Source organism: Bidens hawaiensis, unplaced genomic scaffold (genome assembly GCF_021521415.1).
Source record: "Bidens hawaiensis isolate Kalapana, Puna unplaced genomic scaffold, B.hawaiensis_p1.1 tig00041671_1, whole genome shotgun sequence".
In the NCBI taxonomy this organism is placed as follows: domain Eukaryota; kingdom Viridiplantae; phylum Streptophyta; class Magnoliopsida; order Asterales; family Asteraceae; genus Bidens; species Bidens hawaiensis.
In genome coordinates, this window is record NW_027497374.1 from 57,532 (window position 1) to 129,620 (window position 72,089).

Genomic DNA, 72,089 nt, shown 5'->3' on the forward strand with positions numbered 1-72,089 from the left:
AGATATATACACATGTCATATGATTGCTATTATAGAATGAAACCAGTATATTCACGATATCTAGAACTTGATTGGCACATGCATATCAAGATCTTAATATCACCACCTATATGGAGAAATAAGACTGTAGAAACCCATTATATTAACTTTACATATATATATATATATATATATATAATAAAAGAATACTCCCTACCCTACATTATCCCATAGGAGCCAAGTTTTTACCTTTTCCCTTTCATTTATTAAACCCACATTACAAATCATGTTAGCCTTGGCCTTTTGTTTTAACCCTGTGGATGAAAACCTGATATGTTAGAGTTGTATATAAGTTGTTTGTCGAGCATAGTACACAATGTACGTATGTCCCGGGTCAGTTGTTTGTATATTGATTTTTTATTGAAAAACAAAATTCAAAGAAATAAATGAAAAATCAAAGAAAAGCTCAAAAAGAGTTGAGCTAGTATCATTTGTAAAAAAAGTTAGTGAGTTTTTTTTTGGTTATTTGTTTGAATAAAATGGGTTTCATCCACATCTACCATAAGTCACTAAATAATTCTGATTCCACATTTGAACCTTAGCCACAACAAAACCTTAGTCCAATTCTTTGTGTTACTTCAGTAACCAAGGAAGGAGTTGAAGTTGGTTCTTTATTTTGGTTTTTCAACTCTTCGTTGTATTTGGCTAGCTCTAAACCATATAAATATTTCTTTTGAGTAGCAGATAACTTGTTCACATCACCAAAAGTTCCTCTTGCCTCCATTAGTCGTTCAAGTAGTTGCTCTTTGTCCTAGGACAAAGCAACTTTCTTCTCTTTAGCAATTATTTCTCTGGCTCTGTCAGCCTTTATCTTTCTTTCCTTATCTTCCTTTTCTTTTTCCTTCATTTCTTTCAACCTTCTTTGTTTCATATTTTCAACAATAATTTTCTCATCTTCATGAACTTTTGTGGATATAACCCTGAACATATCTTCTACATTATTCTTTGACATTATCTCAGCAATGTTCAAACTTTATCCCATGTTCCACTAAGAATCCCACTTTCCCTCCATATTTTCTCATCGCACTGTCTTTTCTTTTAAGTTCATCAATGGCTCTTTGTTCAAATCTTTTCCTTTCTTCATCATTTTCCTTTGCTTTCAAAGCTTTGCATAGATCCTTTAAGTCTTCAAAGTTCATCTTACTCAACTGTTCATCAGAGTAATTGTTTTGTTTCAGATGAGATAGATATTTCTTCAGCAGTTTTCTCTTGTGTTTTCTTTTCTTCCTTATCTCATCTCTCTTCTTCTCAAACTAGATAATTAAGATCTTCTTTAAATAATTCATTGATTTCTTCATACTTAAATCCATGACCCATCAAGCTGATAACTCTTGGATCCTATCTCTTTAATTCTTCCATTCTTGCTTAAATATTCTCAATATGCATATCAAATAAATGAATTTGAGGTGAAACTGGTTCATCCTCTTTGTCTTTAACTTCCTCTCCTTCCCATCATCTTCTAGATCATATATGTCCTCCAATTCCCCAATTTGAGGTTCATTGGATTCCATATTCATGTTTTGCTCATATTCTTCTAGTTTTACAGTTTGTAGAGAGATACCATGTATAGGTTCTTCAGTTGGTTTTTCTCTCTCTTTTTCCTTATCCTCCTACAATTTTATATTCACAGTCTTTTTCTTTTTCACCATCAAATCTTCAGGGGCATTGTTCTTTCCAAACCTTTTTCTTTTCCTCACATATCTCACCATATCCACTGGCCAATCTCTTTCATTTGATTGTAAGCTCTTTCATTTGATTGTATATCTTTAATCAGGTCAGCCATCACCTTTTTAGGTGATGCTTTGGCCATTTCATCTTGAATTCTTTTGGCATCATAATTAGTAACCAGTTGTTTGTCAACATTTTCAGTAACAGGTTCAGCAATTGGTATTGCTTCTTGAGAATTTTCTTTTTGGAATTTGTAAACCACATTGGCTAGGGCATTCTCAGCATCCTCAGCTTGTTTTAGCTTCAAGAGTCCTTCAATGACCTCTTGCTCCAATCCTTCCTTTTCTTCACATAATTTATTTTTCAGCTCAATTTGTTCCATAATAAACATTTGCTCATCTATTTGTTTTTTAGTGAGTATGTAGCTTAGAATGTCACTTTGAAACCACTCCTTCAAAATCTTATCATGTAACTTTTTTCCCCTCTCAGAAGATTCATCAACAAATAAAAGATGATCATTTAATTCATCTATTTTCTTAATGATTGGTCGGAATTGACTCTCATTTTCTGCAATGGCCTTTCCCCTTTCTTTTCTCATTTCCTCATCTTCATCAAGAAGCCTAGATGGTCCAGCATCTTTTATTACAATAGGTGGCATCTCATCTATCTCCCTAAACAACTCATCAAGCTCTTCATCTACTTTAGATTTCTTTTTGACAGTCTGGGAACTTACTTCATTAAATTCATCATTGGTAGGGTTAAGTTTCTTAGTCTCACCAGATATGACAACAGTTTCACCAGAGATATTCCCAGTTTCAGCTTCTTCTGTATCTTTGGAACTGATGTTACATCATCATCATCATCAGTTGTAATTTCATCATTTGCAACTATATCATTCACTATGACATCATCTGCAACCTCCATTTCCTCCATAACTAGATTTATCTCCTCATCATAGTCATCATATATCAGTCCAATCATTATCATAGAGTCTTCATCAACGGTCATAAGAACATTCTCCCCTGTTTTGGTGCATCTGAGGTCTTCTCAACCTCAGACTTCAGGGTTTGAATTCTTTTCAGGGCAATTTGTAACTGGTTTTTCAAGTCTTTATCTCTTTCCCTCAGCTCTGAATTAGTTGTCTTCAAAACAAAACTTTTAACAATAAGGTCAAAATTTATTTTCAAGATGTCATGAGTTGAAATTGGAGAGAAGTTGAATGGATCAGTTTCAGAGGATTCAGAAGTTTGGGTTGGTTGAGTTCGGTGAACTGGGCTTTGGATAATTTGTGAGCTTGTGTGTGGTAATGGGTTTTGGGTTTGTAATAAAGGTATATGGCTTTGGCTTGGAGGTGATAAAGGAATATCAAATTGGGCAATGTCTATTGATGTAACATCCCGTTTTCTAGTTTAGGTTAATAAATGTAATAGGAGTTATTATGAGTCGGGCTAGTGTTGGGTTAAATGGATATGGGTTATGGACTTGGGTTATGAAAGAAGGAAAAAGACCATGTGCTTAAGCCCATGATCCAAAAATATATAAACCTTTAATCACCCATTTAATTTCATTTCACACATACTCCATACACCCTCAAAACACACACTTAAGCTTTCTCTCTAGTCCTCTCCTTACCTAATCCGAAACCAAGACGGAAACCGAGCACCGACCCGAGGTAATGATAGTATGATATTGTATAAACCCAAACCCGTTAGATATGGTCACGAAACGACAAGCCGACACCGTTAAACCGTTTAAGTCACGAGATCCGGATGGAATCGGGTATAAAAACCTATGATGAGCTTAGGGATCACCCTAGCTCAGATCCGGATCGAACGGGGCGAAAAACGGTGAAAACAAGTCAAAACTCGTTTTTTCCGGTGAAACCGCGTTTTTCCGGCGACGACGCCGGAAAAGATACAAGGTTAAGGGAATGTCAGAGAATGTTCTGACATTCTCTGACCTAACCCTAGTTCGTTAACGGGGGATTAACGAACTAGAGGCAATTCATCAGCTGGTTCGCTAAGGAAAGATTAACAAACTAGCTTTAGTTCGTATCCAATTCGTTAAGGGTAAAAGATAACGAATTTCCCTTGATTCGTTATAGTCATTCGTTAACAGAGATAACGAGTTAGAAGGTCCAATTCGTTACATGGATTGATTCGTTACATGGACTGATTCGTCAAAGGACCAGTTCATTAGAGGGTTCAATTCGTTAAAGAACCAAGTAACGAACTAGAAGTTTTATGAAATGACAGAACAGTCCGTGGACTAATAAAAGAATGGTTTAATTTCAAAGAAGCCCTTGGACTTTTTAAGTTAGAAAATTTATTGATGATTCAAAATTCTAATGGAAAATGTGTTAAGACAGTTAATGGAAATAAAATTTTTCCAAACTGACCTGGCAGCTCGACCCCGGCCAGGGGCTCTGCCCCTTGGACCCTGCTAGGGGTTGCCGCCCCTAGACCCCGCTGTCAGGGGCGCTGCCCCCGGACCCTGTTCGTTGAGGGTTATAATTAGACTAGAAATGCGAGATGAGTAATAATAGTTAATTGATGCATGTAATTATTATACAGTTAGCCGTGCCCAACTGAAGAAAGGAATAACTATTAGCGGTGAACGTAACCGACTTCAGGTGAGTTTCTAGCCCCATTCCTTGTTATGTTTTCGGGGTTGTGTTCATACTCGATGTGATTAGTTAATACACTTATCCTAAGTGATAAGTGTATGCCATATATGTTTTATGTGAAAGGTATGATTGACTGCTTGTCGGTACATGAACGATCTTCGGATATTGCATGTACTGCCAGGTAAAGGTTTGATGATAAAATTGTTGTATATGAAGAATGAATGATGTATGTATGTATGAAACTTACAATTATGTATATAGAAAGGTATGGTATGAAGGTATGAAAGAAAGGGTGACCGGACCCTAATAATATCCGAGGATGGAGGGTAAACGGACCCTAATAATATCCGATGATGGAGGGTGACCGGACCCTAATAATATCCGAGGATGAAGGGAGACCGGACCCTAATAATATCCGAGGATGGAGGGTACCGGACCCTAATAATATCCGAGGTATGTAGGGTGAAATGTCCTTTATAACGTAAGGTTAGCTATAAATCTATGGACGAATGAAGTACAGGGTATGTATGTAATGCGTACCTTTAGGCACGTATATGTGTATGTAAAGTAAGTTAGGTGATTAACTAAAACTCACTCAGCGTAGCTGACTTTTAGTATGCACGCAGGTTAACAGATTGAGACAGCTGGTTTGAGATGGACACATGGCAGGATTGAAGAGGCTGGCATCCGAAGATTGTCATGATGTTTTGAATGTTATAATTTATGTTATGTTTTAAAATACAAGTTATGGATATTTGTAACGAATGGTTGTTGTTTTATATTATTTCGCGAAAGTTTTAGTTAACTCTGATTTCTAGAACAGTGATTATGAGTAAATCCAACGTCCAAAGTATGGCACCGGCAACGGGGCCTTACAATTGAGTGTGTTGGTGACTGGTATGGTGTGCCTGGTTGTTTATTAGGTGGGATGGAATAAGTACTGGCATGTTAGGTTCTGGTTTAATTTGGTAGGTTTGGGTTTGAGTTTGTGGTAAAGGTGGTGGTAATGGGATGTATGGCTCAAATGTTTGTGGTGAGTGAGGTGGTGAAGAGATGTATGGCTCATGGATTTGTGTTTGAGGTGGTGATTGTGGCGGTGGTGAAACAAGTGGTGTAAAGGTTGAAACATGTTGTACAATATTGGAAACAACTTCATCATGAAATACCTCCCCATCAACATGTGCTATATCATTAGCCGCATTCTCATAAACAACATCATCATCTCCTCCTACACCATGGTCATTATTACTTCATCACACTCACTCTCATCATCATCATCCTCATCCTCATCACTATCTTCTTCACTGCTCACCATAGGTGAAGCAGGAACCTCCATTATCTCAACATCATTAGTCACCAACCAAGTAAGTATATCAAACTCCACTTCTTGATTAAATTGACTTGTTTCCCTCAATCTGCTGATCCTCCTGTAAACATTTGGATCTTGTAATACATGTGTTGCTCTAGCAGTTGGCAAGTCAGGATGTCATCTGGTTAAGATTATTTGTAAAAAATATTGGATACATGAGAAATTTTTCTTCCTCTCTCTTCCTTGTGTTTGTTACCATTCCTTCAAAAAATCATTCTTGAAAGTTTGAATGGTTGGTCATACAAGACAGCAACATTTGTTGTGGCAATCTCCCTGCTCATTAGTGTCCAGGTCCCTCTTCTTGGATTCATGCTTTGGATTATGTAATGAATTAGAAACTTGTAAATTAGAGGAAAAATTCCTTTCTGAAATTGACATTTATTAATATTTTCTTGATACCCAATGTTTATTGAAAAGTTCTTAACAGCCTTTGCTGGGAGTAGGATAATTGTACTTCAAATTCATCGTTTAATTGTAGGCTTGCACGTATAAGTTGCTCAGTGACTTCAACCTCCCTACCAAGCACAGTGGCTTCTGTTATTCTCCCATTAATGCCATCAATATATTATGCAGATCTCTAGTAATCCAAATGATGATTTCTGTAGATAATGGGGTTTTCGACAAGGCAAACCGCCAGTTGGAGCGTATCAGCTAATTATCATCAGCTCCAAGGGGCGATTCTCCTCTGTAATTTGGAGAAACGCCCACATGTTGTGCTTTTGCTCAAATTTAGAAGTCAATTTTACACACACACAAATAATATAAAATACAATTCAAAGCATAAGTTAGTCAATTTGAACATCAATTGAACATGCATGTATATATAATTGAAGAAGAAAGTATAAAAGGATAGTCTTTATGAACCTATTCTTCGACAATAAAACAACCTACACATAAAATAGAGATGTTAGTGAAAGTGAAAATTGAAAACCTAAACCCATATAATGAGTGTCGGAAATCATTTAATCAAAGCTTACCAAGTCGGAATTAGGATGGATGATAATATTTAGAGAGAATTAGTGTGCAATGGTTGGATAACTTAGGTTGCGAGCAAGTTTGGTATAATAGAAGAGAGAGAGAGAGAGAGATGGAAAGGATAAATGAAAATATTTCGAAGTCTCCCTTTTATAGTATACCCTTTTGTGTTTGAAAGTGAGTTTTAAATTATTTTTGTCATTTAGTATCATATTACTACCAAAACCCAATTTTCAATTTTTCAAACACAAAGCTTGCTCGATAAAGTATTTTACCAAAGCTTGCTCATATATAGAGTTTGCTCGTTTTAAATGTTTTTAGAAATATACTAAGTGAGAAAAATGAAAGAAGTTTACTCGAATATACTAAATTGCTCGAGAAATTAATCACAAGTCACATAATCAAGTATATTTGCTCAAATAGACAACTTTGCTCAAAATCAATTAAGATCTCAATATATTAACTTAAAAATATTTCTAAATGTCAAACCATGTCAAACCTTACTCGAATAATCCTATCAAATAGAAGTGTACTCGAATTAACCTAATCAAGCAAAGAGTTAAATTTGTCCAATAATATACTATCAAGTATGCTCGTGGAACAAAGTTTACTATTTCATAAAAAACATAAAGTATGCTTAAGAATAATTATAATGTTAAATCTTAACATAGAAGTATGCTCCAAGCATAAAGTGTACTCGAGAAACGAAGTTTGCTCAAAAACTCTTGAAATCTGCAAGTATGTTTGAAGACATTTGAAATAAGTAATTAATATACAAGTGTGCTTGAAGCATAAAGTTTGCTCGATGAACAAAGTTTACTCGAAAACACTTGTATTTCATAAACAAAGTATTCAAACATAATTATTACATATTTATATCAACAATTCATCTAGTGTACTCGAGATAATATAAGTTTACAAGACAGAGTTAAACATCAGATGAATATTCAAGTATACTTGAGAACACATATTCAAACATATTCATTGTAAAGATGCAACTCTTTTGACTTAAACCTTACTTCAAACAGTTTTCCTTCTGGATCAAAAGTTTAAGAGAAAATGGTGCATTTTGAGATCAAATTTCAGTTTTATCATTTCGAATCCTTTTCTTTTATAAAAAGATCTCAACATGGGATCATATTAATTAAGTCACCTTTCACTACTTCATTCTCAGCATTATTGTAAAAAATTAGGCATGTAGGTAATTACTTAGAATGAATTTCATTACCTTGGTGTCACACCCCCATCATAGGGCTGGGCGTATGACCAACAGTTGGTACCACATTTGTAATAATATCAGAGTTACGTATTAAAAAGCGGAAGTCTTTAAAAACATGTGGATAAAAATATAATATTTACATTCACAAAAGACGGGACTATAAGTTCCCATTTAAGGTTACTTGTTTGTTTTACAAAACCACCATTCATTAAATATTACTTTAACAAAAGATCTGAGCCATCGGATATCTTGAGTACTTCGTCATTCCAAGCCCTAATCTTGATTACCTGCAAAATGTTTAGAAAATACGTCAGCAACGAATGCTGGTGAATATGCTGACGCAAAAATATTTTCTTTTTTACTTTATTACCCCTCGAGGCTACATAGTTCTCGGCCCAACGTGGCTTAGGAATAACCAAGCTTTAAAACAATACAATTATAAATTCAAATCTCTACACTAAATACCCCAGCAAACACCGCAGCGTTCGACATAGTTATGTACCTATTCGTATACACAAGGTCATTAACTTTCCGCAGGAAAACGTAAATATGACCAGGTGTGGTGTGCCCACCACATATGTAAGGATCCAGACGAACATACACGATAGCCTGAGGGCTAGCGCTTATACCTTTGTTTATAAATGTTTTAGAGACACGTAGTCTCATGTAAACCTTTTCATTTAACACATTGACTCGTTTTAAAATAAGATTGTAAAGTTTGGGCGTATTCACCTTTTGTATTTTGATCAGCTTCAAACACTGTCCAAGGGTCTTTCCTGTTGCTATCTCGCACCTATAGTACGAGTATAACCTTTTGTTAGTCGGATATATACAATCCGTCTTAAGACATTTAGTCTGTTATAATCTTTCTCGATTATATTTTCTTTACTTTAAAACCTAAGTTAAAAAGTATTCTTTCTTTCTTTTATAAATTAAAAGTTTTATTTTAACTTATATTCTTTTATTAGATAAACCTTTAGTTTATTTTCTCTAAACCTTATGTTTCTTCTTCTATGAGAAACGTATTCTTTTCTTTTCTTTATTATTTAAGAATATTCATAATTACTTAAATAATAATCTATAACAAAGAATTATATATAATCACATTGATATATATATATATATATATATATATATATATATATATATATAATCGTATTCTTTTCTTTTCTCTTCTTTCTTTTGTTATATTTTATTTTATTTATCGAGGTATCGAGTATTTCCTCGACTTAGGGTTTTAAGCCTTTTCAATATTTTATTATTATTTTATCCGGGCATTATGCCTACCTTGGTTGGCTTATAATAACTCAAGACGATCGTGCAGCACTTCGACGTCTTTTATCCTCTTCAATTCTTTCTTGATCAAAACTTCACCTTGGCATGCTTTACGAGGCACACCAATACTCCTCCACACGTCGGCACACTTTCAATGCATATAATATTTACCTATAACGATGTTGAATTGATGGTGTATGTTAAACGGAACCTGACGACAGTCCAGGGAGTACGAACAAAGGGTAGCAGATCGTTAAACTTCAATTAACTAATAGGGAAAGGTCGCGAGGTGGTGTAGAGGGTCCAGACAAAGTTTAGTTGCATTATAATGGTCATTTACATGTGTATTAAGATCGGGTTTATGTCGGCTTATTATATTAGGTAAGACGAATCGAGTTTGATGTAATTAACATAATTAAAACGTTAGTTAGGCCGATAATAGGAAGGAGAATAATAATCCTAGATTAATTCCAAGATTAACGCGAAGATTTAGGCTCAAGCAATTATACGGGTCACGGGTTTGCTATAAGGGTCGGGTTTGGACATTATATATGAGTTGGGTAAATGGGTAAAAGGGTTATATTAATATAATATTGCATAATTTGCAAGTAAGTCCCCAAAGTTAGCAGGTGGAAACATTTTTGGGTATAAGTTTAGCTTAGGGTAGAAATTGTTATAATTTGAAAGTTAATAATAATATATATTACGTAAATAATTAAGAATAATATATTATTGATTAATCTTCTCGATAAACGCGATATTTTACGAATAAAATTTCCCGAATATAAAAACGGGTCGAGTTAAATTAATAAATATTAGTTTGGAGAATCTGAGTTATTACATTAATGTATCAAATGTGGGCTTAAGACAATAAACGCGGGGATATTTTCGATCCACATTGAAATAGTTGTACATGCACATTAAATTCCTTTTACCTTCTTCTTGTTACTTGATATATGTTATTTATTTATTTTACGTATGTCGGTCCACATTTTGAAATATCAATTATTTGTTAACTCCTTATTTTTATTAGTACAAACGGAGGTGGTCGGTCCTCCATTCATTGTAATATTAATATAAGCCACATCTACATTTTCGCACGGCACTTCCGCGCTGCAAGTAAAATTCACTCCGACTTGTGATGTAGATGTTCCCCAAATCCTCCTAAAGCTTACATTCGTTAACTTTACTTTAAAGGATCGCCTTTTTGGTAATCACAAGAATTAAAATTAGCTTAATACTTTTAAATTGATAGAGTAATATTCATTAATCGGACTTTAGTAAAACTTTTTATATTAGTAGGTGGTTTAGGATACATGTATGTACTTTCTGGGTCGTCTCCAAGAATCATGAAAAAGTTTTGAACTAAAGGCGAAAAAAAAGTTGGGCCTTAAATTAGTTAAGTAATTTGGTTTAAATATAAAGAATACATTTTTTTCAAAAAAGTATATAATTAAAAAAAATCGGCCTTACCTCATAGCTGGCCTTTGGTACTTTAAGGGGTCTTTAGAAAGTTCTTATACTTCTGGCAAGTGTGCCACCCATGCAAGTTAGGGATAAGTTTTTTTTCCTAAATACCCTTACATGTACATGTTCAGTGCCCGTACCTGTACATGTACGTGGCTATTGGGTACGGGTATGGGTACACAAATTTACTGATTATAGGTATGGGTACGGGTACAGGTACATGTACAAGTATGGGTATTACGGATACTGGTGCCCGTTTAGAATATGTAGGGGCTTTTATTAGGTTTCCAACAGTTATGACTTAACTTTTAAGAAGGATTTTCAAAACATAATATATATTAGTTGAATAAGTTCATTCTCAATTTATATGTGTATATTCATATATTATGTATTCGTATATTTTTATTTCATGTATGTGTAATTGTGTATATAATTAAATAACATGTATTAACTTTCTCTCTTGTTTTTCTAAATAAATTGAGGAAGCAATAAACTAAGAAAAGGAAAAGGGAATGGATTTAATATTATGATTGATTTGTTTCAATTTTAGTTTTGGTATTTGGTATTATAGACAATTGATTGTCGGTATCGTACCGTTACCGATACCTAGTTTAGTGGAGATTTTTTTTAAAGAACAAATAGGTACCGAAGCGAGTACCGTACCCAAAGTACATGTACCTGTACTCGTACCATATAATTTGAGTACGGGTATAGGTATCAAGATTTACTGATTTTAGGTACGGGTACTTTCGGGTACAGATGCGGTCCCGATCTCATCCCTAATGCAAGTGAACTCATGCAAGTTTTCGGGTGTTCACAAAACTTAAGCTATCACTTACAGTTTTTCATCGAACTTTTTGGAGTTCGTTTGTAGGGGTTGTGCACTGCCTAGAAGCAAAAGGACTTCCAAAATCAGCTCCAAATCCAAAACCATCTACTAATCAAGAGTATTTAGGCCTAATGACATGTGAGCAAATATATTGTTTTGAGTGAGCAATTTGAAATTAGTTATACCAGACTACTTATTTCAAAATATACCATGCAACCACTAGTTTGTTCTAGTGGTAAAGGTTTATGTCTTACAACCAAATAGTTGTGGGTACTAGTCTCGCTTGAGACATGGAATGAATTGGTGAAAGGTGGAATAAAAATATTATTTTTTCAAAAAAATGTATATATAATATGTACCTTGCATGACTTATTTGGATAATATTGTTGATCAATAATTATGGGGTTCTTCACGTTTTGTTTGATGATATCTTCAAAATGAATTGCTATAGTGATTCCTTTATGTGTGTTGGGCCAAGTTTTAATTCTAACTCCATTTATGGCTCCAGCTATCGTACAATTTTCACTAGAATTTCTTCTACGACCCCTTCATACGGAAACTTACCCAAAATTCTAACACTGAACCCATGCCCCGGTCCACATTTCACTCTCTTAACACGGATGTTCTTGTTTCCTTGTCCAAAAGATATACAGTCATCAACTTGTAAGAATAAATATATGGATATATATATATATATATATATATATTTATGTATGGCCCTCATGATCATATATATTATAATAGATCAAAGTTAATTAATTATACCTTATTATATTAGCTAGGTAATTATTGATGGACCAAATTACCCTTTCTTGCTAATCAAGGGTTTCTCCTTGGGTGTATATAAATATATGGAGATTCTAACTAACATCATACAACATAACCCTAAACCTTACAAAAACAATTTGTGACCCTCTCTCTATATATTATTCGGTTTCTCAAGAACCCTAATCCCCATCACTAATATACATCCTAAAGGGGAACTCGACAAAGCTGACTATCATGTCGTCTGGATCTTTCTCATCAGTCGTGGCTTCTCTCTCTGCTATGACATGTATGTTTTAGTTGTAGGTTTATCATAATATTCATGTTTTCTATTACATACATGAAGAATTGATCAACACACGTATTCCTATTAACTAAACCAATGTTTGTAAATACTTAATATATAAACATACATATTAATTAATTTTACAAAACATATACAAAGCTTAACTTGAATGAATGATGATATACACTTCTGCCCAAAGGTGATGTGATACATCTAACATATCATTCAAGTCTAAATACAAATTGTGTTAGCTTAGCTTAAACATGATTTAAACGTATCACTTCTGCCCAAAGGTGATATGATATATCTATATCAAGCAAAACTAACTCGTGAATGATTAAAATGGTTGTCTTACTTCTGCCCAAAGGTGATGTGTTACAATTGTTTTGCACATATACTTAAATAAAATTTAATTTGGCCCAAAGGTGATTTATCTTTTATTTAAGTAGAATTTTTATAAAGGTGATTTATCTTTTATGGGTGATTTATATTAGTCTATTATTTTGATGTTAATAATAGGCATTTATTATCACAGCTTCATAATTTAACTTGTTCTTATCTATGCCTGCATTAGTTTAATTTTGCCCTAGTTCACTCTAAGTTTCTTCAAGTTTAGTATCTTAATATCCTCACTTAAATTCCAATAACAGCTCTGAATGGTGGAATCACATCATTAACTGGAGATACATTTGTTGCCTGGAAGGACTCTCTTATGCTTAATCTCGCCTTCCTGGATTTCGATTTTGCTCTAAACGAGGATGAACCTCCAGCACTAACCGCTGAAAGCATTCCTGCTCAACACTTATTGTTTGAAAAATGGAAGAAATGCAAACGCATGTCTCTAATGCTTATGAAAAACTCCATTAGCATGCTCATAAGCACGCCCGGCTCCGAGAAAGGCAAAAGGGTTTTGGGCCGAAGGTGAAAATTTTTTTGGGCCTTAATTTAAAAGGCGTATTTTCTTGGTTTAACAATTAAATTTTTATATGGCTTTACTTGGTTATAATTTGGGTTGTGTGAAAATTTTTTGTATAAAATAGGATTAAAAATGTATCAAATGAGACTAGAACCCATAACCTTTTGATTGAGAGTAATACCCATTTGCCACTAGACCAGGCTAGTGGTCATGTAATTGAGTTTAAACATTAAATATATATATTGTTTTTAAGAAAAATAAATATATATATTTTTTTTTAAAATTCGGGCCTAACGAGGTGTCGCGCCTATGGCCGTCGACCACCCCGCCACCCCTATGAGCCGGCCCTACCCATAAGAGGATCCATTCCAGACTCTGAAGATGCTAAAACCTATCTGGCTTCCGTGGAGGAACAATTCAAAGGAACGTCTAAGGCGCATGCTAGTACTCTTATTCTCAAGTACGTGACTACTAAGTACGATGGAAGGAGTGGCATTCGTGGGCACACTATGATGATGAACGACATGGCCCATAAGCTGAAGGGATTAGACACGGAGATCAGTGATGGTTTTCTGGTGCACTTCATCATGACCTATCTTCTAGCTGCCTATGAAGCTTTCAAGATCAATTACAACACCCAGAAGTACAAATGGACTATGAGTGAGCTGATGGCTATGTGCGTGCAAGAGGAAGAGCATATGAAGATGGACAAACCTGAAGTTGCTTACCTTACCACCAGTTCCAAGAAGAGGAAGAACACTAATCCAAGAAAGGAGTTTGCTAAAGTTCATAAGACTAATACATGTGCCTCGTCCAGCTCTCAGAACTCCATTGGGAAGCCTTTCTGCAAGTACTGTAAGAAGTACATTCATAAGAAGAAGTATTGTTCATACTTTAAGGAGTGGCTGGATAAAAAAGGTAATGATCTCTTTATGATACTTGAGTCCTATAATTTAACTGTTCCTGCTAATACATGGTGGTTTGATTCTGGTTCTATGCTTCATGTGACCAATTCTACTAAGGGATTCCTTTCAATCTGGAAGCTGGAAAGAAACCAAAGAACACTAAGACTGGGGAATGATAAAGAACTCGAAGTCAAGGCTGTGGGAACTTTACAATGAATAATGAAAACTGGTGTATGTATTAAAATTTATGATACCTTATATATTCCTGAGATTACTCGGAATCTTGTATTAGGACCAAAGTTAGAGATGGACGATTTTGATGTTTCTCATGGTCATGGCAAACTTACTATTTCTTTAAATTCTCAAGTGTATGGTTATGGCTTTTTGGATGGTGGTCTTTATAGATTAGAACTAGATGATAATTTTTCTAAATCTTTGTTGTCTTATAATATTAATAAATCACTCACAAAGATTAAAGATAAACGAGACTTAGAGACTTCTTCTATGTTGTGGCATCAACGTTTAGGCCACATCTCACGAGACTGGTTAGCCCGCCTCGTGAAGAATGAAGTATTACCACATCTTAATTTTACCAATTTTGAAACATGTGTCAAATCCTTAAAGGCAAAATGACATCAACAAATAAGAAAGGCGCCATTAGGAGCTCTAATTTATTAGAACTCATTCATACTGATATTAGTGGTCCTTACCCCATTGCTGGCATAGCTAGGCATACTTCATTTATCACTATCATTGATGATTATTCCCGATATGTACCTGTATCTCATTAAAGATAAATATGAATCTGTTACAACTTTTAAAGATTATAAAACTGAAGTTGAAAAACAATTAGATCGTCAAATAAAAGTTGTTAGATCAGATAGAGGAGGTGAATATTATGGAAAACATACTGATGTGGGTTCAGGCCCGTGGTCGATTTTATGAGTTTTGTAAGGGCCATGGGATCGTGAACCAATATACCATTCCAGTACTCCTCAACAAAATGGTGCCGCTGAAAGGAGAAATTGAACCCTTATGGATATGGTACGCAGTATGTTAGCCAACACTAATTTACCTTTATTTCTTTGGACTAAAGCCTTAAAAGCAACCGTTCATATACTCAATAGAGTTCCTTCTAAGTCTGTCCCTAAAACTCCTTATGAATTTTGGACAGGAAGGAAACTGAGTCTTAATTATATGAAAGTATGGGCTGTATTGCTGAAGCAAACCTTTATAACCCTTTCCTAAAGAAACTTAACCCTAAAATTGTTACCTACTTCTTTATCGGGTATCCTGAAAATTCAAAGGGTTATCGTTTATGTTATCCTTCACATGTCACTCGTATTGTAGAAACCAAGCGTGTCGTGTTCATGGAGGATTACAAGATCAGTGGAGCGGTACTAACCCTTATGAAGAATTGCAAGAAATACAAGACGCGGGGGAGGGGGGAGACTCGTCGATTATTGTAACTCCGGTTATTCATCTTGTACCCCATGCAATTGAACCTTCTGCACCACCTTCTCCACACTCAGAACCCGTTATAACAGAAAATGAAGGCACATCAAATACTCAAACCAAGAAAATGTTGAACCCGCTAATCAACTCAGGAGGTCATCCAGGTCTAGAAGACCTACTAACTTTGATGATTATGTCACCTACCTGATTGAAGCTGACGCCAAAAAGCTTAATGATCCTATCAAGTCATGCTCTACTTTGTGATTGATAGACTTTGATTTTATTCACTATCAAGTTATGCTCTACTTTGTTTATCCCTTCTAAAGCATGAACCTTTCTTCGTTGCAATAGATGATACCCTTTTTCAAGTCCATTGTGTTAACTAATTTGTGGTTAATTTGGAGTCTTGAAACTGATTTTTGATTATTAAATCAACGATGATGATGATGATGTATTCTTGGCTTGGAAAATTAGGTAGCTTGAAACAGGAAACCAGATGCTGCCATGACTCTGAGTCGATTAGTTCCTTTTTCAAAATTTCTTAGCTTTTGTAACTATATATGAGTAGGATTAACATAAATTAGATTTATGAATCACAGTTATTAGTTTATAGCTTCGCCATGGACGACCACAAATGATTAGAGGCTAATCAATTATATTGCTTATTTAACTTGATAAAACAATAGTTTGTGTCCCTTCTCACTTATATTTCTTTGTCATCTGTTTTGCAAGGATTCATATGCCAACGAAAACGAAAGAGTTAAGCCGGTTTAGTTTACATGAATTCAATGGAATCACTATTTGAATTTTAATGTTAACTTTAGCATGTTTGTTTGCAGAATTGTTAATATTTGAATCTGACTAAGAAGAAAATGCACTGGTGAAGGCACTCCTACAGGTCCTACAACATGTATGTCTTTTAGTTAGGCGTTAGTGTGTAAATAAAATTTGATACATGGATATCAAAAACAAACTTTGGCATAACTGCCTAATGCTTTCCATGGTGTTTAATTCAATTATGCTGATACATTTTTTCTCAATTACTTTCTTAAAAGTATGAAATTCAAACCTATAGTTTTAATTCCTATAGTATTATCTTCTATATTTTATTGAGGAATTAAAGGGCAATTATTCTCTGAAATTCTGCTGATACATTTTTTCTCAGTTACTTTCTTAAAAGTATGAAATTCAAACCTATAGTTTTAATTCCTATAGTATTATCTACTATATTTTATTGAGGAATTAAAGGGCAATTATTCTCTGAAATTTTGTACTTTTCATTCACTGTTATTTTTTATATTAGATGTGCATTTCTCATATTAGTTTTCAAAGAAGATGACATTGAAATCTAGGAATTTGCTTTCATATATGGTACTTTTGATTCACTGTTAAGTTTGGTTTTAAATGTCCATTTAAAAACTTGGGTATAATATGCCTATTGAAATGCTTATTATGTGTCTAGTATGAAACTTTAAGATTAAGATTGATTGTAATACGAGGACAAACTTTTTATATATGGCAATAAATATTACCTTCAGACTTAATTTTCATTCAACAATTACATTATTACAATGCCCATTTGTGAGTGATGCAATATAGGTGATTAAAGAATGGGATGGATTACCTTATTATTTTGGATATGCGGGTATAGGTTGGAAGAAGGATACGAAACACAACCATAGGTTTGTATAATATTGTATAATATGGTGTGACTGATGCATTTACTTATTCTAAGGATTGGATCAGTCGCAACACACAGGGTCGTTTACATTGAAAGAGACTTGACCCGCCGCGAAGCGCGAGGGTCGCCAGCTAGTTTAATAAATTGTGGATTAACGTTTTTATGAATTATTGAAGTACTAATTAAAACTTCCTATTTTTATGTCTCTCGAGTAAAGTTTAAAATTATCGAAGGATTATTTTATAAAATTCCTCATTTTAAATAACCAAACTATAATTTTTATTTAAAAGGTGTCTCTCTTATAACTCTTTTCCCTAAAAGATTTATATTGAAATTATATTTTCAAACGTTTTTTTTAAATCCACACGATGGGACGAATCATGTGGAGCATCCGACGATCTAAATAATTATGGTCCGGAACATAATTATCAAAGTCCTCGCATGAAAATCATAATGCGTACAATTGTGTGTCATAACATAGAATCGAAAGTAGTTGAGATAACGGTAAAAACGTAAAGATGATAAGGACATTGTGGATAAGCCGCTGGTACATCCTATATATAAGTGTTCTTATCAGATTTTCATTTGAAACGTTGTTTTAACTATTCAAAGTTTTGTATTATGATTAATTTTAAAATTTATATTTAAAATTTTCCTTTCTTCAAAATCTAATGATTTTGTTATAGCATCCTTTAATTTTGGGACGAAATTCCCTATAGTAGGGGAGATTGTAACAACTCGGATTTTAAATTGTTATTTTATTAACCGTTACCCGACCCGTTTTTATAATCGGAAAATTTTACCAAGAAATATCGCGTGATTCGAGTTAATATTATTTTATTAATATTTGCTTATTATATTTAATTAATAACTTTGGATTATATTCAAATTTTACCCTAAATTATACTTTAACTCTTTAGTGTTTCCATCTCAAATCTTGAAGGACCAAATTGTAAAATCTGCAATATTAGTTATATTATTATATCCTTTAACCCTAAACCCGTTTAACCCATAAACCATATTCAAACCCAAACCCGTATTCATATCTTTACCCGCAACCCGATTGTTTCTTGCACCTTAATTGTAACACCCCGTAACCGCAGCGGAAACGTACACGGGATGCAACAGACACATCTGATATCAACAGCATTGTTTATAAAGAAAACACCACTACATTAATTTAAACGTATTACATTGTTCTGAGTTTCATAACCATCTAAGCGTTATCACATAAGCGTTACCGATAGTACATTATCATATTTAATGCAAAATATAGATCTCTAGACTTCCACAAAATAGCACACAGCATCGAACACATATCACTCATTCCGATTTGAGTGTACCTAGAAAGCATGTAAAGAAAACGGGTCAACTACGAATAGTTGGTGAGTTTCACTAATTTAAATAAACCATGACAAATCATTATAAAAATCATAAGTAAGTGATGTAATTATACTGAGTTCACAAGTGAAAACTCTATTAAGCCCAAAACATATCGATTAACCTCCGGGAACTCTGTTACCCCAGAATACTTTCAAATACCCCTGGGAACTCTATTACCCCAGAAACACATTTAATAACCTCTGGGAACTCTGTTACCCCAGAAACACATTTAATAACCTCTGGGAACTCGGTTACCCCAGAACACTGTTTCGGGCCTTACAATATTAGCAACTTAGTTAATTACCATCTTAATACATTACCGTACGATTTCCGTACAATAAACATTATATAAATACATTCGTTTCTATGCGATTAGCATGTACTTAAACACTTTGATAGAAACATGCTTTCCGCCCCGGGAAAATATTTAAAACAGTTCAGTGAAAAGGGGCTCGTGAAAACTCACCTTCTTGTGAGCAAGTTGTACTACGGTGCACGGCTACTGGTACAGATCTGTAATACGATCCCCAAATCGTTACTACACAATTTCTATCAATATAACTTAAATTCGTGTTAACCGGTACGTCTGGGGACACTGTTAACCCAGTACCGTACACGATCAGGGGACAATGTTAACCCCGAAATACTTTTCAGGACTTAGATTGTGATATCACTTAGAGTTCTTTAGTCAAAACTACCGATAGTTTGTTTTCTCGTTTTGCGTGCTTAGCACGGTTATTCGTCTTTATGTTTTCAAAAATGAGTTTGACCACATACGTCCCGAAAATAGTCATTATTGATATTTTCATTAAAGTGGTGAAATTAGAGCTCGGTTAGACACCCCGTTTGGCCGCGGGGCCCGTTTCCGTCTTTAATACACCGGAAACGGTTAAATCGGATAAAATTACCCAAATCATCCGAATTATTTTCGGATGATTTATTTTTACTTGATTAACTTAGTTTCATGAAAATAGTCCATTTTTAAGGTTTTTATGCACCAGTCAGCTCGCTTAGGCGAACTTTGCCGGTTTATACGTTTTAAGCTTTAAAAGTTTGTTTTTAAGTTCCATTTAGCACAAATAAATATCCGTTTAGTCTCGGACCTTGAAATTTTGTACAAATCATATTTTAACAGTAAGGAATTTTATAAAATTTTTCCAGAATTAATTTTTATATCTAAAATTTATTTAACCATTTTTAAACGTCATTTAAACACCGAATATGTCGAAAATACCAAACGACCTTCGAAAAATCCCAAATTTTTCTGGGATGACTCCTGTCACCCACATAGTTCCCTGTAATTTTTCCAGAACCAAAAACTCATTTTTCATGCCATTTTTACCAAAACCGAGTTAGAAATCCCTAGAACTCGTTTTACCGAAAAGCCTACTTAGACTTCTCCAATGAACCTAAAATTTTGTGTGTGACTTTTATATGTTATAAAAAGCTTATCTTAAATTTTCCAGAATTTTTCATGATGTTTAGCTATTTTTCACCATTTTTGGCCAAAACCGAGCATTAAATTCACCAAATATTCATCCTTTATCCAAAAATTACCAAAATTTCACATATCTCATATTTTCATGTGTAGATCAACTCTGTGAAATTTCATGACCCAACTCTAAGCCTACCACAATCTGTCCAAATCACACAAATCATACGAAAACCGAACTACTTTGTGTTTTCTAGCGTTAGATCGCAAAGATCTTGGTTTCTAGCCTTTGCTAGCCACTAGATACAACACTTACAAGCACAACAACACCACACCAAGCAAGTTATACCCACAATCAGGCCATTTCTTTCATGGTTTCGATTAAAACATCAAAACAAAGATTTTGACCGTAAAAATTCGTTTTTGACTCTTTTAACTACTTTTTTGGACCAAGATCCTTTGTATAACTTGTATACATCACTTGATCCTCCAAGAATCGGTTTCATCTCGGGTTTTCACCCATTTTTCATTTGAAACCTCATTTCCTTGTAATTGAACCAAGAAAAGAAGATTAACACGATCATAACTCGGTTTTTACCTTGAGTTCTTGCTTAAAAACTTGGATTTTGGATGGATGTTCAAGAGTTTTGAGAGGATTTGGAGACAAATCTTGGAGAAAAAAAGAAAATGGTGTGTGTGTGTGGGAGACTATGGACCGATCGGTCCATAGTAAGGTGAGGAGGGGGGCCCACAAGTCCAACCATGGCCACACATTCAGATTACGCAATCTGGATAATGTTGTGGATAATCTGGTTCAGTTCGTTTTTCGGTTAAACGTTTAATTCCGCTCAAAACGAGACCAAAACGGTCGTTTTTCGGCTTAAAATTAAAATTTATATAAAACTGATTTAAAAACTTTAAAAACTTAAACCATGACGTTTATTGACTTAACACATCGTATTGTCGGTAATTGTGCATCTTTTTCGGCTTGATCGATCGTCTCTTGCTTGGTTTGATGTTAAAGGTTTCGTTTATCGTACCGACGTACTAATAAATCGAAATCCTTTTTTCTGTGCTATAATTCACTTATCCCGAAGCTTTAATACTTCGTAAACATCACTAAACATTATATATTTTGTCTATAATGTAATTCCCTATTCGTTCGGGTTTCAATAACCGTTCATCGATTAATCGTAATTCCGATACGACTAGTTGTTCATTCGAGTATAATTCGGACTGTGAATCTTATATACTCGTATAAACACATTATAATTCATATATTCAGTATTGAATAACACGTAAATAGTATATTCCGGCTAGGGTATACTTGAATTTGCCGGAATCGTTACATTCTCCCCCCGTTATAAAAATTTCGTCCTCGAAATTTTACGCGTCAACTACTTCCTTTTGAGGAAATAGGTGGGGGTATTTCTTCCGAAATTCGTCCTTTCGTTCCCATGTATATTCTGGGCCTCGTTGCGAATTCCATCTAACTTTGACCAATGAGATCTTATTGTGTCTAAGTTGCTTGATTTTCCCATCTACTATTTCTATGGGCTCCTCTACAATGTTGAGCTTATCATTTATTTGGACACCCTCTAAAGGTAACACCGATGTCTCATCCGACAGACACCTTTTCAAGTTTGACACGTGAAACACGTTGTGAACTGCACTCAGTTCATCAGGCAGCTCTAATCGGTATGCTACAGGACCGATTTTTGCCATAATGTCGAATGGTCCAATGTATCTAGGGGCTAACTTCCCCGCCTTTCCAAATCTAACCACACCCTTCCACGGTGATACTTTCAAATACACTTTATCACCTTTCTCAAATGATAACGGTTTTCTACGGTTATCGGCATAACTCTTCTGCCGATCCCGCGCGGCCTTCAGATTGTTTTTAATTTCAAGAATTTTGCTGGTCGTTTCCTGGACCAGATCTGATCTAATAACCTGTGTGTCGCCCACTTCAGTCCAGCAGAGTGGTGATCGACATTTCCGACCATACAATGCTTCGTAAGGCGCTGCCTTTATACTGCTATGATAACTGTTATTATAGGAAAATTCAACGAGTGGGAGATGTTGATCCCAATTTCCTTTAAAATCCAGTACGCATGCACGAAGCAAATCCTTCAGGGTTTGGATGGTCCTCTCAGACTGACCGTCGGTCTGAGGGTGGTAAGCTGTGCTTAGATCAATACGCGTTCCCAGCGCTTCTTGGACAGCTTGCCAAAGTTTGGAGGTGAAATGGCTATCCCGATCGGAGATGATCGAGATGGGTATACCATGACGAGACACAATTTCATTTATGTAAATCTGCGCAAGACTCTCAGTGTTATAATTATTTCTAATCGGAATAAAATGTGCCAATTTGGTTAATCGATCCACGACTACCCAAATTGCATCATGTCCTCGGGACGTCTTGGGGAGATGTGTCACAAAATCCATCGTGATCTGCTCCCACTTCCATTCGGGAATTTCCGGTTGTTGTAACATTCCCGAAGGTTTCTGGTGCTCCGCCTTAACCCTCGCACACGTCGTACACTTGCCGACGTAAGTGGCTATATCCTTTTTCATACCCGGCCACCAGTAGAACTCCTTCACATCCTGGTACATCTTATCCGATCCCGGATGTATGGAATATTTCGATTTATGCGCTTCGTTCATGATTAATTCACGAAGGTCATGGAGGGTCGGGATCCAAATCCGATTTTTGAAGTAGAGAATTTCGTCCTTGCGCTGTTCGAAATTCTTCTCGTTACCGAAAAGTCCCTCTTTTTCCAATTGTTCCTCTTCCAACGCCTCGCGTTGAGCGACTCGAATCAAATCCGAAAGGTTCGACTGGACTATCATCCCCAGCGCTCGCAATGGCTTAACGCGATCCTTCCTACTCAAGGCATCGGCTACGACGTTAGCCTTGCCGGGGTGATAACGGATGTCACAGTCATAGTCGCTTAATAATTCGACCCATCTTCGTTGTCTCATATTCAGTTCTTTCTGATCGAATATGTGTTGCAAACTTTTATGATCAGTGAAGATGGTGCACTTTGTACCGTAGAGATAATGTCTCCAGATTTTAAGTGCGAAGATAACTGCTCCCAGTTCTAAGTCATGAGTAGTGTAATTTTTCTCGTGTACTTTTAACTGTCGGGAAGCATAGGCTATGACTTTATTATTCTGCATCAACACACATCCCAATCCTCTACGGGATGCGTCACAATACACGACAAAACCATCGTCTCCGTCGGGGAGACTTAAGATCGGCGCTTGGCACAATCTTTGTTTTAGCGTTTGAAATGCCGTTTCCTGTTCTTCACCCCAATCATACCTTCGATCCTTTTGAGTCAGGAGGGTTAAAGGTTGGGCGATGCTGGAAAAGTTCTCTATAAATCGACGATAGTATCCAGCTAAGCCTAAGAATTGGCGGATTTCCTTTGGCGATTTAGGCGCTTGCCAATTCTTAACTGCTTCAACCTTACTTGGATCAACGTGTATTCCTTGGTGATTTATAACGTGACCAAGGAATTGCACTTCTTGTAACCAGAAGTTACACTTGGAGAATTTTGCATACAACTTCTCCTGATTTAGAAGCTCTAAAATTAATCTTAAGTGTTGCTCGTGCTCTTCTTTATTCTTTGAGTATATTAAAATATCGTCAATAAACACGATGACGAATTTATCGAGGTAGGGTTTACAGACTCGATTCATGAGATCCATGAACACTGCTGGCGCATTTGTTAGCCCAAAAGGCATAACTAAGAACTCGTAATGACCGTAGCGAGTCCGGAATGCGGTTTTTGGGATATCCTCCTCCTGAATTCTAACCTGATGGTATCCCGATCTAAGATCTATTTTTGAGAAGTAGCTCGCACCTTGTAGTTGGTCGAACAGATCATCGATTCGGGGGAGAGGATACCTATTTTTGATTGTCAACTTGTTCAACTCCCTGTAATCGATGCACATTCTAAGGCTCCCGTCCTTCTTTTTCACGAATAGGACCGATGCACCCCACGGGGAATAACTAGGACGAATAAATCCTTTATCCAACAATTCTTGCAACTGGTTGGATAATTCTTGCATCTCAGATGGTGCAAGTCGGTAAGGTGCCTTAGCAACAGGGCCAACTTGAGGTAACAGATCGATTCTGAATTCGACATGTCGGGTTGGCGGTAATCCAGGAAGTTCCTCTGGGAAAACTTGTGGAAATTCGCGTGCCACGGGAATATCGTCCACCCGTTTTTCCTCAGAATCAGTGGCCGTCAGGCTCGCTAGATACGCCACACATCCCTGACGTATATATTTTAACACCTTGAGGTGGGATATAAATGGTATCATGGTACCGGATTTTTCTCCTTGCACTAATACCTCCTCGTCATCCGACACCCGGATCTTGACGATTTTCTTTTCACAGTTTATTTCTACCCTGTTACGTGCTAACCAATCCATTCCCACTATCACGTCAAAACTACCCAATTCTACCGGTAACAAGTCAATCAGAAAGGATTGTTCGTTCAGAATAAAAGGGCAATTCCGAACTATCTGATTAACTATCATGGTTTTACCGTTAGCGACTTCTACGGTGTAAGGTTCTATGGTTTCACCAATAGGAAGGTTTGCTATCGAAAGGAATCTAACGGAGACAAAACTTCTATCGGCACCTGTATCAAATAATACAGAAGTGTAATGATCAGAGACGAGGAATGTACCTGTCACTACGCTGGGGTCCTGGCGTGCCTCGTTCGCCCCCATCACGAATGCTCGGCCTCGCGCAGGATTGGACGACGATGCCTGACCCGAGGGTTGCCTCCCGTTTCCTCCCTGGTTCAGTTTCGGACAGTGTCTTTTAAAGTGATCCGTGCTGCCGCATTCATAGCAAGCACGGCTGGTGGTCACCATCTGGTTTCCTTACGGGTTCTGCAGTCGGGCTGGTTGGGTCTTAAATGGCTGCGCACGGATAGGTTGCGATTGTCGGTTCAGGTTGTTCAGATTTGTCTTACAATTTGGTGCGTAGTGTCCAATCCTGCCACACCGGTGGCACACCACCTCTTTGCACACGCCACCATGGTGGTAACCACATTTCCCACACTTAGGAAACGATCCTTTCTGCGGTTCTTGCCTTCCGCCCGAACTAGTCATGGCGTAGTTCTGGGCAGTGGGTCTAGCACGTTTACCTTGCTGCTTTTCCTGGGTCCTATGGTCATGTGAACTCCGCTTCCCCCCAGCGGACTCTCCTGCCACTTTTAGTGACCCGCTTCTTACGAAATCATACGTGACGATACCAGCTTGCGTCACCGCACCCTCATACGTCTGGTGTCTCCCAGAATTGACTATACTCCTTACTACTGGAGTTAGTCCCCAAATATAACGCTCCACCCTCTTCGACTCTGGGGTGACCAACCATGGTACCAATCGCGCCAACTCATTAAACCGGTTCGTATAACCCAAGTGGTCCGCCCCCTGCATCTCCAGATTCCACAATTCATTTTCTAATTTCTGCAATTCGTTTCTCGGGCAGAAATGTTCCAATACAAGAGCCTTGAGCTCTGTCCAGGTCATGCGGTTTGTCGTCGCCTGACCGCGAGTCTGCACTATCGTGTTCCACCATGTCAAGGCATGGTCCGTGAATGTGCTGGCAGCATACTTAACAACACAATCCTCGGGGCAGTTGCTGATATTCACCACGGATTCTATTTTCTCGATCCATTTAACTAATCCATTTGGTCCTTCAGACCCGCTAAACTCTAGAGGTTTGCACAACATAAAGTCCTTGATCGAACATTCCCTGGATGCACGAATCGGTTCCGTACGGTTCGTCTCTACCGTAGGTATAGGGCCATTACTGTCTGTAACGACCACCCTAGGCGGTGCGTCATTACTCGGAATCGTGTTATCATTCTGCGGAGGATTAGTATTTCGTTCCCCATCATTATTGGTGGTCGTTTGATTGCTCGGAGGGTTTGGATTGGCCGAATTGTTAATACTGGCGGCGATGCGCGATACTATATCCGGTATCACCGCCTCTAACTGTTGAGCAATCAAACGACTCACATCCACTTCCGACAATTGGGCTGAACGTTTTGGTGCCATTCTACACAACATCAAGAAAATATATATAATCAATACAAGTTCCAATCATAAAACACAACAAATATTCCATTCATTAATAAACGTTAATACATATTACACAAACATCCGTTCATATTACTTTCCTGTCACTATTACATTAGATAAGTTTTCCTACATAGGGCCTATGTCGGCATCATCTCGACATAACCCGCAACGGGTCAGTGCTTGAATGATACCCAAAAGTATCTATACTGATATGCCCCAAACGAGACCCCCCCTAAGGGCCAGTGGTTGTATTATAACTAAACAATATTCACTCCATGTTAGCATCACCACTAACTGCTTACACAGAGTATCAAAAAAATGGTCCCTGTCTATCCCCAACCCAAAACAACTAAACACGGTGGTAAACCAACCCCACCAACATCGCCACCAACACCACCAACACAGCCATCATAACCCGAACCCGCATCTCCATCCGGCCAAGCATCCATTGGGAGTATGAGCACTCCCTCTTCAGCTGGGCAATCGCATACTGATGGTCCAGTATGCAATCACCCAAGTACATCCTCCTCTGGACTCCCACCGTCAGGGCGGCGGAGTGCTCATTCACCTGTTCGGTGAGCACTCGGAGCCAGGCCGCCGCGTCCCGTTCCTGTCTCGGAAGACCCCACACAGGTGGAGTCGCAGGCTCGGGCCGAGAGCTGGAGGACTCGCCCCTGCGAGTAGCAGGTCTGGGTGGGGGCGAGATAGGTCGGACAGGTGGGATACTGATCCGCGCCGTGAGGCGGGGTCCGAATCCGGGGGGTGCAGGGGCGGCCTGTGGTGCGGGTGGGGTCGGGGATCTGGCAATCCTAGCTGGGGAGGACTGGCCGGAACTCCTAAGGCTAGCCTCGCTAGGCTCTGTGCTAGATGCTACGAGTGGGCTCCCGGAGTCCCCGGAGCTGACCTCCTCCGGGTCCTCCTCAATCGACAAACTGGGGGTTCTTGACATTTTACCTGCACACAAGTTAACAAACATATAGTTCTTTCCATAGTGTAAATCATAATCAAATTAATATACACTTACTTATACAACTTGACCACATAACAATATTATCACATATTTGCACGTATGTTGCCAATTTTACCTATTAAAATCCCTCGTGACTTTCCCTGAATTCCCTCGTGCAGACAAGTCTGTTATTATGTTCCGGACCATAATAACCCACTTGTCCATCCAAGTTCATCCCGATCTCGTCACAATATATTATTAGTTGATATTCAGATCCTATAATACTTGAGCTACTGGTTATAATTGAGGTATCTTTTAAAGACATCCTAATTCTTTATAACCAATGGCTCTGATACCAAGTTCTGTAACACCCCGTAACCGCAGCGGAAACGTACACGGGATGCAACAGACACATCGGATATCAACAGCATTGTTTATAAAGAAAACACCACTACATTAATTTAAACGTATTACATTGTTCTGAGTTTCATAACCATCTAAGCGTTATCACATAAGCGTTACCGATAGTACATTATCATATTTAATGCAAAATATAGATCTCTAGACTTCCACAAAATAGCACACAGCATCGAACACATATCACTCATTCCGATTTGAGTGTACCTAGAAAGCATGTAAAGAAAACGGGTCAACTACGAATAGTTGGTGAGTTTCACTAATTTAAATAAACCATGACAAATCATTATAAAAATCATAAATAAGTGATGTAATTATACTGAGTTCACAAGTGAAAACTCTGTTAAGCCCAAAACATATCGATTAACCTCCGGGAACTCTGTTACCCCAGAATACTTTCAAATACCCCTGGGAACTCTGTTACCCCAGAAACACATTTAATAATCTCTGGGAACTCGGTTACCCCAGAACACTGTTTCGGGCCTTACAATATTAGCAACTTAGTTAATTACCATCTTAATACATTACCGTACGATTTCCGTACAATAAACATTATATAAATACATTCGTTTCCATGCGATTAGCATGTACTTAAACACTTTGATAGAAACATGCTTTCCGCCCCGGGAAAATATTTAAAACAGTTCAGTGAAAAGGGGCTCGTGAAAACTCACCTTCTTGTGAGCAAGTTGTACTACGGTGCACGGCTACTGGTACAGATCTGTAATACGATCCCCAAATCGTTACTACACAATTTCTATCAATATAACTTAAATTCGTGTTAACCGGTACGTCTGGGGACACTGTTAACCCAGTACCGTACACGATCCGGGGACAATGTTAACCCCGAAATACTTTTCAGGACTTAGATTGTGATATCACTTAGAGTTCTTTAGTCAAAACTACCGATAGTTTGTTTTCTCGTTTTGCGTGCTTAGCACGGTTATTCGTCTTTATGTTTTCAAAAATGAGTTTGACCACATACGTCCTGAAAATAGTCATTATTGATATTTTCAATAAAGTGGTGAAATTAGAGCTCGGTTAGACACCCCGTTTGACCGCGGGGCCCGTTTCCGTCTTTAATACACCGGAAACGGTTAAATCGGATAAAATTACCCAAATCATCCGAATTATTTTCGGATGATTTATTTTTACTTGATTAACTTAGTTTCATGAAAATAGTCCATTTTTAAGGTTTTTATGCACCAGTCAGCTCGCTTAGGCGAACTTTGCCGGTTTATACGTTTTAAGCTTTAAAAGTTTGTTTTTAAGTTCCATTTAGCACAAATAAATATCCGTTTAGTCTCGGACCTTGAAATTTTGTACAAATCATATTTTAACAGTAAGGAATTTTATAAAATTTTTCCAGAATTAATTTTTATATCTAAAATTTATTTAACCATTTTTAAACGTCATTTAAACACCGAATATGTCGAAAATACCAAACGACCTTCGAAAAATCCCAAATTTTTCTGGGATGACCCCTGTCACCCACATAGTTCCCTGTAATATTTCCAGAACCAAAACTCATTTTTCATGCCATTTTTACCAAAACCGAGTTAGAAATCCCTAGAACTCGTTTTACCGAAAAGCCTACTTAGACTTCTCCAATGAACCTGAAATTTTGTGTGTGACTTTTATATGTTATAAAAAGCTTATCTTAAATTTTCCAGAATTTTTCATGATGTTTAGCTATTTTTCACCATTTTTGGCCAAAACCGAGCATTAAATTCACCAAATATTCATCCTTTATCCAAAAATTACCAAAATTTCACAGATCTCATATTTTCATGTGTAGATCATCTCTGAGAAATTTCATGACCCAACTCTAAGCCTACCACAATCTGTCCAAATCACACAAATCATACGAAAACCGAACTACTTTGTGTTTTCTAGCGTTAGATCGCAAAGATCTTGGTTTCTAGCCTTTGCTAGCCACTAGATACAACACTTACAAGCACAACAACACCACACCAAGCAAGTTATACCCATAATCAAGCCATTTCTTTCATGGTTTCGATTAAAACATCAAAACAAAGATTTTGACCGTAAAAATTCGTTTTTGACTCTTTTAACTACTTTCTTGGACCAATATCCTTTGTATAACTTGTATACATCACTTGATCCTCCAAGAATCGGTTTCATCTCGGGTTTTCACCCATTTTTCATTTGAAACCTCATTTCCTTGTAATTGAACCAAGAAAAGAAGATTAACACGATCATAACTCGGTTTTTACCTTGAGTTCTTGCTTAAAAACTTGGATTTTGGATGGATGTTCAAGAGTTTTGTGAGGATTTGGAGACAAATCTTGGAGAAAAAAAGAAAATGGTGTGTGTGTGTGGGAGACTATGGACCGATCGGTCCATAGTAAGGTGAGGAGGGGGGCCCACAAGTCCAACCATGGCCACACATTCAGATTACGCAATCTGGATAATGTTGTGGATAATCTGTAGTTTTTCGGTTAAACGTTTAATTCCGCTCAAAACGAGACCAAAACGGTCGTTTTTTCGGCTTAAAATTAAAATTTATATAAAACTGATTTAAAAACTTTAAAAACTTAAACCATGACGTTTATTGACTTAACACATCGTATTGTCGGTAATTGTGCATCTTTTTCGGCTTGATCGATCGTCTCTTGCTTGGTTTGATGTTAAAGGTTTCGTTTATCGTACCGACGTACTAATAAATCGAAATCCTTTTTTCTGTGCAATAATTCACTTATCCCGAAGCTTTAATACTTCGTAAACATCACTAAACATTATATATTTTGTCTATAATGTAATTCCCGATTCGTTCAGGTTTCAATAACCGTTCATCGATTAATCGTAATTCCGATACGACTAGTTGTTCATTCGAGTATAATTCGGACTGTGAATCTTATATACTCGTATAAACACATTATAATTCATATATTCAGTATTGAATAACACGTAAATAGTATATTCCGGCTAGGGTATACCTGAATTTGCCGGAATCGTTACATTAATTCTCGTAATTATAATCAAAACTGATCTTTAAGAATCGTTCATGCCTTAAAAACCGTCTTAATGTATAATACAATTAGGAAAAAGAATAAAAAATGATTGAATTGCTAAAGCAAACAAGCCGTCCTTAAACCCGTTTCTTAAGATATGTTATAACGATCATATTAACTCAATTCATCACACATACGCAATCCTCTTAGCAGTGCCATCAATACCCCTAAGGTTAATTATATTTTCACGCCATTCTTGGACCTGTTCTTGATCAAAGCATCGCCGACCTATTATCGATCTAATTAAACCGCAATTTATCACCGTTACAAGTAACTAGTTATATGATTAAGTCCGTCGTTGTCTATATTTGATTAACCCTATGGCTAATCGGCCAAACGTTGAACGGTTTGGCCGATTGATTATCCAGGGTTCATGTATATATAATTATGGGTTTTTGTCTGCGACTTAAGTATTTGTAGTTCCAGGTTATGACCAAGTCACACTCTAGTCCAGTTGGCTAGGGTGATCGTGTTAATAGTTGAACCACTCCCTTTATGTTTTGGAAAACAGTTTGCTTGTTTGATTAATCTTATTAAATCATAATTTAATATTGTAAAACTTGTAATTAATTAATATTTTGTATAAAACCGACGTATTAAACTAACGGTATAATTGGATGCCGTTAGACGGTAGGACGTAATTGGGCAATGTTTAAATATGTGAGGACAAAATAGAAAATGGCCGTTAACTCTTGCAAATATATCTCTTAAATCATCATTTTACCACAACCTAAAACCCTAAATGCTGCCGCCATGGACGTACCAACACCAGACGACTTCTGCAGTAGACTGTTAACCCACTTCAGCAACAACGACATCATCTGCAGCATCATCGGAGACATCTCTCAAACCCTCAAAGACCTCCACCACCCTCTCACCCCACTCGCTTACTTCGCCGCCACCTCTTCATCTCTCGACAGATTATTATTATTATCATCAACCCCTAACCACCATGTGGACGCTCTCGTTGCCATTCTATCCTTTATTCTCCCCACCGTCCCACGTGCTGCTCTCGTCAAGGAGTTTGACACCCTCTCGGGTTTGCTTTCAAGGATGGTGGTCGTTGTTAATCAGTCGGAAGCTGGTGTTACGGACGCCTTCAAGTGTCTCAAATGTTTGTTGGTTGTTGCAGGTAAGGCCTGGTGGGACGACCGGGTTTCGAGCTTGTTCGGGGTGCTCATCAGGTTCATTGCCGATTCAAGACCCAAGGTAATAGTATTGCTTGGGGCTTTATTAACATTGTTGGTTGTTGGGTGTTGGACGAGTTGAAAAATTATACTTATTAATCCAATTTAGCTTATGTTTGATTATGTATGGAGGTAATTTGATTGCTAGGAGGCATATGTGATTAAAGTTTACATTTTTTTCTATCGTATGTGTTCATTGTTGTATGAATCGTGATTAGTAAACGATTTAAAGTGAATCACTATGCTACTGAATTGATTTTATTAATTAACATTGATAAGAGGGAGGCATATGTGATTAAAGTTTAGATCTTTTTTTATTATGTTTCGTAATTTTACTGCTTATAATCAGTGTTGTATAAATCGCTATTAATCAAAGATTACTGAATTGATTATACCTAATCGAGCTGATAGTTGGTTCAAATTGGCCCAAATCGGTAAAATTTGGTCATAAATTTTCAAGTGTTTGAAAAATTATACTTATTAATCCAGTTTAACTTACAAGTTTGAAAAGTCTTATATTAATTTTGAAAAAAAATGTATGTATATATATACGCTAATACATATGAATCGCTAGTCGGTACTCCACCGCCCAAACTAGGCATGTTTGACTAAAATATTCTCAAAATAGGCATTGAATATGCATGCTTATTTTCGTAAGGAAAATTGTTTCATCCGTATTTTAAGAATATTTTCGATCAACATGCTTATTTTGGTAATTATCCCTAAAATACCCTACTAACCAGTATGCAACATGGAAAACTGATTTCTAAACTGAATTTATAATAAGCAATGAATATTGTTGCACTAAGTTTAATAAACCAAGTTTTGAATTGCAACATTATATGTTAAGTTAGCTATTATTATGCTAAAAATGTTATGCTTTGATCAGGTACGACGACAAGCACATGTTTGTCTCCGTGATGTCATGCAAGGCTTCCAAGAAACGTCAGTGCTGGCACCTGCTAGTGAAGCCATTGCAAGTACCTTTGAGCGGTTTCTTCTGCTTGCTGGCGGGTCAAATACAAACTCAAACCCTAAAGAAGGCGGTTCTAGAGCTCAGGAGGTCTTATACGTTTTGGATTCCCTCAAGGATACTCTTCCGCTTCTGTCTGTCAAGTTCTCAACAAAGATTCTTAATTACTTCAAATCTCTTTTAGCTCTACACCAACCTGCAGCCACATGGCGGATTACAGACGCTTTGTATTTTCTTTGTATCCAACCAACTGTAGATGTCTCTCCTGAAGCGTTGGTTGATTTGTTATGCTCGTTAGCCACCTCGGTTTCTTCAAACGAGATGTCTGGTGACAACTTGACTTTCACTGCTAGACTCTTGGATGTCGGGATGAAGAAGGCTTTTTCTCTCAACCGTCAAGCATGTGTTGTCAAGCTTCCAGTTGTTTTCAGTGCATTTAAAGATATCTTAGGCTCTGAACACGAGGAGCCTTTATCGGTTACAATGGAGGCGTTAAAGAGCTTGATACATACATGCATTGATGAGAGCTTGATCAAACAGGGTGTAGATCAAATTAAGACAAGTGGGAGTGTGAGAAAATCTGCACCAACAATTATTGAAAAACTTTGTGCGACTGTTGAAAGTTTACTCGATTATAGCTTTGCTGCTGTTTGGGACATGTCATTTCAAGTTGTGGCAGCAATGTTTGATAAACTAGGTACTTAACTAATCCCAGCTACACACACACACATAATTTTGTAATTTACATATAAAAATCTAATCCGATTGATCGTTAGTTGGTATTTTACTGCCCGACTAGCGCCTAGTGAGTTCTACAACACTGTGTAAAAGAACTAACTGTGTGCGGTTTGACTCTACTTTTTCAGGTGAGTTCAGCTCTTGCTTCTTAAAGGGTACCCTTAAGAGCTTGGAAGGCATACAAAAACTGCCTGATGAAGATTTCCTCTACAGGAAACAGGTGCGTTGTAGTTGCATTAAGGTATCTGTATTTCACTATTTTGTTATTATCAGTACATTAAAGTACTACTTTTTTCTTTGCAGTTGCATGATTGTATTGGTGTGGCTGTCGTTGCACTAGGGCCCGAAACATTCTTAAAGGTCCTGCCTTTGAATGTAGAAGCTCAAGATCCGTCTGATGTCAATGTATGGCTACTTCCTATCTTGAAGCAGAACATAGTCGGTGCTAAGCTAAGCTTTTTTAATGAATCTTTATTGGAAAATATTCGAGTCTTGAAGCTAAAATCTGCAAAGGTACGGGTGTTTCTGTACTCTCCTATATCACGTTTCAGTTTCATCCGGTGTTTTGACTTTTGACATGTTTGCTTGTACTAGCATGAGCAAGAAGGACGTATTCATTCTGCCAGGAGTCTTGACGGGCTTGTATATTCTCTATGGTCTTTACTGCCTTCATTTTGCAACTATCCTGTGGATACTTTTGAGAGTTTTAAGGATTTAGAAAATGAATTATGCCGTTCTCTTCGCAAAGAGCCTGATTTTCGTGGAGTAATATGCTCCAGTCTGCAGATTCTTGTTCAACAGAATAAAAAAGCAACGGAAGGGGAAAGTGAACCCTCTGGTAAAGTCAGCGTTAGTCAACAGCGAGCAGTTTCCCTCTACACTTCAAAATTTGTAGCTCGTAATTTGGTCGCGTTAAGATCCTCTGCACGTGAGATTTTGTCTGCACTGTCAGGAGTTTTTGTTAAATCTTCCAAAGATGACGGTGGATCTTTGCAGGTAGCAAGTTTGACTTTGAGGTCTTGTATATTTATAAAATTCGTCTCAAGGGTTTGTTAATATTCCATTTTGTAGAGAACAATTGGTGAGTTTGCATCTATTGCTGACAAAAATGACGTCTCGAGGCTGTTTAAGAGCACAATGCAGAAATTACTAAAGGTGACAAAGGAAGCTGGCAAAACACAAGATATTAAAGTTTCCAGTTCTATGGAAATTGATAACTCTTCAAACGAAGCTTCCCTGACACAAACTCGGTAAGCATCTTTATATAAATCCTAGTTTTAATAATCAACTAGCTAACAAAACCCGCATGTTGTGGATTCAGTCGGTATCGGTTAACTTTATTGCAATACCAGCAGTAAACTTGAAAATAAATTAGTAAGCATATTTTTTAAAATAAAAAAGCAATGCAAGAAACAAAACGGAAATAAACGCTCAGCACTCGTATATTTGATACAGATAATAAACTCCCAAAACAGTATCGACACTTGTATGAATTTTGATTTAAAAACTTCATATTTAAAAAAATTGCTGACGTGGCACACCCTAAGGCTGTTACATGTACCAACGATATTCTGCCACGTGGACCAGCGAACTGTCTGCGATGGCGCCGACATTGGTTTCTAATACCAAGTATATTTTGATTTGAATGCTTGTTCTTTATTTACAGGGCAAAGCTATATGACTTGGCAGTAGCACTTTTACCAGGCTTAGGTACACAAGAGGTTGATCTTTTATTTCTTGCAGTAGAACCTGCATTGAAGGATACTGAAAGTTTGATTCAAAAGAAGGCTTACAAAGTTCTCTCAGTAATCCTCGAGGTATTCTATTTATGTAATAGTTTTTTTTCCTAAAGTTTTGTTTTTATTCAACTTAAACCACTGGAATTCATGTTGATTTAAAACCTTGTTGGACAGCATGATGACAGTTTCATAGCAAGAAAGCTTGAAGAGTTGCTTAAGCTGATGTTTGAAGTGATGCATTCATGTCATTTTTCAGCCAAGCGGCACAGGCTCGACTGTTTATATTTTTTGATTGCACACGTCTCAAAGGTAACAACTGGCAACACTCGCTTGATGCACAAGCTAGAGTGGAGACTAGATGTAATAAAAGTATTGTTTTGCAGGATAATTCAGAACAGATGAAACGTGAAATCGTTGCATCTTTCTTGACTGAAATTGTACTTGGGCTTAAGGAGGTATTTACTATTAAGTCATGCTGTTAAATTAACAAAGCTTCGTTTTACATCTTGACTGAAAACGACACGAAAACAAAACACAACACGAACCTAGCATGAAATTTGCGGGTTTGGGTTGACTCGTTTAACCCATTTACTTTTTTTTTTAAATGTGTTTTATGTAAATTTAATTGTTATGGGTATCTTATGCTAAAATTTAAAACAAAAAGGGAAGCTCGACATAAGATTTTAAAATGAAAATTTAATTATTTTATATTAGTTTGTATCTTTTTGTTGTTGTAAAGTTATAAAATTAAGGTATTAGTACGTGAACACAAAAAAAGAGGTTAAACGGGTCATGTTCAGTTCAACCCATGATTATGCGTTTCGTATTCGACGTGTGATAGGAAACCGGTTATTCAGCAAAAATAGGAGTAGTGGAGCAGTTTAATAACTGTTATTAGGATTAGTATTTATAACATGTTCTGCATTTATTTCCATTGTCGAATGTTTATTTATCAAAATTAGGGTGTGTTACCTTTGTTTGGAGATCAAGCCTATCTCGAATGTGGCTAATCATTATAATTTCAGTAATTTAGATTTCTGGTTTCTAACAGCGTGTCTTAACACGGTTTCCGAGTTTAGGTCGTGTTCGGGCTTGTGTCAAGTTTTCGGGTTCGTTTTTGGCTGGATCCGTCAGCTCACGAACATGACTCGTTTAACATCTCCACTTGTTCATATATCTAAATCTATGATTTGCATGCAGTCTAACAAGAAAACGAGAAACAGAGCATATGAGATTATTGTTCAAATTGGTCATGCCTGCGCGGATGAAGACAAGGGTGGAAGCAAGGAGAACTTATATAACTTTTTCAACATGGTATAGAAAAAACTTTTACGGCTGCTGTTAATTATCACTGATAAGACGATAAGTACGTAATATTCATTTTGGTTGGTGTAGGTGGCTGGTGGCCTTGCTGGGGAGACACCTCACATGATAAGTGCAGCGGTTAAGGGCATTGCTCGTTTGACATACGAGTTCAACGATCTTCTATCAAACGCTTTCATTGTTCTTCCGTCAACGTTTCTCCTTCTTCAAAGAAAGAGCAGAGAAATAAATAAAGTATCCATTGAACCAAGATATATATTTATAAATATTCGTTTAGCATTTGCTACATTTTATAGTGTTTCTAATTCTTTATTGCTGCAGGCCAGTTTAGGTTTTCTAAAGGTATTGGTTGCCAAGTCACAAGCTGAAGGGTTGCAAAGTCATATGGGGAGCATGGTGGACGCGTTGCTGAGCTGGCAAAGTAGTAGCAAGAATCATTTTAAAGCAAAGGTGAAGCAGCTCCTCGAAATGCTTGTGAAAAAGTGTGGTCTTGTTGCTGTTAAGGAAGTGATGCCCGAAGAGCATATGAAGCTGCTCACAAATATAAGAAAGGTTTGTTGCGATGTCGACCGATCAATCTATCCATCTATCAAATTAGGTTTAACTAAACAATATCGTTACTGCAGATAAACGAACGAAAAGAGCGAAAACATTCTGCCAACACCGAGGAAACTAAGTCTCGTCTAACAAAAGCAACCACGTCAAGGTTCGGTCACACATCATCATTAGTTAGAATTCGATAATTTAAGCGTGAATTAAGTTGTATATTTTTATTTTTGCCCACAGGTTGAGCAGATGGAATCATACAAAAATATTCTCTGATTTTGGTGATGACGAAACCGAAGATATGGGCCCACATAGTTCCAAAAAGTTATCAATCAAGTTTGTTCTTTTGACTCAAATATTTTATACTAAAGTATAAAAATAAATAAATATAAATAAATAATAGATTAAAGTATTTTTATTTTAATAATTATAATTCAGGTCCAAAAGAGCAAGGCAGAGGTTGGCAGAAGACGGGTATGAAGAGTTAGAAGACGAGCCACTCGACTTGCTTGACCGTGAAAGGACAAGATCGTCCCTAAGATCTGGTGACAGTCTGAAAAGGAAGCTGCAGTCTGATGATGAGCCGGTGATAGACGCTGACGGAAGGCTAATAATATCCGCCGAAGACGACACGCGTTTCAAGAAAGAGATCACCGAGTCTGAAGCTGATGTGAGGAGTGTGGCGTCTCGAAAAACAGAAAAACGAAGGAAAACGAGTCAGTCAGGTTGGGCTTACACGGGGTCAGAATACTCAAGCAAGAAGGCAGGTGGAGATTTGAAGAGGAAGGGGAAGTTTGAGCCTTACGCTTATTGGCCACTGGACCGTAAGTTGGTTAGCCGTAGGCCAGAGCATCGGGCGGCTGCAAGGAAGGGTATGTCTAGTGTGGTTAAGAAGCTTCAAGGACAAAGCGTCTCGAATGCTTTAGCGATTAACGGATTGAAAGTCAAAAAGAAAAACCACAAGAAACGCAGTTAGAAGATGATCGTGTTTCTATTAAATTTTGTGTGTTATTACTTTTGAATGTATACTAGAAGATATTGAATCATTTGCAATGTTTTATTTTTGATTGGGATGTGATATTGGTGAAATTCAATTACATTTTTACAAAGCTTGTTTAATACTAATTAAAGTTGCACTTTGTATTCAGTTTGATTGTTTCGTATTTGGTTCGCATTCTGAATTGTAACAGTTGTAGTAAAATTGGATAATTTAACATCTTGTTTGGCACAATATGTGTATTTTACATTTGTTTAATCGATAACAAATATAAAAAAGAAATGAACCCTCCTTTTTTCTTCATCACACTTCTATGATTTTGTGCGTCTAGTGTTTTCATGTTAAATAAAATGAGAGTTTAGATTTGTAAAGTTTTATTTTTCTCATTGTTTTGAATTTGTGAGCTATGGTGGTTAGAATTAGGTGCCGTGTTAGAGCTTGTGGTGGTTAGGGAAGACAATGAGGGTAGCTAATTTAGGTGTCGTATTTGTTAGAGCTTGTGGTAGTTAGGAAAGACAGTGAGGGTAGCTAATTTAGGTGTCGTATTTGTTAGAGCTTGTGATAATGTGAATTGTGATGTATAAACCGATAATGGTTATGAATTAACCGTTGGTATGTGATAGTGAAATATTTAGAAAACTATAAAATTAGGAGTCGGATCTCGTATGAGGGAAGCCAAAAAAATATAATTGGGGTATTTATAAATTTTTAATTCTATTTGTTTAATATATCAACAAAATGGTTATTTAGTACGGATATAGTATCTTCTTTTAGCATATGAAAAATGTATAGCAATGACAAGAAAATATATTTTTCTTTGTGAAACTCCATGGTTAGCATATGTGTACAATATTATGATTATAACAAAAGACATTATAAAATTAACCCCTATTACTATAAGATACAAACCTTCAACTTCAAAAGGAGAGGCGTGATAAAATCCCTCTATTCCTAACTTGAAGATTATAATCATCTTCAACTCTCGGAAATCTAATCGTCGGATCGGTCTCAAATTTTAACATCATCATCATCATCATCGTACTCAGTATATCCCACCAATAGCAAAGCTATAGTAGGGTCTGAGGAGGGTAAGATGTAGACAGCCTTACCTCTACCCCATAAGGATAGAGAGGCTGCTTCCAGTGAGACCCCCGGCTCGATGGTAGTTTTGCATCAAGCCTTGGACATAAGGCACATAGCACTCAATCATCGGGACACCGGCTGATCGGTGCATGTACCCTTGTCTTTCGGCTATCAACGCCACTACATGATGCCTGATTAACCGTCCGTCACTTTTAACGTTATTTTCACGAGATTAGTAAAATAACGTCAAAATTAGTGCAATTTCACTTTTGCCCACCCGAGGGTTCACACATATATACATCATATGTGCGCACCGCAAGCAGGGCTAAAATTTTAGCTTTGTTCAGGGCTAAAATTTTAACAAAGTATTCATAATATATAAACGAATATTCCCACCGATCAGATCTTTGATCAAAGTGTCTAGTGTGGTTAAGAAGCTTCAAGGACAAAGTGTCTCGAATGCTTTAGCGATTAATGGATTGAAAATCAAAAAGAAAAACCACAAGAAACGCGGTTAGAAGATGATCACATTTTTATTAAATTGTGTGTTATTATTTTTGAATGTATACCAGAAGATATTGAATCTTCTGCAATGTTTTATTTATGATTGGGATGTGATATTGGTGAAATTCAATTATAAACTTTACAAAGCTTGTTTACTAGAAAAGTTTTTAGCTTTGTTTACTGTTGATTTGAAATTACACTTTTCAGTTTTTTACAAAGCTTCTTTTACTATTATTTAAACTTACACTTCGTATTCGGTTTGATTGTTCCATTCTATGCTAACCTCTTTGAATACCAAAAGTAAACCATAATAATAAGCAGCCTATCAAACTATTTGCTGCACAACAATCGTTCGACAACAATCGATTCAAAAAGCGTATGATTCCATTCCACATACGATTCTACAACATTCGTTTATTCCATGACAGTCATTTGAGTCAAGGATTCCAGGACTTTCATTTATTGAAATGGTTTATGTTAAAACAATAAGTTTTTTTCAAACTCAATCCCAAGCATGACCAAAATATGGTTTTATATTATTAAAGTTGAATAAATTTTTAAATCTTATTAAACCCAAAACCTGACCCGAATTTACCCACCCCTTTAAACCTGAACCCCAAACAACTTAATCTTAATCAGGTCAGTTCTTAGGTCAATTTTCTTTACCTTTCATCCCGAACAACCCGTCTTCGTGTACTTATACGTTACTTGTAACATAAATACTAGAACAGAAACTTTGCAAGGATTTGGTTCACCAACTCGATCGATTACATACGAAGCAAAGAAAATCAGTGTCACAATAATAAACTAGGTTGAGTCAAATATGAGTTGGTAAAAGTGGTTCAGATTTCCCTTGTTTCTGTTGCAGCTAATCTGTACAAACTAAAATTACTAAATTGCCCTCAGGCGTCATCTACCTGAAGCATAAAAGATGACTTAAATGACAAAATTATAATTGTCTTGTAAAATAATAAATGGAAAAACATATTCATCATCATCAAAATTCAAAACCATTAGAATGTTGTAAAAAAATCCAACAATACTACTTGTAACAAGTACACATGGAAAGGATCTGGTCCAAATGATACAAGACAGCCGATAGTCGGTTCCCTCCATCCACTCTTCCAATGTTTCTAGACCGAACACACGACATCTGCAAGCAAAAAATGTGTTAAAAGATTATAAAGACAGACAGAAGCTGTTAAATGTTGCATCATTTACCCTACCATCATCCATACTATTGGAACGGCGCAAATAATATTGACGAGTTGTGACCCCCAAATCCAAATGAATTAGACAACCCAACCTTCACATCCAGTCTTTCTTTCTTTGGGCCCACTAACACTTTTGTGTCCTGAATTCAAATCATCACATTCTTATTATAATTAATTATAATAATAATCTAGAATATCCTACAATAAATGTCAAAAACTTACAACGCCTTCGTCTGGATTTTCCAGATTAATATTTGGATGAATCCAACCTGTCCGTATTGCCTACAACAAAAGCCATCTATTTTAGCAGCTTCACTAAATACAGATGACATAAACAAGGCGTTCACATCTGGAATTATGTAGTTCACAATGGAATTGACTTCATTACTAATATAAACAATGGATTACCTGTACAGTTGCAACGGCTTCTACAGCACCAGCTGCTCCGAGAAGGTGACCAATCATCGATTTTGTAGAGTTCACTCGCAACTACAAAATTTTAAGCAAGTTTTTTTATAATATGGTAAAAAAACAAACACATTCTCCGTTTGGTTTGGTTTGGTACCTCTTTGTTCTGACCAAAACAATGAAGAAGAGCTTTGTATTCCTTGAGGTCACCAGCGGGTGTTGATGTAGCATGCGCATTTATGTAGTTCACATCCTCCCTGCTCACCCCAGCCTGCGACAACGCTTTCTCTATGCATAAAATCACACCGGTACCTAATGTTAAACATAAACACATCAATCACATGCTTCATCTTCATTTCATTTATAAACCAACCAACAAAAGAATATACATACCTTGAGGATGAGGCTCGGTCATATGATAAGCATCACAAGTGAAGCTTCCACCCAAAAACTCAGCATAGATTGTAGCACCCCTTCTCTGTTCAAATAAACAAATCGTTCATTAGCATCCAACGGGAACGAAAGAAAGAAACACTAACTATTCATTAATATTCACCACCTTAGCATGCTCAAGTTCTTCCAGCAATAGAACTCCAGCTCCTTCTCCCATAACAAACCCGTCACGCCCCTGTTTGAACCATGGATTTTCATCAAATAATATCATTTAAATGATATACTACAAGTAAAGTGAGTCTTACCGAGTCCCATGGGCGGGACGCTTTGGCAGGGTCATTGTTTCTCTCAGACAGAGCTCTGCATGCCACAAATCCTCCCAATCCTACATCAGTAAGTATCGATTACGTTAACAAACAAACGAACAACTTGCACTAAAAAAAATGATAATAATAATAATCAAATTACCTATAGGTATAATGACAGCATCCGAGCCACCACAAAGCATCATGTCCTGCAACATTCTCTACACTGTCAGAAAACTAAACATAAATAAAGATGTTCAGTTGATAAAAAACAATGTCACTTACAGCTTCACCTCTGATGATGTGATTGGCTGCATTCAGTATACAAAAGTTGCTCGTCGCACACGCTGTAGAGATAGAATAGTTCGGGCCCATCCATCCCTGAAGCACACGCAATATTACGCAAACGATAAGTTAAAACACTTGCAAGATACTAAAAAAAAACATTCAACCAAATCTCACCAGATCCATGGCCAGTATTGCAGATCCCATATTAGTAGTGGCAAAGGGTACACAGAAGGGATTCATCTTCCTATATGAGACCCTCAAAGCTTCTATGGCGTCATTGAAAACCTTCATACCACCCATGGCAGAGCCAATCAGGACTCCACAGCGGGACTTATCAATGTCGTTCATTTGATCCTCGGTTATCCCACCGTCTGCAAGGGCTTTCTTGCCAGCAGTTAACATGTAGAGCATAAACCTGTCCATCCTCTTGGAGAGCTTCGGCGCCACCCATCCATCTGTCGAGAATTGTTTTATTTCTCCGGCAATTCTCTGCCAGTTTATAATACCAATTTCAATTTCAATCCTTGTTTATCATTTATTTATAAAACAAACAAACTAACTAACTAACTAACTAACAAGAAGACATACAGTTGGATAGTTGGAGCAATCAAAGGCCTCTATTTCCGTAATGCCACTAACGCCTTGTAGCAAATTGTTATAGAATTCATCAGGATTGCTACCGATTGGAGTCTCGACACCCATCCCTGTGACGACGACTCGCCTTTGCTTTGTTGGTGGTTTCTTTTTGGTGACCGTCTCCATTGAAGGTTGAATGGATATAGCCATTACTTTACCTAATTATAATTTAGCATACATACATACATAGATAGTTAAATAATAATAATAATAATAATAATAATAATAATAATAATAATAATAATAATAATTGCATGTAATCATGGAGGAAGGATTAGGGCTATAATAATAATAATAAAATGAAAGTAATTAGGGGTGAAGGAATATAAATAATACCTGAAGGTCTGCGGGTAGTCGGATGAGGAAGTGAGAATCGGGGGGCTAAAAAAGAAGAAGAAGAAGAAGACATAATAATAATAATATTATTAGCTGCTTTAGAAGATAAGAGGAGCCTGCTGCGTCTGGTACGGCGATGAGTAGTATTAGAAGAAGAAGAAGAGAATAAAGAGGGGTTTTGGTCGCAGGAGGAGGACATGCAGCAAGCGGCTACTAACCATGAGCAGACGCCATTGATTCACTAATTGATTGATTAATGTTTCTTTCATCTATAACATACGATACGTCGTCATTTTGATTGTGGCGGCGGAAGAGAACAACGATAGTAGTGGTGGTGGCGGCTTGGCTGAGTGAGTCAGTGCGTTGAATCTGAGAAAAAGAAAACCAAGAGAGAGTGTGCGTGGCCAAGTGAAAGAAAGCCATGGCTGAAATCTGAGTGAGTCGTCCAAAACCACTGCTTGGGCCCACACCACCAAAACAAGTGTCACTCGCTACTCCTACATCATGCTCCACTATTTTTTCATTTTTATTACAACCATATGATATTATTATTTTATTTTGTGTTTTAGGACCCTATGCTTTCTAATTATATAACTTTATTGCCATATAGTGGGCGTGTTATATTATTTTAATCGGATCTACGTTATGCGGCTGTCATTTAACGGTTGTTATATCGTCACAAGATGGGATGAAATTCAGGTAGGTGCAAAATCTGAACTGACAATCTCATAAGACATAGCTCAATTTCTTTATTGTTATAATCCATCCAAAATGATACAAATAGGAGTCGAATTTGAGTCTTTAATGAAAAATCTCAAGATTTCTATCACAATGACACAAGTGAAGGATTAATATATCAAAATGCGTGTATCCTATGCTTATTATACCATACATAAAAAGAAAATCAAATATCAACCACTGTAAAATGTATTGTAACATTCATATAAAAGGCTTTATATCAATCATTTTTCTATATAATATACAAACAAAAAAAATAAAGAAAATAACTAAAAGTTCATTACATTGGCATCGTTATCAATCAATTGGTTGCGTTCTTATAGTGTGGAGCAAAATTAAATGAATTAGAGGAGCGAAATTCAGTTTGAAAACAATGACTTACATCATGCCATTGTCTACAAATCAACCATTACCGACAAAACCTTTATATCAATGATTCAAGAACGTCGTACCCACACAAATGGTGGTGGTAGTGGATGTGCTCGGTAAGTGTCGATCAACACATCCCAACAATTCCCTTGGTAACGTAAGACATTAAACTAACTAAAAGATTTTATCGTACTTTTTTAATTATTTAAAACGTATATTTATTTATGTTTCGGTCAAAAATTGGCAAAGCAACTTTTGATCAAATTAGTGTGTGAGGTGGAGTGCTTGTTGATTATAAGATCGAACACAATGATATGATTACGAGGGAAAAAACCCTTGATCACAATAATCTTACGTCGGTCAAGAATTAACAACGTAATCTTTGGTCGAATTGCTTCGGTCAAAGATTAAGAACGTAATTTTTGGTCGGATTCGTCTATGATTATGGTAATCTGCGGCACAAAAAACCCCCGGACGATGAAAACTATCACCGTTGATTTTATTAATAACGAAAATAGGTGATTGCAAGTGGTGGAACTGATAAGTGATCGATTGCTAAGTGTTACAGAGTATGCTAGTAGCTAGGTGAGTGAAAGTGTGTGTTCTAATGATATTATCAGCTCATTTATATAAGAAAAAGTTACAACAGATATTCCGAGAAATCCGGAAACCCTAGACTAAGTCTTCCACTTATCCCTTACTGCCCACGTTTAAGTTGACGAAGTCTAAGCACTAGCCGTTGCAAACCCACGTTCATATTAGCATATTAAACACGTGGTCTTATCTGCAAAACAAATAGAACAATAAAGGACAGTTGGATATCCCGAAGTATAATCCTCAGAATACTTATGTCGGCAGGATAGGCTGAAATCCCTAACTAACTCTCCGAGTATTCCGGAACTGAAAGAGTCTTCCAATATAGCCGTTGGGGAACTCTTCTTTCGAGTCTATCCACGTTCTTCAATGTTCATCCCACGTCTTTGACCGATTCTTTTGGGAGTTACTCATCAAACGTGGTCTCACACATGCTAATATTAACTATAAGTGTGAGATTTCAGCATAATAGTCAATATTTGACCATTAACCATTACTTGGCCCTTAATCCTAGCGGTTATAACTCATTCCACGCGTTTTATGTAACCACCAACCGCGTATTTCGCATGGACTTAATCAACAATTAATATCTGCAATTATAATTCAATACCAAGAGAGAAATATCTATTTATTAGCATTAATACTCAGGAACTAAACTTACCTGAGAATCCTGAACATATTCGGGATCCTGAGCTGATCCAGTATCCTGAGCTGACCACAGATCTGACTATAAAATTTGGGCCCTAACAATTGTCCCCAAAATTTGACAGCTGCTTTTTACCAATTTCAGCTGTTAAATTTTCTAATGATAAACTGTTTTCCATGTAGTACCAAAATTTTATGATTTAGCACCGACTAAAGTTGACATCATTACGAGAATATATCAGTCCTTCGAAATCCTTGTTTCTGTTATTAAATCTTTAGAGAAAAAATTGAGTCTATTAGAAATGGAATTCTTAAATAACAGTTTTAAGTTTAATTCAATAAACCAATACCAAGTCATAAAAGTCATCTTATAAATAAGACAAGTAATAGGAAATAAAGAATATACACAAATAGGAAGTCATACCATAATCATATAGCAATCAACTTTGATAAGGTATAGACCATTTCGTCCTTGTAACAAGATTACCTTTCAGGATGTTCCTCCATTCATAAGGATATACTGATAGACCATTTTGTCTTTGTAACAAGATTACCTTTCAGGATGTTCCTCCAGTCATAAGGATAGACTGATAGACCTGCAATATTATCTTGAAAATAATTTCAGAAATTCTGGCGACAAGGCCTATTTAAACTGGCGAAAATGCCTAAACTAGCGACAAGGCCTAAACTGGCGACAAGGCCCTTTGTAGGGGTGAAAACCCCTTAAACCTTAGGAATAAACTGGCGACAAGGCCCTTTAGAAGAGGTGAAAACCCCTTAAACCTTAGGAAATGGTACGTCTACCATTAACTTGGGATTCAAACCAATAGCTGAGGATAACGAGGTAACAAGTCACTATATTTCATGTGCTGGCCCCGCCTCTCGAACTAAGGCCGAATAAACACGCGTTACATGCGACTTTAAGAAGAGGTGAAAACCCCTTAAACCTCAAGATTCAAACCAATAGCCGAGGATAACGAGGTAACAAGTCACTATATTTCATGTGCTGGCCCCGCCTCTCAAACTAAGGCTGAATAAACGTGCGCTACAGGCGATCTTAAGAAGAGATGAAAATCCCTTAAACCTTAGAAGAGGTGAAAACCCCTTATACCTTAGGAATAAGCTAGTGACAAGGCCCTTATAAACTGGCGACGAAGGCCCAAGTTAACCTTATTCCATATGAGAGTCCCTCATATCTACAAAACAGTCAACTCTAAGTGAGGGGTGGGTGTTAGCCTTGCTAACACCCCTCTGATGCTTAATTCAATACTTTGTTTGAAGAATAATGATATTGAAAATGAATAAAAGTATAAATTCGAATACATACCTTGACTGTTTAGTATAATAGTTATCCTCGGGATAGAAGTCTTACATGAAATATTTTTTGAGGTGTATAGCATTCCAAGCCCTCGGTATCAGGTCACCATCCAAAGCAGACAACTTGTATGTCCCCTTTCCTGCTTCTGAGTCGATCAAGTAAGGACCTTCCCATTTTGGTGCAAGCTTTCCATCATTAGGATTGGTAGTATTATGAAAAGTTTTTCGGAGAACCAAATCCCCTTCTTGGAACCTTCGAACTCTGATATTCTTTTTGTAGGACTTTGCTATCTTTTGTTGATAGGACGCCATTCTGATTTTTGCCAAATCCCAGAGTTCTTCTACCGCATCTAGATCTTCAAGTAGACTTCGAGTATTATCTTCGGGATTTTGATGACTAACTCTGGCTGTTGGGATAACCATCTCTATAGGGATAACTGCTTCAGCTCCAAATACTAATGAGAAAGGAGTCTGACCAGTAGCATTCTTCGAAGTGGTTCTATCTGCCCAAAGAACAAAAGGTAGTTCCTCGACCCACTTTCCTTTCTTAGACCCCAACTTTTTCTTCAGGTTATTGATAATGATTTTTTTGCTTGATTCCGCCTGTCCATTAGCCTGAGGGTGGACAGGTGTTGATGTGATCATCTTGATTCCCCAACTGGAACAGAAGTTAGTTGTTCTCTTGACGATGAATTATGAGCCATTGTCACATACTATCTCTGCCTGAATACCAAATCTCGTCAGGATATTGCGTTTGATGAATGAGATAACTAATTTTTCTCTGACTTGAACAAAGGCTTCTGCTTCGATCCACTTCGAGAAATAATCCGTCATAGCCAACATAAAGACTTTACCTCTTGGGGCTCTTGGTAATTTGCCAACGATATCCATTCCCCACTTCATGAAAGGCCAAGGGGATATAATAGGATATAATGGTTCTGCTGGCTGGTGCAAAATGTTGTTATGTCTCTGGCATGCATCACATTTATGAGAATAATTCATAGCATACCTCTTCATCGTTGGCCAGAAATATCCTGTCCTCAGGATTTTGGAGAATAGTGCTCTGCCCCCAGTGTGATTCCCACAATCTCCTTCATGGATATCCTGAAGAACTTCTTGAGCTTCTGCCTTCTCCAAGCACCTAAGATATGGTCCTGCAAGAGATTTTTTGTATAATATATCATTCATTATAGTATATGGGATTACCTTCGTGCGAAAAGCTCTTGGGTTTTCATCCTTTGGGATAACTCCATCCTGAATATATCTCCTGATCGGGATAATCCAAGAATCTTCATTATCCTCAGGATTCTTGACTCCCAAATCTTCATTATCTTTTGATATTTCATTGACACATTCCTCTCTTATTGCTGGGCCTAGGATATGTATGATAGGAATCTTGACACCTTCCGGTATTCTGAAGGATGAAACTAAATATGCTAGGGCGTCTGCTTCAACATTCTCTTCTCTAGGTACCTATGAAATATCAAACATTTCGAAACACTTTGCTAGTTTTTTTACTAGCTCTAGATATTTCATTAGTTTTTCTCCTCTAACAGTGTATGAACTATTAAAATGATTAGTTAATAGTAATGAATCAACATGTACTTGACATGTCGATTGCTAGTTGTAATCCTGCTATCAAAGCTTCATATTCTGCCTCATTATTTGTGGCTTGAAATCTGCAGGATATGGATTGAGGTATAATGTCCCCCTGTGGCGATTTCAGCAGAATCCCGAGACCTGTTCCTCTAACATTTGAAGCACCATCAGTGTATAGAGTCCACTTATCTTTGGTTTCTTCAAGTTGTTGGACTTCCAAGTCTGCCTTTTCTTTAAGTTCACTGATGAAATCAGCCACAAAGTCTGCTAATGCCTGGGATTTGATGGCAGTCCTAGGTTCATATGTTATATCATATGCACTTAGCTTTACTGCCCATTTTGCCATTCTACCTGACATTTCTGGTTTTCTCAAAACGGACTTATTAGGATAAGTAGTTTTAACACATATAGGGTGAGTTTCAAAATAGTGTCTAAGTTTAGTAGATGCAATAATAAGTGCTAAAATTAATTTCTCAAGATAAGAATACCTGGTTTCAGCATCCAAAAGACTTTTACTTACATAGTATATGGGATGTTGTTGACCTTCGAGATCCTTAGCCAAAACTGCACTCACGACATTATTTGATACAGCTAGATATAGATATAGAGGTTCACCTTCTTCGGGTTTTACCAGTAGAGGAGCAGAGGAGAGATAAGCTTTTAAGGATATTAAAGCCTCCTCATGCTTATTGGTCCATTTGAACCTTTTGTTTTTCCTCAGGATATCATAAAATTCCTTGCACTTTTCTGAGGATTTGGATATGAATCTGTTGAGTCCTGCTATCCTGCCAGTCAGTCTTTGAACATCTTTGACTGATGCTGGGGATTTCAGGTTCAGGATAGCTTATATCTGCTCTGGACTCGCCTCTATCCCCCTTTTGGTGACCATGTATCCCTAGAATTTGCCAGCCTTCACTCCGAAATGGCATTTTGAAGGATTCAGCTTCATGTTATATTTGTTGAGGATATCGAATGCGGTCTTGAGATCTTGGAGGTGATCCTCAGCTTTCATGGACTTCACCACCATATCATCAATATAGACCTCCATCGTGTCCCCCAGTTGCTCTTTGAACATCATGTTAACTAACCTTTGATAGGTTGCACCTGCATTTCTAAGTCCAAAGGGCATAGAAATATAACAATAAATACCTGTGGGAGTCATGAAGGTAGTTCCTGATCTGAGGGCTCCATCTGGATTTGCTGAAATCCTAAGGATGCGTCCATAAATGTCAGCATATCGTGGCCGGCTGTAGCGTCTACCATCGAATAAATGTGTGGTAGAGGGAATGGATCTTTTAGGACAAGCCTTATTCAAGTCTGTGAAATCTACACAAACTCTCCGTTTGCCATTCTTTTTCTGTACAACCACCACATTCGCTAACCATCGGGGATATTGAACTTCCCTAATCATTTTTTCCTTCAAAAGTCTTTCTACTTCTTCTTGAATAATTATGTTTCTTTCAGGTGCAAACTTTCTTCTCTTTTGATGGATTGGCCTGAAAGAGTTATCAATTCCAAGTTTTTGTGTTATAATATTTTTGGAAATACCTGTCATATCTTCATGTTTCCATGCAAATGTTGACATCCTTATCTTGAGGAAATCAAGCAGATTTGATTCAATATCCTCAGGAATACTCGTTCCTATCAGCACTTTGACTTCAGGATCCTCAGGATAAAGAGGTACTTCTTTAATTTCTTTTTCCCTAGCCTCCATTACGTCTCTTGCTGGCTTCTGTAATTGCTACGCCTGCTGGGGTTTAGCAGTACCCTTCATGGAAGAGGTGTAGCAATTCTTCGCGTCCTGTTGGCCACTGATAATTTTGATTACTCCCCACGGACTTGGGAGTTTCACACATTGGTGATAAGTCGAGGGCACCACTTTCATGTCGTGTATCCAGGGCCTGCCCAATATAATGTTGCAACAAGATAAACAGTCAATAACACAAATTTTTTGCATTTTATTTACCCCTTCGACATATATTGGGAGCTTAATCTCCCCAATAGTGTTCTTAGTTTCTCCACTGAATCCAACCAATACTGAGGAACTGGGGATGATCTCATCCTCAGGAATATTCATCTTTTTCAGCATGTCTAATTGAATAATGTTGACAGAGGTTCCGCCATCTATGAGGATCCTGCGAACATAATGGTTAGCCACATATAAAGTTATTACCAAACTATCATGATGAGGATCATGAACATCGACTTTATCGCTTTCATCGAAGGATATAATCCTCTCTTGAGTGAGAACATATGTCTTTGTTGGCCTGTCAGCCACTTCTAACTTTCTTTGGTCAGCATTTCTCTTTGTAGCAAAATAGGAGGTTCCACAGATGTCGGATCCTCCGGATATGAACATGATTGCTCTTGCATCCGTTGGTGGTAGAGTTGGCTTTTCAGGAATTTTCTCAGGATCCTGCCCTCTTCCCTTCTTCTTGCCAAATAGCTCTTTCAAGTGGCCCTTGCTGAGAAGATAGCTGATCTCCCTTCTGAGTGCAATGCAATCATCAGTCAAGTGCCCAAAGTCTTCGTGGAAGGCACACCATTTTGATTTGTCTTTCCAGGCTCCTGGTCTCTCCATTTTCCTTGGCCACCTAGCTTTCTCACCTAAATCCTGCATGGCACACATTAATCCACCAATACCAACAGAAAAACAATATTCAGAGATCTTAGGATATTCTTCATCATTTTCCTCATCTGCTGCATTAATCCTGGGGTTATCAGGCTTGTAGTAAGGTTTTGCTCGATATGATTTTCCCGGGGATTCGGATTTCCTGTTCGTCTGATCATACTTCGGGATATCGACCTTAGAGTTTTTCTTGTCGTCTTCTAGCCTGATAAACCTCAGAGCTCTGCTTCTTGCTTCGCCTAATGACCTGCACGGAGTCATAACGAGATCATCATAGAAAGAGGAGCGTTCTTCTAACCCCAACTTGAGAGCTTCCACTGCTGAAGCTGGGTTTAGATTCGGAATTTCCAGCGACTCCTTACTGAACCTGGTAATAAAATCTCTCAAGGATTCCCCAGGATTCTGGGTAACCCTATAAAGATCACCTGTCATTTTCTCAAAAGTTCTACCGCAAGAAAACTGGTTATTAAACATGTTAACTAAATGAGAAAAAGAATTGATAGTGTTAGGAGGAATACTCAGTAGCCATTTCATGGCTACTCCGGTCAAGGTAGACCCAAACCCTTTACAAAGACATGCCTCTTTGATTTCCATAGGGATTGGATTGATCTCCATAAGTTCTCTATATTGTGTGACGTGTTCCTCATGATCCGTTGAGCCATCATATAGTTTCATATTTGGGGTTTGAAACCGTTTTGGGATCTGTACGTCGCTAATTGATGGCACAAACCGGGATATCCTGTGACTATCAGTGGGAACTTCAGCTACGGGACGGATTACGCCGGGGACATTCGATATCATGTCCTTAAGTTTTTGTAATTCTCGGGCTAAACTCGAACTTATGCCTGCATCTTGCAAAAATCCTTGATTAGCATTAAATGGAATCGTATTGAAAGAGTTACCCTGATTAACATTCTGAGTAGCGGTCTAGGCGTTGTAGCTCGTATTCCTAAACATAGTATTTCCAGGGTAGGTAAGCGGAGCAGTTGGAGCATTGGCCTGCATCGGGATAAAGTCTCCCTGATGCACATCAGAGGATCCTGAGGGCTGCTGAGCTTGAGCTAATCCTGAAGATACCGCCTGCTGATAAGGACCAGCCTGATGGAACAATCCTGAGGATCCGGACTGTTGAAACAATCCTGAGGATCCAGACTACTGGAACAATCCTGAGGATCCAGACTGTTGAAAAGGCCCAGCAGATGACGCATACAGGTATCCTTGAGATCCAGATAAGTGCAATCCCGCAGACCCTGAGTGTTGGAAGAGCGAGGATCCATGGTTGTACGCCGTGGTTGACTCCGGACGCACCAATCCTGAGGATCCTGGAGGAGTGAATCCAGAGATCTCGGGATTAATGGCGTGAATTCTTCCACCGGCTTCTTGGCTTTTCTGATATCTTCCAGTTCCTTCACCAGCATCTGGTTGGTCTTGTTCTGGCAATCCATCTGTTCCTGTAACCGCTTATAAATAAACAAAAGTTCATTATTAGATACCATAACGGGATCCTGGGGAGACGGTCCCGATCCCGAAAATACTGCAGTAGCAGTTTTCTTCTGAATGTTGTCAGGTTTCTTCGGAATAACAAAAGCAGAAGGAGGAGGAGGCATGGAAGGTTTCCCGGAGGAATCTGAGGCTGCGGCAGAAGAAGAAACAATCTTCGGTTGGGAAGACATGTTGTGGATATTGAGAGTAGGGTTTAGTTTGAGAGTTGATAATGATCAAAGCACCGTTTGCCCCACGGTGGGCGCCAAATTGTTTCAGTCAAAAATTGGCAAAGCAACTTTTGATCAAATTAGTGCGTGAGGTGGAGTGCTTGTTGATTATAAGATCGAACACAATGATATGATTACGAGGGAAAAAACCCTTGATCACAATAATCTTACGTCGGTCAAGAATTAACAACGTAATCTTTGGTCGAATTGCTTCGGTCAAAGATTAAGAAAGTATTTTTTGATCGGATTCGTATATGATTATGGTAATCTCCGGCACAAAAAACCCCGGACGATGAAAACTATCACCGTTGATTTTATTAATAACGAAAATAAGTGATTACAAGTGGTGGAGCTGATAAGTGATCGATTGCTAAGTGTTACAGAGTATGCTAGTAGCTAGGTGAGTGAAAGTGTGTGTTCTAATGATATTATCAGCTCATTTATATAAGAAAAGGTTACAACAGATATTCTGAGAAATCCGGAAACCCTAGACTAAGTCTTCCACTTATCCCTTGCTGCCCACTTTTAATTTGATGAAGTCTAAGCACTAGCCGTTGCAAAACCACGTTCATATTAGCATATTAAACACGTGGTCTTATCTGCAAAACAAATAGAACAATAAAGGACAGTTGGATATCCCGAAGTATAATCCTCAGAATACTTGTGTCGGCAGGATAGGCTGAAATCCCTAACTAACTCTCCGAGTATTCCGGAACTGAAAGAGTCTTCCAATATAGCTGTTGGGGAACTCTTCTTTTGAGTCTATCCACGTTCTTCAATGTTCATCCCACGTCTTTGACCGATTCTTTTGGGAGTTACTCATCAAACGTGGTCTCACACATGCTAATATTAACTATAAATGCGAGATTTCAGCATAATATTCAATATTTGACCATTAACCATTACTTGGCCCTTAATCCTAGCGGTTATAACTCATTCCACACGTTTTATGTAACCACTAACCGCGTATTTCGCATGGACTTAATCAACAATTAATAGCTGCAATTATATTTCAACACCAAGAGAGAAATATCTATTTATTAGCATTAATACTCAGGATACTAAACTTACCTGAGAATTCTGAACATATTCGGGATCCCGAGCATATTTAGGATCCTGAGCTGATCCAGTATCCTGAGCTAACCATATATCCGACTATAAAATTTGGGCCATTTGCTTTAAATAAAACTTTTTGTTTACAACAACGTGATGACAAGAAAAAAAGGTTATGTTTCGTTAGCAATTTATATATTATAATACATTTTACGAATAAACATTTAAATATGGAATCAGAAATTAAAATATGAAAAAGATAATAAGGATAACAATATACGGGGATTGACGGAGAAAACAGAGAAAGAAAGAAATGAAATCTCAAGCACGTGAGTGAGTTTGTGTGATGTGAGATCTTCACATGACATCTTATTACTAATATAAAATCCCAACATAGTTATATTCGAGTATTCAACAAATATATTATGAAAAGTTACCAAAAAAACAATTTTGACCTAATTTTTTTTCGATATTGTAGCCTCCATCTCTTTAAATATAAGTTTTTACCCAATAAACAAGTGACACGTAAATAAAACCAGCTAAGCCTTAGCCACCACTTTATGGACACGAGATTTTATAAAAAGTAAACGGGACGAATCTTTAACCTATAAAAATTCGATACGTGTCAAAGACGGCTAAATTTAACCTACATCTATGGATATTTAGCCGGCATCCTTGACTCTTAGTCGATTTCGGGATATGTGTCTATTCACCTAGCCGGCTCCAAATATTCCTTCTTAGTCGGCTCCAACTCGGCTTGTAGGCTAAAGCTTCACTTAGCCATCTTCCTTTTTTCATTTAGCCGTCTAATTTTAGCCGTCAAAATTGAATATTTTACCAACCCTATAAAATATTTAGCCGGCTTCTATCTTTTTATCTCTTAGCCATCTTGTTAGCATGTGCAAATTTAGACCCCAAAATTAAATATTTTTACTTACTCAAATAATTATTTTGCCAGTTTCTATTGTTTTTTTCTCTTAATCGTCCATTTTTTTCTCCTATCCGGCATGTTTTAGCTATCAGAAATAAATACATTAACCTACCCAAATTTAATTTTTCACCAACTATTCTTATAAAGCTATAAAACCATCTTCACTTCATCTTATAAAACCATCTTCCCCCTATCAAACATTTTTACTTTCTTATCACACAAAATCATCATTTAAAAAAATGTCGTCGTAAAAAACTTTGATAGGGTGAAAATTATTTTATAAGATGGAGTGAAGATGGTTGTATAGTTTTATAAGAATGGTTGATGAAAAGCTAAATTTGGGTATGTAAATATATTTAGTTCTGATGACTAAAACATGCCGGTTAGGAGAACAAAATTAAGGGCTAAGAGAAAAAAACAATAGAAACCGGCTAAATATTTAATTGAGTAGGTAAAAGTATTTAATTTAGGGGCTAAATTTACACCGGCTAAGAAGACGGCTAAAAGATAATAAGATAGAAGCCGGCTAAATATTTAATAGGGTTGGTAAGGTTGGCAAAATATTCAATTTTTACGGCTAAAAGAACAAAAAAGACGGCTAAGTAAAGCTTTAGCCTACAAGCCGAGTTGGAGCCGACTAAGTGAATAGACATGTATCCCGAAGCCGGCTAAGAGTCAAGGATACCGGCTAAATAACCATAGATGTAAACTAAGTTTAGCCACTTTGACACGAGTCAAATTTTTATAGGCTAAAGGTGTGTCCCGTTTACTTTTTATAAAATTCCATGTCCATAAAATGGCGGCTAAAGCTTATCCAACTTCGCTGACGTGTCACTTATTTATTGGACAAAAACTCAATGATTGAATATATGTAGGCTAAAATAGTCATGTCTATTTTGAAAAAAAAAATTGGGTCAAATTTGTTTATTGTGGTAATATCTTAAATATATTAACATGAAAAATTAGAATGGGACTAATTCTATAACACACTTATTAGGGTGGACATAGAATGGGACCAAGGCATGAGGATGTCTCGGTCCCTTCAGGAACACTGGCTTAGATGTCTTCGGCCCGAAAAACAAAACCACCCTCAAGAGGTTGGCCATGCATGTTTTAACACACACACATAGGGATGAGCAAATTCGGCACTGATACCGATTGTGCCTGGTAACGGTATTGATTTGGTGCCGGCGGTAACGAATCGGTATTAAAGTTTTGAGTTTGGGATTGGTACAGTACCGGTACGGTATGGTACCGGCATTTCCTGAATTTTTACCTTACATACCGGTACTGAACCGAATATTTCGGTACCGATACCAAGATTTTGTGATTTTCAGGATCAATATTTTCGATACCAGTACCAAGTTCATCCTTACACTCTCTCTCTCTCTCCAATATTCCTTCTCGCTCTACAAAATTAAAAATAAAATGATTGAACTATGATATTTTCAAGATTGAAAGATAGTTAGAGGTAAAATCACTTTGCACTAGGTTGAAAGATAGTCAGAGGTAAAATGACTTCACGCTGGCATGAATTAGATAGTTAGGGCTGTTCATGAACCGAACCAAACTGAACGCGGGCATGCTCATACTTGGTTTGGTTTGAAAGCGAGCTGAACCGAGCGGATTGAATTTAAAGAAACGAGCGATATCTTTATGCTTGAACTTGGTTTGGTTTGGAAACCGAGCGGCTTGGTTCGGTTTGGTTTTGCTTGATTTTATACAAAGTTTCTAATTTAAATTTTCTAAAACTTCAAAATATCATTAATTTAAGACTTTCAACTATAAATTGTCTAAACTTTCACCTTTAAAATGTATAAAATTCATAATTAACAACAAAACATATATAAAACAAGTGGCTATGGTTTAAATTTGAACTTTGAGTTCAACATAAATGAGGAAAAGTTTAAAAACTTTAAAAAATAGTATACTTTTATATATATACAATAAGTTTATATATAAAACTAATAAATAAAAAATAATTCGAGCAAAACGAACCGAACCAAACCGAGCGAGGTTTTGCTCGTGCTTGGATTGCTTTTAAACCGAACCGAGCCGAACGACTCACTTCTAAATCGAGCCGAAATCGAACGAGCATTTTTCGAGCAAACGACAAACGAGCGGCGAGCGGCGAGCATTTTGGACAGACCTAGATAGAGTGTCTTTTATTTATTTATTTATTTAAAGTTTAATGATATATTAAAAATGCCCCGTTCATATAGTAGGATTTTAAATTACTTTTACGTTTCAAGTAGATTGAAAAGCATTACTTTTTTAATTAATTTATAGGTTTAATATAAAAGACAAATAAATCTTTAAATTTATATTTATGGATTATAATTATAATAAGGTAGTGAAGGGAGGTAGAGTGATACACCAACTACCATGTTCTTATCATATATATCTTTTTAATATTTCATAAGTTGGTGGTAGTTAAATATATTGATATTCATTTTAAAAGATTCCATTAAAATTGTATCTTAATACAAATATCTGGTTTGTAATAATTGTAATACAATTATTTAGTTAATAGTATTTTCTTTACATACTTTAAACAAGAGTCTTTAAGAATAAACAAAGAAGTGTCAAGTTACCGAGAAACATTACAGTAGCTTTAAGATTAAGAATGTGTTGTGGTTTGAGAAGCATTGGCTAGTTAAATTGTATGACATTCAAGTCCTTTATGAGACATGGTAAGTTAGGATTGCAAATCTTTTTAAGTTACGTATATGAGGACCAAGGTTGTAAAAGTCACTAGCCGCTCTCAGGGCGGTCAACTAGGGAGTTGCGAGTACTCGGTCTAGACAGGGTGTACTCGGAGAGTACTCGGGCATGGTATTTTATAAATAAATTCATTTTTTGGAAATTATATATATGTCAAATATGAAATGTATACTAAATATTTTTACAAAATACAAATGAAAATTACAAAAACAATCAATAACACATACATATTAGTTCAAGAACATGTCTAAGTTGATGAAAGATGTACCTAAATCGTACTTAAATAAGATGTTTGCGAGTTTGGAACTTCGAATCGGATGATAACAATGGTGGTTGCAAGTTTAGAACATAAATTAGGTTGCGTCTTATTGTGAAAAGGAAAAAAAGCAGTGGTAATCTCTTGGAGAAATTGAGTTTTTTTAATAAAAGTCAAAACTTTGTTAAGACCGAGTTGGACCGCCTAACCCGAGTAGAGCTGCCTAGGTCCGAGTTGGCCCGCCTAGGACCGAGTTGGACCGCCTAGTGCCGATTCCAAGTTTTTAACCTTGAAGAAGAAAAGCATTACAGTAAAGTGCCTCGGTCGAGTTTTACGACACTGACGAGGACCAATTATGAATACTATATGAGGTCCAGTTATAAATACAACACGAGCAAGGGCGAAAGATTTAAGGGGCCAGCATGGAAAATTGCCACCCACTGATTTTGAACCTATAAATTCATATATCAACCATATTATATTAATATTATTGTGTGTATAAGATGACACTATTATTTTATTTTGACAAATCTGCAATTTGCCCCTCTGGTTTATATCGTCACTGTATGGGTTAATCACTGAAAAAGATTTTGCAAATGTTCTGCCACTGTGTTTCTTCGGCGGGTCAGTCTGTGCCACTGCCGTCAGTTGACCGTGAGTTGACTGACCAAAAAACGCTGAAATAACCATTTTGCCCCTGAGCCTATAATTAATCCTAAAACTAAATATCCAAATTTCATGTAAAGGGTGGGGTTCGAACCCCCGACCCCCAGTTTGATAACACAAAACACCAACCAGTTGAACTGAACTAATATTTAATAAATTTATACAATATGTAATATATATTTACCATTTGAATTGAAACTTTAATTATGTAATATACTTATAATTATATAATATATATATATATATATATATATATATATATATATATATATATATATATATATTCATCGTTTTTTAAACGTTTTTTTAAAACCATTTTTTTGTAAAAAATGTAACAACTCGTTTTTAGTAAACTTTTCGTCCGAAAACGACGAAACGGCTCGTTTTTTAGTAAACTTTTCGTCCGAAAACGACGAAACGGCTCGTTTTTTAGTAAACTTTTTGTCCGAAAACGACGTAACGGCTCGTTTTTTAGTAAAATTTTCGTCCGAAAACGACGAAACGGGCCGTTTTTTAGTAAACTTTTCATCCGAAAACGATGAAACGGCTCGTTTTTTAGTAAACTTTTCGTCCGAAAACGACGAAACGGGCCGTTTTTAGTATTCTTTTCGTCCAAAAACGACGAAACGGCTCGTTTTTAGTATACTTTTCGTCCAAAAACGACGAAACGACTCGTTTTTTAGTAACCTTTTCGTCCGAAAATGACGAAACGGCTCGATTTTTAGTAAACTTTTCGTCCGAAAACGACGAAACGGCTCGTTTTATAGTAAAATTTTCGTCCGAAAACGACGAAACGGACCGTTTTTTAGTATTCTTTTCGTCCGAAAACGACGAAACCACTCGTTTTTTAGTTTACTTTTCGTCCAAAAACGACGAAACGGGCCGTTTTTTATTGTAATTTTAGCTCAAAAACGACAAAACGTGTCGTTTTCTAGTAAACTATACGCCCGAAAACAACGAACCGACTCGTTTTTTAGTTAACCCCAAACCCGAGCCCGAACACACAATGAACACAACCATTCTTTTATATATATTACACAATACATAAACACAAACACAATACATAAACACATATATCAAAACACCCGAATTATAATCTTCGGGATTTTACGCGCCGACCCCGACCCACGAACACTAAGGTAGCATCCGAAGACACGGTCCAAGATTCCACGTACGGTGGAAGTTAATTTGGTTACGGCCGGCTAAGTTAACCAAAAACCAACCCGTAATCTCTCGGATTCAGAGATCTATCCGGAGATTAATATCAATCGGGACTCCTAGTAGAGCCCGATTGAAGTTCACATTGATTATTAGAACCATATTGACGGAGCCGAAGACGGGGAGCGGGAGCCGGAGACACAGGAGCCAGAGACGGGGAGCGGGAGCCGGAGACGTAGGGAGCCGGAGACACGGGTGCCGGTGCGACGGTGGGAGCCGGAGACACGGTGGAGGGGGGCTACGGGTTCAGGTCTTGGATGAAGATGGAGGATGAAGTGTTGTGTTGATGAAGATGGAAGATGGCGACAGTGGTGTTGGGTATATATATATATGAAGAATGAGTGTTGAGGAAGAAGGAGATGTTGATATGGGTAAGGAAGAGAGGTGAAAGGAAAAGAAGAGGAAGTAAGGAGATTTCTTATGGGGGAAGCAGGGAAGAAAAAAATACCCGGTGGTCGGACTGCCATTTTTAGCGTCAACCTGGTTTTCCAAGCTTTTAAAAAAAAATAATAAACAGAATGGCACATTTTTATCGACAGATTTTCATTTGTAAAAAGACCAAAACACCCTCCATCTCAACAGCCTTTAACGAAAATATTTAACGGTTGGGTACAGACTGACCCGTCGGAGAAACACAGTGGCAGAACATTCGCAAAATCTTTTTCAGTGGTTAACCATACAGCGATGATATAAACCAGGGAGGCAAATTGTAGATTTCTCTTTTATTTTGAGTTAATTGCAAGTATGGTCCTTGTGGTGGAACCTCAAACGCAGGTTGCAACCTCGTGATAGCATTTTTGCAGATATGGGCCATGTGGTGGCACTTTTGTTTCAATTTAGATATTCTGTTAGTTTGACTATTTTTTTTATCGTCCAAAAAGGGTAGATTCGTCATTTCGCATCCAGGTATTTGTATAAGCATGTTTAAACCCTAGGGTGAGCATCATATTGACTACACCTTACTGATTCTTCAAGAATTTTGCATTGGTGGACCTTGTGGTATCGATCTGTAATTTGTTTCTTCTAATCGGTGGTTGTTTGGTTGTAATGGCCGGTGTATTGTGGAGGGTATGTCTACCTGAGGATAAGCATATTCCACTGTTCGACCATTACTCTATGTATGGTAAGTATATTTCGATTTAGTGTAGAGGTTAACTGTTTAAAACTTATTATACCATCCAATGTATAGGTTAATTGCAATTTTATTAAAACAACAGGTGATGAGAATACGACACTTTTACAATTAAGGTTTTCCATATTGAGTATTTTACTCCATATCCTAATATGGAATATGTAGATGGTAAGGTATCCTACATTAATAGTGTTAATAATGATGAATTTGGAACTGATGTGTTGGAAGAGATGGTTAAGGCTTTAGGATATGCAAATGATGAGGTTTTGTACTTTTATTATAAGGAGTCACATGTGTGTATGGATTGGGCGATTCACCCTTTTACAATGACTTACGACCTATGTTTTCTCATGTAAGGGATGGTGTTAAGCTCATTGATATATATGTTGAACATTGGCATTCCCGTATACATTTGGAGAAAGAAAGAATTTTATAGGAAGTAATGGATTTGAGACTAGGTGTACCGAATACCATGGAGCAAACACATTTTAATTCAATTTCTCATTTCGACCACCAAATCAGATTTCATCTTCCGATGAAGGATATGACGGTGACGATGAAAATGATGATAAAGATGAAGATGAAGGAGAGGGTGAAGATGAATATGAAGGAGAGGAGGAAGAAGAAGACAATGATGAAGAGGATCCTAACTATGTTCAAGATGAAGAGTATAATGTGTTAGAGGACAATCATGTAGTTGAGATGAGTAGATTAAAGGCAAATGATGTATTTGGTCTTATTAATGTAAAGGGTATTTTGGGAAATGTATTAATATGCATTCGCTAATGTAAATATGTCATTCGTTATGTGATGTATAACGAATGAGCACATAAGTCTTTATTAATCCATTCGTTAAGTCTGTTTAATGAATGAGGGTCAACGAATGAGACATTCGTTGTACCTAATGTATAGAATAGAGAATGAGATCGTCATCTATATATACATTGTATCTTATTAAGTTATTAAGCAGTTGTTATTATAATTGAAATCCTCTCGTTACGCTGCCCCAATCTACACTCGCACACTCATTAACGTATTCAAGCTAAGCCTAATCATTAGATCATATCAAGCGACTAGATCCTTAGTGTAATCGTATTGATTGTTAACGTAATCGTACGGAAGTAGTTTCTCAATTAGTATCAGAGCAATTTGAGTCTTCACCTGTAAGGATAATCAACAATCAAATGTCCTTTAACATTGCAGTAAAAACATTTTTTCACATCAACCCGTGTTCCTATCCGATCTGAATCCGATCCGAATTGAATTTGGATGGATTCGGATTGGAATAATCCGAAATTATCCGAATAATCCGTATAACAAATATAAAATCTTAATTTATATTAAATAAACATATAAATATACAAAACAAGAAAATAAAAATAAAACACCACAAGAACAAGGAAGTTAAGTAGTGTTAGAGAGTATAACAATGTAGTGTTGTGACATACTTGCCTATAGTGTCTTAGGTTGAGTGAATGAATAATGAAGATATGGTTATAAGGTTATTGTAAATGTTAATGGACTTGGCTATATACACTAATAACATGTTATATATTCAGATTATTAAGATATCCGAATAATCCGAACTATCCAGAATTTTTTGAAATCCATATCGGAATCCAATCCAAATTAGTTATTATGGTATTCGGATTGATCCGATTCGAATAAGAATTTGAATAGGATTATTCAGGTTTCGGTTCGGATTTCTTGAACACCCGTAGTGATAGTGATAGTGACATTGATTCTAAGGCTGATGTTGAGTATGAAGATGATGATGTTTATGAGCAAGATGATTCTGCCACAGTTTTGTAAAAATTGGCAGCTAGGGTAAGAAGAAGAAAACAACATTGAGGTAATGAAATTGTGCCTTCTACCATTGCTAAAGTTCCTTTCTTTGTTGTCCAACTTTTACCAAATAAAGATACCATTAATACGATGGTTAAATCTTTTGCAATTAAGTCAAGAAGACAACTTTATATAAATAAAAAAGGAAACTTGTAGGTATAGAGCTGGTGTTTGGGTAAAAGCCCAACATCAGTATTAGGAGGGGGGCTCCCATGACAAGAAAAAGAAACCTCAAGAGGGGAAATTATAATGGAGAAAATGGCAAGGGTCCAACTAATGTAGGGAAAGGAAAGTCCAAGGGCCCAACTAGAAAATCTAGAAAGTCCATTAAAAACACTTGCCCTTTGTCAATTAAGATATCAAGACAATCTGGGCAACATGAATGGTTTGTGAAGATCATAAATAGAACTCATCACTGTGTAGAAACAAGAGAACTTTGTTTGTTAACAATGGGTACCAACCAAATTCGTGTCGATACACCGCTGCAACGTGACAAATTTTGTTACCTGGTTTTTACTTATCATTGTTTGATTGGGCCTAAGTACTGGGCGGATCCGGTTTTCAACTTTTCATCACTGTCTCGCTCTGCTTCTTTTAATTCCGGCCCATTTTTCCTACTTTCTTCTATGGCAGCCCAATAATTTAGCTAAGTCCAATTTAGTTCTAATACAGCCCATTTGAATCCTTAAAATAAAATTTGTAATTTTTGTAAGCCCAATTTAATAACACTGTTTTAATCTTTTAAGTTTAAAACCAAAAAGTCGATTCATTAATGTCCAAACCAAATATAAAATGGTCAGGATGCAGTTTGTTTATGGAGTAATATTAACACCTGACAATGCTCAAACCTTTCTTAGCTCAACTAGGTCATGCATCGTGTAATAAGTCGTTTTAAAAACGAGCCTTCTGATTAACTTAAGCCATTTTGACCAGCTAGCCATTAAAAAGTATGAAAAATCACCAAATAGTCATGTGGACTTCCAAATTTTCTAAACTAGGCATTGAATTTACCTGTTCAATGTGAGATGTGAAGCAACCAGATTGTCATAAATGTACCAAAGTAATACACTTTTTAGATATATAGTTGAGCATGTAAAAGGGTTATGAGTATCATTATGTTACATTATTGAGAAAAAGAATGTTATAGAATACACCTACATATATGAAAAATGAGGTCATTGTTAGTGTAAAGAAGAAAAAATGATATGTGAATAACTATTTGGTGGGTGTTTATGATGCCCAAATCCCAATCTCATGTTTTGTTTAGGGATAATTGTCAAAATAGTCCTTTCATCATTCTTAACTTTTGTTTTTTTACTTTTACACAATATTGTTGTTCAGCCTATCAAACGCTAGTTATTTTAAATTCAATTAGGGGCGTAGCTTTTTATGGGGCATGGGTCCCTTTGTCACCCATTTTTATCTTAGTTTTGTAAATTTACCCACTTTCGTCCAAAATATTTTATACGCGGTGTAAAAAATACCCGTTTTCGTCCGAAAATTTAGAGCCCCGAACTCCATTTAGGTAGTCACGGGGTTCTTCACATTTTCGATTACAATATCTTCAAAATGGATGTCTCATTCGGTGGTAAAGATTTGGCCAACTCTTAACCCAGACTCCATTTACGGGTCCCGTGACGGTGCAATTTTTCAAAAATCGTCAACCTCATTGGCTATAAGATGGAGTTTTTGATGATTTTCCAAATTTTGTAGATTTTGAAGTTTTAAAATTCTAACATTTCTCCGTTACTTTTATAGAATCTCATATTTAGTAATGAGAATTTCGTTGTTTAAAGACATAAGATCTATCAATAGCAAAAACTTCCGTATAGCAATAACATGTTCCAACAATAGTAGAATGGAAAATATTAACACTAATGCACTATGAAGCAGTGTTAACACAGAAGGGATTCTTATCGCTAATGGACTGAACATAATAGACTCGAAGATAGGAACAGTAGATGACTGTATATCTATTAGACAAGGAAGCAGAAACTTTCATATTGAGACAATGTCGTGTAGACTGGGGCATGGATTCAGTGTTGAAAGTTTGGGCAAGCCAGGAGTCCAACTGAACACCACTTGGCTTACCTGACCGAATTATTCATCTTAACCATTCAACAACCCAATAGGCCCACACTAATAGTCAATTTCAAAGTTTTTTTTTTGACAAGAAAAAAAAAAAAAAAAAAAAAAAAAAAAAAACTTGTCATTTTGACTTTGGATGAGCTACATCAAAGTATTTAATTTATTACTAAGAGTTAAATGCCACTTTAGTACACGTGGTTTGGCTAACTACGCAACTTTAATACCTAAACTTTATTTTGTGCAACTAGCTACCCCAGCTTCAATAAACTTGTCATTTTAGTACTTTTTGTTAACCCCGTTAATTTTTTCTCGTTAAGTCAGGGATAAACTTATAGTTTCAATAATTTTATCATAAACTCAAAAAGAGTTAAATGCCACTTTAGTACATGTGGTTTGGCCAACTACACAACTTTATTACCTAAACTTTATTTTGTGCAACTAGCTACCCCAGCTTCAAAAAACTTGCCATTATAGTACTTTTTGCTAACCCCGTTAATTTTTTCTCGTTAAGTCAGGGGTAAACTTGTAATTTCAATTAATTTATCATAAACTCAAAAAAATATGTGGTGACAGGGACTCGAACTCGCGCCTATGGTTTTAACAAAGTTTTAACGAAGGATGCACTAGCCAGTAGGACAAGTGACTGAATTGTTCATAAGCTGGTTCTGAATACTTTTATAGTCAAGTTTGAAAGACCACCAAATCCTCATAAACCATAGAAATGTCAAAATTGGTCATAACGGATCATGCAACTAGTTACACCAACACAATTGGGCCCAATTCCGCCCTCCAATTTCGTCAATCAGAGCTGTTAATCCCCTACTTAATCAGGTCAATGCACTGCACATATTGTATAGCAGATTTTGGGTTGGAATTCAAAATGAAAATTAACCAGTTGGCCAGAGCTGAGATGGTCGTCGGAATCCCGCCGGTATTGAGATCGGGACAGAAGCCGGAAAACGAAAGAGAAAGGGGGTAGGGGCTGTTTAGTTTAAGATTTGACACCATCGATCCCTAGGGTTTTTAAATGTTTAAAAACGAAATAAAACCTTTACAAAAGGGGGAATTTGATTAAATGAAGAGTTAAGTGCCATTTTAGTACATGTGGTTTGGCCAACTACGCAACTTTAGTACCTAAACTTTAGGTACTAAAGTTGCGTAGTTGGTCAAACCACATGTACTAAAATGACACTTAACTCTTAAATGAATTAATAAAAGAACTGAAATTACAAGTTTACCCTCGACTTAACGAGAAAAAATTAACGGGGTTAGCCAAAAATATTAAAATGACAAATTTTTTGAAACTGAGGTAGCCAATTGCACAAAATAAAGTTTAGGTACTAAAATTGCGTAATTGACTAAACCACAGGTACTTAAATGGCACTTAACTCTATTACTAAAGATGAGCAGGTTCATCCACATGTGCAAAATATATATATAATATTTCCTAAAAAGTTTCTACTTTGATTATAGTTTGTTTACTAATATAATTCTTTCATAACTACTTTGTAATCTCCACGTATGCTTTTTCACAATGTAACTGATAACTGACAAAGGCTAACTTAAAATTAACTCAAAGATTAAAAGACACTGTTCAACTCTTTGCTTGGCTTGGTTACTTTGTTTTTCTTATAATTTTATCCATAGTGTTTGTATTACTATATTATTTTAGTTAAACTGACTACAAAACTAATAGGTTTGCTAACATTCAGTTAGGTTTAGAGAAAACGTATTTCGATATTAAATCACCTAACTTCCATAACATTGGTCTTTTTCGAAAGATGAAGATGATAAATAAAATAATTAAACACGAACTAGCATATATATGTGTATAAATATGGCAAAATATGATTCTATGAATGATAGATTGAAGTTTTGATTACTCATCACCTATACTTCCAGATAACATTGTGATAAACTCTACCCTTCATGATTAAGCAACTAGCTTGTTGCTCGCTTACCCATTATCCAGATATAGTTTGGTTTGCGCTAAATGAAAAATCACTTTTAATACAAAAAAAATAGTAAAATTAATTTTATATAAGAAAAAAGCACATTCAACAATATTTCAAATTTATAACAGTGGCCCATTTCATTGTAGCTAAGAGTATTATAGGGAGATTTGACAAGTGTTGGGTTCGGTTTTCTAATAGATACAATGACAATAGTGGTAAAAAAATTCTTTGAACACCCGGAAACAATACCAGAGTACTAGACCCACTGCAAATCTGCAAGTAATAGTATGCAAACAAAGATGTTCCAACTCCAATTCAACAACTACGTAGAGGAAGGAATGTACCCCAGCAAGGCCCGCAATAGAAGCCACCAGTTTGCGAGCAACATCAGCCACTTCCACAAGGTAACCATACTAATGTAACGTGTTTAAAAAAAACGGGTTCGCCCACATAGTACTTTGTGTCACACCACAACCTAAGGCGGAAATGTCGGGCATGAGCTGATTGCTCACAGCTCTCAAGGTGCTATCATGCAATAAATTAAAGTGACAATATCTATTTATTTAAATTTAAATATCCAAACAACTCCAAACCAAATAAAGTACATAATCCGAAATAAAACAACAAAATAAATAATTCCAATTCAACTAGTCTTGATTTATTCTTGACAATATCTCTTCTAACATAGCAATCCTAAACCTTCACCAAATCTTGAATCAATTCAAACGATAACCTGCATAAGCGTATAAAATACAAATAATTTGTCATCTCGAGTTTGAGTGAGTATAAACACTAGTTAATCGAGATACAATATAATATATAAAAGAAAATACAAACTGTTCCTATGAGATAAACAATTAAGCTAATGAGCAAAATAATAAGTGTCGGTAAAACCGTTGCCTTGCGAAGCGGACATTGGCTACTACGACGGTCGTATGATCATACTATTAATAAGATTATGATGGACCTCTCCGAATGTGGGCAATTTAAGCAAATAAGCATATAACAAGTTATGCATTAAACTGATATACACACATGGATTAAACAGTTGCAATTGTGAATACTATATAATAGGTAAATAAATAAGATACGTATATGTCCCCAAAAGGGATTAAAAAATAAGTAAAAAGGTAAGTAAAAAGCTCACCTTATCAAATAAGAAAAGTGATAATGATTTGATATGAAATATGGGTAGATCAAGCTCTTCGGAAATTACCGACGAGAAATCCTAATAGAGAATAGTTGCGGAAATAGATATAAATGAATAGTGGATTTATAGAGATTTAGGAATTTTGATGATTAGGTATATTATTGCGTAATTATTAATTAACTTTATTATTCTTCTTTATTTATCAAGTTTTTATAATATATTATATTTTAGTTATATACACTCATAACTATAAATAAAATACTTCATAAATATATATTTATAATTGTTGATAAAATATATAAAGAGATTGTTTTAACCTTTTACTAAAAATATATTTACTGTATTTATAATATTTTTATTTGATAAAAAGTCTTTATTAGTTAGATCTTTTAACATTTTTACACTATATATATACACACACATATACATATACATACACATACACATACATATACTGTTAGTCAAGATTCGGAAAAACAACACGTTAAACTTGTCGGTTATAGTAAAATAAAGTTTATTTATGACTTTTCTAATATTAATATTATTTGTTTAATAATTTAAAACAAGTATAAGAAAATTAATCCTAATAAGACGGGCGGGGGACTCGAAGCCGCGCCCCAGCCGTCTCCAAGTGCTTAACCAAGGGTGCGCCAGCTATCTAGGCTGGCGGCTAACTCATGAACAACTCATAAACAAAAATTTAAATACTAACAGTTCATAAACCTCCGATTCACATAAACCCTAATAATACCAATTGGTTAATCCTGTTATTGTTTATCCAATTAACCTTGGGGTTTATGTTTACTAATCAAATACAAATAGTAAACACTAATTTATTAACCTGTTATGATGATATACTAGGGTTAATTAGAGATTACAATGGCCGGAAAAAACTAACTCAAGAAAATGAACCAAACTGGGATGTTAATTCAATTGGATTGAGGGGTTTTGACGGCGATGGTATAAGGATTGTATCCGTAGGTTTAGTTGAGTTATGGTGTTTGTTATAATATCGATTGATTCTCAAGTTATGTCGGCCTGGTATAAGGAGCAATACATATCATAATTTATCTATTTTACATAATTTGGAGTGTCGGTAGGCCGCATATGGAATGATTAATTAGATCCTTGATTCAATTACCAACCTAACAACGACAATTGTGGTGCAAGCAAATCAATTGGGTCTCGGGTATACGATCAGGGTCACGGGTTTGGGTATATTCAATGGATTGATGGATTGGGTGAAAATAATAAACAAAAATTGCACATAGGTCCTTGAAAGTCTAGGGTTAAAATTGTATTATCTTGAAAGTTGTTTATATATATTAAATAAATAATTAAACAATAACATTATTATAATTAAGTAGCTCGATAACCGCGGTATTTTATTGATAGGATAACCCGAACATAGAGGTGGGTCGGGTAATGGTTACAAAATAAAAATGAGAAAACTCGAATTATTACAATATCCCCTACTTTTGGGAATTTCGTCTTGAAACTAGAGAATTAGCAGTAACGAAGAGATAAGGGTAATTGAGTTTCATCTAGTCTATACGCTCCCACGTAAACTCTACGCCTTGTTTAGAATTCCAACGGTCCTTAACCAAGGGGATGCTGCTTCGTTTGGTTCCTTTGTCTTTATGATCTATGATTTCAACGGCTTGTTAAACAAAATGCATAGTCTCGTCAATACGAACTTCATCGAGGGGATATGGAGATTACCCTCGGCAAGACCCTTCTTGAGATTAGAAACATGAAACGCCGAGTGAACATTTGAGAGTTCAACAGGAAGCTTGAGTCGATAAGCAATTGACCAATTCTATCAAGGATTTCAAAAGGACCAACGAATCGAGGAGCTAGTTTTCTTTCTTTCCAAAACGAACAGCTCCCTTCCAAAGGGATGCTTTGAGTAGAACAAGATCACCAACACTGAATTCAAGGGGTTTTCGTCTCTTACTAGCGCAAATATTTTGACGGCTACGGGCAACAAGAAGATTTTGACGAATCTGAGCAATATAATCGGTTGTTTCATGAACTAATTACGGACCGGTGATTTCAGATTCCCCAACTTCGTTCCAAAAAATCGGGGAACGACTGTAGGTCCCCAACTTCATTGCATGTATTGTGTTGTTTAATGTTTAATAGTCATTTATTACATACCTTTATTATGTCGTTCTACAAGGTTTATTGTAATGTATTGTGTTGTTTACAGTTGGTTATTACATGTAAATATTAACTAGCAGAGTGCCCGTGCTATGCGACGGGATATATTGTTCAAATATGAGGTCAAGCAGTCAACCAAAATGCATGTTGCTGCTCTTCTTGGAGATAGTAAGCTAGCATTATCAGGTGGTTAATGTGTTTGTGATATACATGTTATATTCATGAAAAAAATAAGAGAAGCCACTTATCATTAATAGTTGAAAACCCCGCTATTTTCATTTTTGATGTGAAACAGATTTCAAGGAACACTTGTGTTATATATTCATTCGTAATTTGAATTCTCTAGAAAGTTGTGACTTAGCAAAAGTTTATGCGAGTGTTTACTAGTATTTTATCAATAACCTAAATACCACATGCAAAATAGCAATATGGTTACTTACAACCAAAATTGATAGTAATACAACATTCGTCATTGATTAAAACGTGCCGAATTAAACTACAAATACAATTTGTTTACTTCATATTTTACAGATATACTTTTTTTGTTTAACCATTTCATTTTTATTAGCTACACATCCTACAAAAAGAGAAAGTATTGTTTTACACCATAAATAAATAAATAAATAATTTCTTGTTAATGAGCAAACTCCCTTTAAAGCAAACTAATTAACTTGTTCAAGAACCGCCAGCTTTTCTGCAAATGTAGCGCGCCTGCATAAAAGCATACAATCTTTTACAGTAAGATACAGAATACAGTATATTTCTCAGGGGCATTTTATTCATCTCCTTAAGATACATGATGCTCTATTTGATACATGAGTTTAAACCCAAGAAAGATGCTTACACCACAAGGAATGTTAACCGGGATCACGATAACATATAGTAGTAAATATAATATGATATATTTTAAATAAGAATAAAAAAAGCATCTTTCTAATTTGCCAAATTCCTATGACTACCTAAAATTTCATTTTAAATAATTAATTTCGATTCATTTGAATTTAAAGAAACATAAATTTAATATTTGATTTACCTTTATATATTTCCTTATATATCTACCTATACCAATTTCATTGCATGTATTGTGTTGTTTAATGTTTAAAAGTCATTTATTACATACCTTTATTATGTCGTTCTACTAGGTTTATAGTATTGCACTGTGTTGTTTACAGTCGGTTATTACATTTATATATTAACTAGCAGAGTGTCTGCGCTTTGCGACGGGATATATTGTTCAAATCCGAGGTCAAGCAGTAAACCAATATGCATGTTGCTGCTCTTCTTGGGGATAGTAAGCTAGCATTGTCAGGTGGTTAATGTGTTTGTGATATACGTGTTAGTTTCATGAAAAACATAATAGAAGCCACTTATCATTAATAGTTGAAAACCACGTTAATATCCTTTTTTTGATGTGAAATAGATTTCAAGAAACACTTATGTTATATATTCATTCGTAATTTGCATTCTCTAGAAAGTAGTGACTTGGCGAAAGTTTATGCGATTATTTGCTAGTATTTTATCAATAACCTAAACACCACATGCAAAATAGCAATATGGTTACTTACAACCAAAATTGATGGTTATACAACATTCGTCATTGATTAAAACGTTCCGAATTAAACTACAATACAATTTGTTCACTTCATATATTACAGATATACTTTTGTTGTCTAACCATTTCATTTTTATTTGCTACACATCCTACAAAAAGAGAAAGTATTGTTTTACACCATAAATAAATAAATAATTTCTTGTAATGAGCAAATTTAAAGCAAACTAATTAACTTGTTCAAGAACCGCCAGCTTTTCTGCAAATGTAGCGCGCCTGCATAA

General features: G+C 36.4%; 2 protein-coding genes across 2 annotated transcripts; one reads left to right on the forward strand and one right to left on the reverse strand.

Annotated features, from left to right (window-relative positions):
• Positions 1-31,555: 31,555 nt before the first annotated feature.
• On the forward strand, positions 31,556-38,382 carry LOC143593073 (uncharacterized). Its single transcript, XM_077072817.1, has 15 exons — positions 31,556-32,011; positions 32,879-33,659; positions 33,829-33,920; positions 34,004-34,213; positions 34,295-34,696; positions 34,772-34,950; positions 35,367-35,517; positions 35,614-35,748; positions 35,823-35,894; positions 36,640-36,753; positions 36,835-36,996; positions 37,084-37,314; positions 37,389-37,468; positions 37,549-37,644; positions 37,747-38,382. The coding sequence occupies exons 1-15, from the start codon at positions 31,556-31,558 to the stop codon at positions 38,282-38,284; spliced, it is 3,699 nt and encodes a 1,232-aa protein (XP_076928932.1). The 3' UTR covers positions 38,285-38,382.
• Positions 38,383-40,851: 2,469 nt separating this feature from the next.
• Positions 40,852-43,559, reverse strand: LOC143593075 (3-oxoacyl-[acyl-carrier-protein] synthase II, chloroplastic-like). Its single transcript, XM_077072818.1, has 13 exons — positions 43,473-43,559; positions 43,089-43,294; positions 42,675-42,989; positions 42,498-42,593; positions 42,376-42,421; positions 42,213-42,292; positions 42,074-42,142; positions 41,908-41,992; positions 41,672-41,826; positions 41,515-41,595; positions 41,329-41,388; positions 41,119-41,246; positions 40,852-41,045 (listed from the first exon to the last, which is right to left on the reverse strand). Exons 1-12 carry the CDS (start codon positions 43,543-43,545, stop codon positions 41,130-41,132), a joined length of 1,383 nt encoding a protein of 460 aa, XP_076928933.1. The 5' UTR covers positions 43,546-43,559; the 3' UTR covers positions 40,852-41,045; positions 41,119-41,129.
• Positions 43,560-72,089: the final 28,530 nt, after the last annotated feature.

Bases quoted from the DNA above. Each gene is read 5' to 3' on its own strand.
- LOC143593073 (XM_077072817.1), top strand. From the start codon at position 31,556: ATGGACGTACCAACACCAGACGACTTCTGCAGTAGACTGTTAACCCAC. The intron at 33,921-34,003 runs GTGCGTTGTAGT...TTTTCTTTGCAG, and splicing joins ATTTCCTCTACAGGAAACAG to TTGCATGATTGTATTGGTGT. The intron at 37,469-37,548 runs GTTCGGTCACAC...TTTTGCCCACAG, and splicing joins ACAAAAGCAACCACGTCAAG to GTTGAGCAGATGGAATCATA.
- LOC143593075 (XM_077072818.1), bottom strand. From the start codon at position 43,545: ATGTCTTCTTCTTCTTCTTCTTTTTTAGCCCCCCGATTCTCACTTCCT. The intron at 42,594-42,674 runs GTGAGATTTGGT...CGTGTGCTTCAG, and splicing joins CAATACTGGCCATGGATCTG to GGATGGATGGGCCCGAACTA. The intron at 41,389-41,514 runs GTAATCCATTGT...CTTTTGTTGTAG, and splicing joins AAGCCGTTGCAACTGTACAG to GCAATACGGACAGGTTGGAT.